This window comes from Callorhinchus milii, unplaced genomic scaffold (assembly GCF_018977255.1).
Source record: "Callorhinchus milii isolate IMCB2004 unplaced genomic scaffold, IMCB_Cmil_1.0 Scaffold4, whole genome shotgun sequence".
NCBI classification, from domain to species: Eukaryota; Metazoa; Chordata; class Chondrichthyes; order Chimaeriformes; family Callorhinchidae; genus Callorhinchus; species Callorhinchus milii.
In genome coordinates this window covers 12,008,007-12,075,460 of record NW_024704745.1, presented here as the reverse complement: position 1 = coordinate 12,075,460, position 67,454 = coordinate 12,008,007, and the positions used below count along the sequence as shown (strand labels likewise).

Here is a 67,454-nt window from a genome sequence, read left to right as displayed (position 1 = left end):
CTGTCCCTGATGTTTTCAGAGGCAACTGTGAAGTTGGGAAGTATGGCTTGCAAGGACTTACACACATCACAGATTTATGAACCTTTAATATCACAACTTCTTGTTTAGAATTAACACAAACCTTCATTATGGCAGATTCTCAACTGGACCTCGCAGTTTGAATTTCAGTGTGAAGTTCTTGCAACTGGTCAGTGTGAAAAAGTAAAAACGTAACAAGCATTTGAGACATTTTGCCTGACTGTCACCTTTCTCTTCTCCTCCTATTCCTCCTCCATTCCCCATACATAGTCACAATTTTGTTCAATATTTTTAGTTGCTCTAATAGACTATTTCATATTACGCATTACAAAGCTACATTAAATTCAATATATTGTGGTAAAATGAGTTTGATCGTTGGTTTGTAATGGTTTTATAATAGCAGCTATCTGCTCAGTATTACTCCAACTGCTTTGAGGTTATTATAATAATAATCCTGCATTTGATGTAGCGCCTTTCATGTCAAAGTGCTTTACAGGATTTACTGTAAAGAATAGTGACTCTGTATTTTGTAAGCGAACCTTGTCTTCCACTTCATTTTCTCTCCTAAGGCACTGATTTCTGCTCACAAAGCAGTTTCAGAAGCAGAGGCCACCTTGGGTATTTTACCTCAGTGGCTCTCTTTCATGCTTGAGTTCAGGGAGTGAGTTCATGAAGGCTATTGAAGCATTCAGAGCACCTCATCTTAACACCATCCCTTCCTTGACCGACATGCACACAAACATAAATAATAATCCTTAATTTAGTATAGCGCCTTTCACGCCAGGAGCATGTCCTATACTGTAAAGTGTAATAACTGTGTATTTTATGGGCAAACATACTTTTCAGTTTTCAGATGTGAGAACAAATCAGGAGCGGTGGGCAGAAATCAGGGCATGAAGCCAGTTGTACCCACCCTTCCCCACACTCCATCATCATTGCTATCCTGGCTGAGATCAACTAATTCAGCCACTAAGCCCCGAAACTCTGGAACACTTTCCCTCAATCCCTCTGCCTTGCCCCCGCTCTCCCGTTTTTCAAGTACCGCCCGTAAAACTTCCTTTTCGACTGTGCTTATGGTCACCTCCACCCTCGCCCCCACTCGGAGTCAGGCTCCGCCACTGTTAAGCGTTCTAAGACACTACCCTGTGTGGACAGCGCCATATAAGTGCAAGTTATTGTTGTTGAAGTTGTTGTCGCTATCCTGGCTGAAATCCCCTAATTCAGCACAGAGCAGAGAGTGGATATTGCACCTTGCCTATCTGTGAGACTATGGGCAGTGAATTTATCTGAACTTTATTTAATTTGTGTGTTAAAGTTGTTTTCCTTAACAAAACAATCCCTGGCTATTACAATTCCCGATCAAAGCTGCAGAAGCCACCGTCGGGAATGTACCCATAGTCCAAGTGCAATCTATTCTGAAGTGATTTGATCCCTCCCTCCCCCAAACCCCCCCACCCTGCTTTCCAGTGGTGATTGTATTGCACAGCTGTGTTGTAACAGTCAAGCTATTTTTTTCTAATAAAAATTGATTCCCAGGCAACTGCAGTTTTAAAATAGCTCACTTATTGAATATTACTCCACAGAAGCTTTTCTCCAGTTAGGATTTATTCAGTGGGAGACTGAGATTCAACATGTACCTCTGTTTGCATATTATAGGGTGTGATGTTTATAATGGTAATAAATACTGTTTTAACGATGGAGTTCCCACCTCAAGACCCTCCTCTTCGACCATGCCATGACCATGCCCCCTTCCCCTCCCCTCCCTTGGGTCTGAAATGCTGTACAGTGTCCAGCATCTTGGGATGTCCTCCCAACGTGAAAGGTGCTATACAAATGTAATCTTGTTGTTGTTGTTTTTACATATAGCTTTCATACTAATCTTCCGACTCTCTCCATATTGAAATTTTTCCGAATTGCAATAATCTCTTTGCCTCTGCTCATTGTTTTCTCTGAATTCTCATCGTATCTGACAAAGACTCTCAAATTACTGGAAAATCACATGTTTTTGAAGCACAGTGGATGATATTTTGCCCATTGTTTCTACTTAATCCTGGTGATAAATGCTACATTCTATATATTCCAGTTAATCGGTTATTTATTGCTGCCCAGTGGATTTTAATCATGGATATGTATTTCAGAGAATCTATTCCATCAAGTGTATTCCTGAAGGGTGTTTTTTTAATCAGGCCATTTCACCGTTGGGTTCATCCTATGCAGTTATAAGTAATACAGTCATGATTGTCAAAATATGAGTTATTTTGATTATGGATTTCAAACCCACACAAGTGGCTTTATGGAGCAGAATTTGCCTTCTAATGTGTCTTGCTCGGAATCTTATTTTGTGTTTTTTGATGTTCTCAGATTATTTTGCAGGCTGTGCTCAAGGAAAAAAAACACAGAACAAATGTCATTTTTGATTGATCAAGTGCTCTTGATTCACCTACAAATTGCTTTAGTTGAGCAGATTTGGTGACAATGCGCAGAGGAGAACAAAGTGAGATTGAAAAAAACGCCTCAGTGAAAGATCATTGAATTGTTAGGCTGCAGCACCGAGAGATTATTCTGCTGAGATGGAGAAGAAGAAGGGAAAATATCTCAAAGGAAAGAGAACGAAACCAAACAAAACAGGATTCAAAAGAGCAAACGGATCAAGATGAAAGTCTTACAACCTTGATAGAAACGATGAAAGAATCAGATTGTAAATTCTGCCTGAATTTCACATCTGAGAAACCTGGGAGCGTTAATGCTTAATCTTGGCTAGATATTAAAAACCCAACAGCACGCACAGTTGGTAATATTTAAGGGAAAGAAACGCACAAGGGGCAAAACACAAAGAATTCGCTTTTTGAAAAGGTGCTAAATTCAAACTGTTTTCTCTCCTCCATTCCCATTTTGAAATGTTAAGTAGTTTGCTTGTTCTCAGGTACTAGACTGCCTATAGTGGAGACTGACACACCAATACGGTGCTGAGGGAATTCTGTACATGCTGTGTTGGAGGTGCCTCACTTTAGATGAGATGTTATACCGACGCCTTGTCTGCACATTCAGGTGGATGTTAAAGATCCTATGGCACTATTTGAAAAGAGAAGGGAGCATCTCCCGCCATCCTGGCCAACAATTCCCCAGATAAAATTGTTCTATAAAACTGACCATTCACATCATGGCTATTTGTGGAACATTTGTATGTGTGCAAATTGGCTGTCGCCTTCACTGACAGTCACTACACTACTTTGAAACTTCACCCAGACATGAAACGCTCTATATCAAATACAACAACAACAAGATTACATTTGTATCGCGCCTTTCACGTCGGGAGGACGTCCCAAAGTGCTGGACAGCATTTCAGACCTGAGCTGGGGTTAGGGGGGGAGAAGGGAGGGGAGGGGAAGGTGGGCGGCCGATGCCATGGTTGAAGAGGAGGGTCTTGAGACAGGATTGAAGGAGGCTAAGGAGGGGGCGAGGCGGAGTAATTAGGGGATGGAATTTCAGAGATTGGGGGCAGAGTGGCTGAAGGCTCTCCCGCCAATGGTGGGGCGGGTGGTTCGGGGGAAGTGGAACAGGCCAGAGCCGGCTGACCAGAGGGAATGGGCGGGTTGGTAGGGGGTTAGGAGGTCGCAAAGGTAGGGTGGGACGAGGCCATGGAGGGCTTTTTAGGTGAGAACCAGGATCTTCCAGAATGGAATAATACAAGGATTATTATTATTAATTTATCTATCATTCATACTTGTAAAGAAATTCACATATTTGGGACATCCACCCCACGTGAAAGGCACTATACAAATGTAATTTTTTGTTGTTGAATTGCATTGCAAAGAGTGCAAAAGACCTATTTACTAACGCTTCCCTTGTTTGAGAGAAATGTTATTTTTCTTAATCCTACCATTATACGCAGAAGTTGATCCTCAGCTTAGTTTTGTTATATACACATTTCTTTATGAAATATGATGTTTGGAAACAGCATCATAGCAGTTCAGATCTGTGTTAATTTTTACTGCAAACTGCTCGATTGTAAAATGTTTTGAACAATTATGGTTTCTTTTGCATTGTGAGATCAGATTACCTTCTGGTATGCATTCTTTTAAAATGTTTGATTATTTAGAAATTTCTGTGTCATGGTCTTTCATGCAGCGCATGATTACACCATTCATTGCTATATAAATATATTGTGATTGACTCAGGGAACGGTTCACACAATTACAAAGTTAATTTCAAAATTTGATTTAAAAATAAAGTTTCAGATGTTTCCATTTGAGGAATTTTTTTAAACCTTGTTTTTGCAGTTGTTAATTCAGTTAATTCAGACCATACCTTGTCATACATTTTTCTCATAGAGTCATAGAGTATAGTGGGCAGTCGCTTATGCTTGCTGAATGGCTTATGTAGAGATGGTTGTTTTGTGAAAGTGTTTATCTGTGATGCAGCAGTTAATATCTTACATTTATCCACATTGAAACCATGCCATTCCATAGCCTGTTGCCCAATTTGTCTAGTTCCCTTAAACTGTCCATTACCCTAGTCACATCACATATAATATTCCTGAATATTGTCCCGAGTTCTGGTATCACAGATACAAATTTACATTTAGATTGCACCTTTCAAGTCAGCAGGACCTCCTAAGGAGCTTGACAGTCCTGGCTTGGCACCCGACCTGAGGGTGGGAGCTGAGGTTGGTGGGGAGACGAAAGATGACCAAAGGCCCAGTTGAAAAAGAAAATTTTAACTGCATAATATCCTAAAATCATGTGCCATTTGTTTTTGTTTTAGAATAAGGAATGCCATCTTGCAGCACTCTACTAAATGTGAGTGGAATCCCATAGTGCAGTGGTTAGTGTGCTTACCTCAAAGCCGGAAGACCCAGATTTGATTCTTAGGCAGGGCGAAATCTTAGGCAAGTTTCCTTACTCCACACATCTCTGATCACCTAGCAGTAAGTAGGAACCCAGTTGTTGGTCGATTGGCCGATCGCTTTCCGTGCGTAATAATCCCTTAAAAAGAAATTTGGTCACTCAATCTACGACTGTTGACTGCCACATTTTGCCCACAAAAGGGCACTTTACAATATATGTGAAGGGCTCTGAGACATCTCAGCGATATGATAAGGCATCATATCAAATGCAAGGATTATTATGATGTCCCGTTAAAGTGACCCAAAGCACAATAAGGTTCAGTCAATGCAGAGCTGATCCATTGCATCAATTGCAATTGAACTCGACTTTGAGCATCTCAAATCTAGCATTGCATTTACAGCTGGACATCTAATGGGAATAAATCAACATGACAACTAAATTGGACGAAACATTATAGGTTGGTAACAAAAAGAAATATTAATTACAAGAATCCTCTGATGGGAAATATATAATGTGGTTGTAGTTCAAATGCAATCATTTTGGTTACAGTATTAAATGTGTGATACAATGGAGTCTAATTTGTGGTGCCTTTATTTCTTGAAAGGATTCCTTCATAGGATTTTATTGTAAAATGTAGTGACTGCAGGCAAACATGGCAGCCAATTTGTGCTCAACAATGTCCCACAAACAGTCATGAAGTGAATCACTGACTTTATGGTGGATTGTTGGCAATGACACCAGGAGAAAAGGTTATAATAAGGTAATTAGTAAAAGATTATTTCCATAGATCCAGCACAAATTTACGATCATCGCAGAAAGAGTTAAAGGAGAGATGAGAAAATACTTTCTTCGCACAGAAGATGGATGGAATGTGGAGGTTTCTTTGCCGCAGACTGTTGTTGATGCAAAATCCATAGAAGAATTATTTAGATGCTTGAAGAAGAGGAATATTGCAGGTATGGGGAGTGAGAAGGACTATATTAAACTAGGTGGCCTATGTGGGGAAACGTATCTGTGCAGACTTGATGGGGTGAATGGGCAGTTTCTGTGCTGTAATTGTGTGACAGCGGGGAAGGTTATTATAACCAAGCCTAATCTTATCTTTCCTGCCACCCACACACATCACATCCTTTCCAGCAGACAGAAAAAATAACTCGGGATAATTGGTGGGAAATGTTTTGCAAATGACTCATAGATTTGCAAGCTTTTTACCATTTCATGCTGAATATTGAACTTTTTTTTGCAAGAACGTAATTGTACTGTATATCCAATATTTTTTTATAAAATATATTTTCTTTTTAGTAAATTCGGCAGGGCAGGCACAAGCAAATAATAAGCCAAGATTAACAAAAAAAATTATATACATACTTGGGTTTTGAACTTTGAAGCACAATAATCCTATCAAGGTATTTCAGCCGTCCGGACACAGACAGCAGATGAGGAAGAAGATCAGTTCAAGAGCAGGTCATGGCAGAATGCCGAGGACGGGTGAATTTATTTTGTTGCTCCACATCATGGTCAGAATTATGCAAGAGAAAAATGCGAAGGATCTTAGTTACCCCTCATGAAGAATATTTTCCAGTGCAAAAGTCATGTCAGAACCAATAAATGTTCTTTCCAGACTGAGTTTCGGTTCATTTAACATTAACTCCAGTGCAATACTGGGGGTGTGTGGCGTTGTCGGAGATGCCGGCCTTCAGATGAGACATTGAACTAAGGTGCTGTCTTTCTTTTCTAGTGGATCTTAAAGATCCCATGGAACTACTTGGAAAGAGAAGGGAGTTCCTTGTGGTGTACTAGCCAACAATCCCCTAGGTACAATTAGTTATTCACTTTGTGGTTGTTCATTCGCATCCCGCGATGTTATTTGCAAAGAGAAAGGTGTTTCTCCAGTGTCCTGGTCGACAATCTTCCATGTAATTTCATCAATTGAATTCATGGCAGTTTATGGGAAATTGCTGTGTCCAAAATAATGTCTACAAAAACAGCTGCTACACATGATTGAGATTACTGTAAAGTGCTTGAGATGGTGTCAGTAAGACAAAACACATGCACTTCTCTCTCATTGTGTACAGTTAGATACAATTTTTTAATCATTATAGAAGAAAGCAGTAGCCTAGAAGTTGTTCCCTATCGTCATGATATAAAATTCTTGTTACTGAAGAGGAGGCGACAGTGATATTTTCACTTTGTTTGCAGTTCCTAAAGTATTTGTTACAAGTGTTGTCTGCTCATTTCAGGAAAGCCTACGGCATTGCTATTCAGTTAAAGCTGAGTAATTCGCAGACGCCTCTTGTGCTGTGGACCATCTATCTCCTCCAGTATTTCTCATCACTATCTTGTTGTTGTGATGCAGCCCCCAGCAATGAGCAAATTGAGTAAAATTTGCTTCTGCACGCACTTTGATTGTGCTCTCTTTAGTCCAGTTCAAACTTGAGCTAAAAACTGATTGTGGTTAGCATCAACATTTTCAAAAGAAAACTGCAAGTGGTGCATTGGTTCAGCATTCGCCCTATGACTCAGGGTCATGGATCTGCAACCAATTCATACAGATGGGATCAAAGTCTCTTCTCCATTCTCCTAACTAAACATGTCTTATGGGAAATGCTTTCAGGTGATCTCAGCTCAACCAATAGAACAAACCTGCTCACCTATCTCATTCAGAAAGGCCACAAGAGTGGCCAGCATGGCATATGGGAAAGATTAAACTGGTTGAATACTGGGTGCTGAGGCTGGGGTTAAGGCACCTTATTGGAATAGTGTTCTCCATCCGGCTGTGATATAACTGACCTAGGAGTGCCTGAGACTAACATTGGAGTCTATTATATATACAGAGCATACTGATCATTAAAAAATAACAACCATTCATGTTAGGAAATTCTATGTTAGATAGCGTTGTTCACCACAGACTGTTTCATTTCTTGTGATTAACAGTTCACATTTTACTTTATTAAAGAAAGCAAGAAGGGCAACAAACATCAGTGTATCGATAACTGGAGGGTGTAAATGTTAAGATTATCAAAGAAAGTAATGGAGAGGGTAGAATTTTTTTTTACACACAGGCTTGAGAATGGATTTGAAGCAGAATCTATAATTCTTTGAGCTTTTAAAAAGGAATGGAACAAATATTTCAAAAACTGAAATATTAAGAGACATGAAAATAGAGCATGGAAGTGGTTGCTCTTTCAAGACCACAAGTTTGGTTTGGAAGAAGAAAAAGGTTCAGCCCACCTACTCTTATCTTAGCCCCAAAAATATTTAGTTAATTAACTTTACAGTATATTCTGTGAAGTGCTTTAAAATGCCTCGAAAATGCGATAAGGTCCTATATCAAAAGCAAGAATTATTATTGTTTATTACTATCCTCCCAGAACACCCAGCCTACTGTCCTCCCATCACATTATCAAGCAGCTTTTTAAATGAGTCTAGTGTCCTGGCTTCAACCAGTGTTCCTGGCAAACAGTGGACCAAATGGCCTCTTTCTTTGCTGTAATTTCTGATTCTATAAGAACTCGAAAAACTTGTGAAGTTTAGAACACTGTGCTTATATCAACTTGAAGTCTGATTTTACGTAGTACTCTGGTTTTGAAATCCATTAACTGTAGTGACTGTCTTGCTGAGAACAAGAGTTGTGTAGTTTGCAAGAATAAACAAACCATTTCTCAGATATTTTGCTTCTTCTCGCAATACAAACTCCAAGAACAAGAAGTCTTTTTTTTATGAAATGTTCAATAAGATATGGACATAACTGATTGCTTTAGTATAGTTGGTATAGTGTAGCTCCTGTAGTTCAGTGGTGAGAGCACTCGCCTTGCAATTGAGAAACCTGGGTTTGATTCCCGGCAGGGCGAAATGTTGGGCAAGTTTCCTTGCTCGTCATGCCTCTGTTTACCTAGCAGTAAATAGGAACCCAGTTGTCAGTCGATTGGCGGATCGCTTTTCTGGGGGTAATGATTCCTTCAAAAAAAATAATAAATTGGTCACTTTAATCCTTGACTGTTTGTGGGACACTGCTGGGACAATTGGCTGCTGCATTTGGCCCACAAAATATACAGTCAATTAATTTTACAGTATATTCTGTGAAGCTCTTTGAGACGTCTCAAAAACTATATCAAATGCAAGGATTATTATTATGATATAACCTGTTCCTAGATAGTATTCTGTAGTGCAACAAGGTTGGCTGAGAGATACATATTTTTCATTTACTCTGTTTCCTGCAGATGCTATAGCTCATCAGTGGTGCAGCAAAGTCTTATCAGGATGATATCGGAGGAGGTCAAGTGGGTGATGGCCACTCCAGCCCAAAAGGTAGTGAATTAGACTTCAAGAAGGATTGCCTGTCACTCAAAGTCACTTGGGTTCAGTTAAGTCTATTCTACAAGGTCTGAGCCAATTTCAAATGCAGCATCTGACAGTGAAACACTCCATCTTGGAGGGAAGAATCTGGTGTTTATCTTCCTTTTCTTGATTCATAATTTCTGTTGACAGATTATGGAGCAGTTTCAGACATGTCCTTAGCTCTGACTGTCTGACCATTTCAGCTGTGCCTTACACAGGGACTGAAGAAAATAAAATGAAATCCACTTTGCCCTGAACTGCAATATCAGGCAGAATAACAATACATTTATACAGTAGTAATTAGTATCAGATAGAAACGTGATGCTCTGCATACTTATGTTGAAATACCAGGTTACAAAGAATATAAGTAGACTATATTTATATTAAAACAGCAACCAAAGTCAAAAGAATAAAACACTGCACCCTTCATTTGTACTGAAACATTAGCATCATATAGAACAAAGGAAAATTTATTTGTACTGAAATAACAATCAGAGCCAGCTGAAATAAAAAGAGATTATATTTATATTAAATGCCAACCAAAGTCAGAATAGAATAAAATCATATGGTATTGGTACTGATACATGTATTATTTGCAAGATTATTTGTAGTGATCGGTGGCATATTGCATCACCGAGCCTGAAGCCTGGTGCATTTTTGTGGAAATATTGGTATTAGAAAACAGAACAGAATCAGACAGTATAAATTTGCAGCTGAAGCTACACATTTGCTGCAAATGTGGTCGACAGAGAAACAGACACTTGTTAAGGAGATACCTTGTGTTTGGAGCTGCCATTTCTGATTTAATTTATTATATAAATACTTCAGATTGCTCAACCTCCACGGCATCTGCTCTTTTGAAGACCCTTCCAAGATCCTCTCTGGTAATCTGCCAGGTGTAGGCAGGTGACAGATGCATCGGTTAGTCAAACAGGTTTATGTGTCACTTGCAAGCAGCAAAGCCAAATTGCCTACGTGCTTTCCAAGGTAGTGGCTATATGTTGATGTACCTATGTTGCTATATGTCTTCTTCAGCAACCTAAAATGTATAACAAGAGTGGGATCAATTTACTAATTTGAAATCCCATCGTAAACAATGAATGCAAAGACCACTAATTCTATCAAGTGGGGCATTCTTGATCTTTCTATCATACCAGGGTACTGCAACAGTTCTTTGCTGAACCTTAAATTTTCCCTTTATATGGGTTAAAATCAAACTGTGGACTTTGAGGAATGCTGGCGAGTGTTGCTTATGGCCTGAAGTGTTGCTTATGACCTAATGACTCCATTCTTCAGTCCAGAATCTCCTGTTAATAATTAGCTACATTAAGAATAATAATAATAATAATAATCCTTGCATTTGGTATAGCTCTTTTCATGTCGGGAGGACGTCCCAAAGCGCTTCACAGAACACACTGTAAAGTGAATTGACTGTATATTTGTGGGCGAACGCGGCAGCCAATTGCGCACAGCAATGTCCCACAAACAGTCATAGATTGAAAATGACCAATTTATTATTGTTTTTGGTTTTGGAGGGATTATTATTAGGTGTGTGGAGTAAGGAAACTTGCCCAAGGTTTCGCCCTGCCTGGAATTGAACTCAGGTCTCTCACTTGCAAAGCAAGTGCTCTAACCACTGAGCTACAGGACTCCACATTGTTCCACTTAACATGTAATTGAGAGAACCTTTGATGATGTGCTTCGGCTGTCTTGACTGATCTCTTGGTGCGCTACAACTTATTCGGAAGCTTTTGTAGATATTGGAAGCTCACAAACCATAGTTTCACTGTTCATCAAGAGCTCTGTAGACGTTTCAAAGAGTTGATTTAAAACTCATTGTTAAGTTCAGCTCCACATTCCTGCGGTGATATGTGAAGTTCTGGATACAGCCTTGGGTAGTGGAGCAGTATTCCTTAACACTCCCATTAGGAATAGATAACCAAAGGGCTTTATCATGAATTGTGATATGGATCTTTGATATTGCACATGATACCACATTGAGCGATAAATTTATCCATTGAGCAATCCAGAGAGCCCTTTTGTGAATTAATCATCATCCTGTAATATTAATCCTTGCAATTGGTATTCTGCCTTTTGGTTCAGGAGGACGTCCCAAAGTGCTCCACAGGATTTACTGTGAAGTGGAGTGACTGTATTTGTAGGCAAAAGGGGTAACCCAATTGTGCACAGCAATGTCCCACAAGTAGTCATGAAACAAATAACCAATTTAATTTGGAAGATTGTTGGCCAGGACACAAGGAGAAACTCCCTACACTTAAGGAAGCATGCATGAATTATCATGCATTACACAGTGGATCCTGGTCCTCACCTTCAATGCTCTCTACGGTCTTGCTCCCCACTACCTCTGCGACCTCATAAACCCCTACCATCCTGTTCGCTCCCTCCACTCAGCGGGCTTCGGCCTGCTTCACGTCTCCCACCTTGCTCGCCCCACTATTGGCAGGTGGGCCTTCCGCCACTCTGCCCCCACCCTCTGGAACTCCAACCCGCACTCCCTCCATCTCGCCCCCTCCCTTGCCGCCTTCAAGACCCATCTCAAGGCCCTCCTCTTCGACCGTGCTTTTGATTTCCCTGCTTCTTGTAAACTACTACATCCGTCTGACGAATCGAGAAATCTTAGCTGAAAGTAGAAAAGAATAGCATTTGTACAAGGGGAAAATTGAACTGATAAGTGGCAAATGTCATTTTATTGTGGACAAATGAATAAGGGAGCACTGCAGAAGTTTCATTTTTCGGATGAGACATTAAACCAAAATCCCGTCTGCCTGTTCAGGTGGATGATAAAACTCCCATTGAAATTTTATTTAGAAAATAAAAGGGGAAGTTTTGAAGATAAGTGTACACATTTGTTGCTAGTATTGCTTTGAATAATGACAGATCATATGCCATATTTTCAGATTGTGCAAGCAACGTTTTTTCTTTCTATAGCATAATTTGATATAGTAGACACTAGGTGTATCAAGCCCAAGTAATCCTACTCTTAATCTTATCTTTACGTCACCCTTCTAAATGGACTTCAAATCCCTTCACAGAAAAATCCAAATCTTCGACTAATCAAAGTGCCTTGCTAAGCTTAATAGCATTTTTCTGGATTTGTTTTAAAAACTCCTCTAAATTCCCAACACCTAACCTGCGGATTTTATGCTGGGTAATGACCAATAAAATTCCTGAACAAAACATGTGCCTTGAAAATGAGAATGGAGATGAATGAGAGAGGAGATGAAAGTACATACTTCTGCCCTCAGCGCTGTTATTTTCTTTTTACCTTGTATAATGAAGAATGATGCCCGTGGTGTTGCACCAGGATTATTATTCAGTATCGCTCTGTTTAGTTTGGTATGCCGTACCTCTGTATGGTTTCTCTGGAACTCCCTGCCTCAATTCCTCTGCCTTGTCCCCTTTTTGCCCTGTCTTCACATCGCACCTGAAGACTTTCCTCTTCAACCATGCCTACGGTACATCCCCTTTCTTACCGACTCAATGACAAGCTCCGCCACTGCTTAAGCGCTCCAAGACGCTATCAAAGTAAAGGACACCATGTAAATGCAAGTTGTTGTTATGTCAGTGAATCTAACTTTCTCTCAAAATGGCCCAAAATGCCTTCAATTGCCTCTGTATCTCCTTCCTAAGAGGCTGCATAGATTTTATGCCACTGCAGTTCCTTACAGGTCTGTGATATCAAAGATATAAGTGCTTTCTTTGGACATCATGTGCACTAAATGAAACTGCTGTTTCTGCAGAAACATTGAAAGGTTCCCAAAGTGCATCTTTAATCATGTCATCTCCTCAAGAAGTTATGTTCTTCACTAAAATTCACAGTTTAACTTCAGCTGGTGGTTGCTAAGTACAAGCAATGATTTGACCCTTTTGGTTTCTCATGCATTGATTCATGAGAAATATTCTTTAATCAGGTTACCAAACACAACCCTACCCATTACAGGAGATGGGCTCCCATCAGAAACTCACTACTCAGCTATTTGTTGTAGACACACATTTAATCTAGTTTTAAGAAGGCCCATGGTAAGTGACCATGTTGTACATTCCACACAAATATTCCAAGCACTGTATAGTAGTAAAGCACCTGGTCCATCAAGACATCAAAAATGCATTTGAAGCATCCCAAAAGTCCATTTTGTTCATATATCAGCCACCTCTGCTCTTGGTTGTCTCAATATAAACCAGCACTCATGGGAGACCAATCGCTGATGTGGTTTTTATTATTCACAGGTTGAAGGAAACAAACACAGTGACCTGTTAGTTTGATAGGCGCAGCAACCAAAAAACCTATGATTATACATACATCGGAGCTGATTTTCAGTGTTTGCTGATAGCTGGGAGCTGGCGAAACTACATAAAATCAAGATTCTCCAAATCACCTTGAAATTCCCAACAAAGATCAATATATCGAATTGCTTGTCTCAGCAACAGTGACTATTGCATTGCTCATCATGAAAATCGTGTCTTGTGACCAGTGTACTCCCTCCTCTCGTTCCCTCTAGATTGTATCATCCCTACTTGTTACACCTGCCCAATTCCATCACACCATCTAACCACATTCTTCTTTGTCTGCAGTTAAGAACAAGTAAAAATGAAGAGAAGAAGCTACCGATGACTTCAATCGCATATTTTGTGACTGTACAACCAATGATTGTAATGCCTGTGACTACATTAGATCTGGATAGAATTTGGTCCTAGTCTGCAACTTTGAGTTGCATTTAAGTAATAATACACTTTCCGTTGAGGCTATGAACTGGTTTTGTGGCATTAGGAAACGTTAAATCACATGGATCTTAGCAATGGCAAAATGCTTGTCACTGCAGTTCAGATAAGGATGAAAGCAAATCGAAAATGGTAATCTCAGGCTATGCATGGACTTCATGTAGCCTAAATGTCTTCCCTGCATGTCACTGTAACACTTTGAAGGTTATACCCATGTCAAATCCAGCAAGAAAATATGGAAACGACTGAACTGTTACCTATAATGAACAGGAATGTTAAAAACATTACCACAGTATTGGGAAAATGTACGCACGGTACCCCATGAAGTAGTTTCGGGCAAGTACACCGAGATGCTACATTGCGTGAATGGGACTGTATAAATGCAAGTTGTTCTAAGTTGTGTGACTGTACATTGTAACTGTTTTTTGTTTCCTTGCTTTTTGATGTTAATTGTTCTCCATTTCCTTGAGATTTTGTTTTGTTGCATTTGGCCCCCGCCATCTTTTTCCACTGTCACACAGCTCTTGTCTTCCTGCTTCCTTTCGCATTGCACCTTTGCTCAGCCCAATCGACTCAGACTTTCACGTCAGGAAAGTGGGCGATTATTGTTGAAAAATGGCTACACATTTTTCTCAGAGAAAGCCACAGATTCTCAGAGAAAGCCATTATGCAGAGGCCATTTCGAAAACAGGTAAAAGACTGCAGGGAGTACAAAACCTTCCCTGGTTTCATAGTTGTATCTGACTTTACAAGGAGTTTACCACAATCAATGATGCCATCACATTAAAATTCACTGTTCCTGCACTTGACAGCAATTACCCATGAAATACTTTGAGACATTTTGATATTATTGCTGCTATTATGCAAGGATTTTTCTTCTTATTATTTACACTGCTGTTTTCCTGACAAGCTCTTTTTCAACCTCAGTCTCATAGGAAAATAATTACAATAATTTTTACTGCCTTGGAGACAATTTAGCTGCTTTTATTTATGAGCCAAAAAACACACGTACTCTGATCAGTTGGCAACCTTGGTACAATAACACAAATTTATATCTATATGGTATCTTTCCTGTCAGGAGGTCGACCGGAGAAATTTAACAATACTGGCTGGGCGCCTGTGCTGGGGAGGGGATGAGACCCAATGAGAGGGGTGGAGGGGAAGATGACCATGAAGTTGGTTAAAGAAGTAAGTCTTGAGATAACTTGTTGCATTGTTCCTGCTAAATACAGCCCAACACATCTCCGGGACGCTATCCCAGATGAAGGGCGCTATATAAAGCTGAGTTGTTGTTGTTATCTTTCTTGACTTATGCTACTGGAACAAGCTAAGCATGAGCTGAGCAATTTCAGATCTGTTCTCAGAAAATTCAACTTTACCCGCAATAAAATTCAGATGCATTTCATGGCATTTTTAATAGATGAGTTAATCATGGCTGGACATTTCCTTTATGCTACCCTGGGCTTAGCGTAAGAGCACAGAAGTGCGTTACGTGCCTTTTCCATTTAATGGACTTTGCCGTTACTTCCTGCCATTGCTGTGCAAGGCAAGCTGTTGTCCCACGGAAAGAAGCACAGCAACAAGCCAGGTTTAGACATACAGTATTAACACTAACCTTTATCAAGGGAAAAAAATTGCCTACTGACATCTACTGGAAGAGTAATAGCACTGCACCAGCATTCTCTTCACTTCAATTTAACATAATTTAGATCGCACCCTTTTTGTACAGAGTAATGTCTTGGGGCTACACAGAGATGGTGCCAAATACCAAGCAAAAAAGGATGAAGAGGAAGAGAAGTGATGAGCGATATAGTAGCAATTGGGTAAAAACACCAAACATGCGTTACGAACATTGACATTTATGATGGCTGCCCTTACTGTGGTACGATTTCACCATTAGAGTTGCACATCACCACAAACATTGCACTATTGGAATTTTTACGCAAATGCGGGAAATTCGGAAATTAGATAGACAGATATAAAAATGTTAACTCTGGCTGGACAGGAAAACATTTAAAATGTTTGTGTACCTAACACAATTTAAATCACATACTCATCTATCAATGATACCACCACAATTTTATAACATTGCTCTGCAATGGGGATCCAAACTCCAAACTTGCAGCTTCTGTTCTGCTGAAGATTTTGTTTATAAATTGCTTTTGTTTTGAGATCGACTTTCTTCCTCCCCACCTCCATTTTCAGCTTTGAACTGTTTGAACTGTGAGTGACAAATCAGCATTGGCATAAACGATACTCAGCTCAGAGAGATGTCTCATACGAATCCTTGTCAATGTGAAATGTCAAAGGAGTCATCAAATCTCTATAATCGCTATCTGCAGTTTGTCCCTTTCTGTATTCAGCATCTGAAATAAAAAATACATACAGTAATATGCAAATGTCAATTATTTATACATTAATATGTTAACACAAAATATCTGTGTACATTTTGTGTGTGTATTTGTGTGTGACCTTTATCTAAAAATGCCTGAATGGCTTTGACACCACTGAGCATCATTTACAGGTCTCCACAGAAATGCTGCTCAAAATGAGGAGCCCTTCCCCCTCCACCCCCTCAAAGAACTGCCAACTTGAAACGTATTGAACAAATCACTGCATGGGATTCAATATTATGCACAGATTCTGTGCTGTTTCTCTGTCATGTCTGTCTGCATATTGTGGGTTACCGTAGAACACTGTATTAGTATTCTCCCTAGATCCTTCAGTTGCAATGCAGTAGAGGGTTAATTAGTAATATTTGCAAACTGACTTTGTTGTGAACATCCCAAATTATATCTCAGTGGTCATTTTTTCCCAGCATCTCAGTGAGTGAGTTCTGAATGTGAAAGTGCCCACAGGCCTCCTAGGAGTTCAAGGGTTAAGGTAAGAGTCTTTTTTCATGCAGCATTTGGTTAGCAATCGGTTCAATGAACTTTTCAGTGTTTTGTGTAAGTGGAAATGGCATTTTTACTGTGGAGTCTTTAATATTATTGACTACAAACGTGTTTTGTCCATTACTGCATCAATTAGTCAGTCCTCTGGGACCACAAAAAAGATGAATTTACTGTAAATTTACCAAATTTATACAAAACTTCTTTTTAAATTGGATTGTAGATTTTAGATAGGGGGAATTCTTCAAGCACCAGTCAATTTACTGAAATTGGCGAGATGTTACTTATTATGGGGAAATTTCAATGTGGAATGGATGGACCTTTTGCACTTAATCCGGTCCTCATCGCAGGGCATTTTTATGTGGTTTTAGTTGATTAGACTCAGCAGTACCCCAATGCACACTCCGAGGTCCCCAAGCCTTGGCCCTTGTCAAACTGAACCTAATACTCTCCGGAATTAGGTAAGCAGGATGCATCCCTCCAGGGAGAGAGTGCGCATCCTATTCCAACAATTTATCTCTGGTATTTGCCTGAGTAGGTGGGATGCATGGAAATCTCAGTTTTGTTTGGATACTCGTAAGCATGGTGATGATTTGCTGCATGCGCCAGACACCCGCAGGGTCTGGAAGTGTGGAGTAGATTTCTGAAGCTGGGTGGGTTATAAATACTTGGGGGTAATTAACAACCAGAACAGGTTGCCAAGATGGGTGGTTGAGGCCAGAAGAACACTGTCTGTTTAAAGAGCAGTTTGATACTGTGATGGAAGGATGAAAGGATGGGAGGGTGGGATATTCTGGAGGGATGTGATTAGAGATGAGCCAGGGGGGCCTTCTTCATTCAAACCGGTGTTGTGATCTTGTGTGAATACCCACATAGCTAAGTGCTAGTAGATGCGATTCTGTGAAATGTTCTCTTCCAGAAAAATGAGACTTGAAAACCTCCATTTATGTCCGAGTAATTCAGTGGCGATAGGAAGCCCTTGAGCAAGAATAGGTTAGAGGGCCCCCCCCTTCCCAATTCTGATCCACTTTGAGTCCAGGAGACAGGTATTTCCGAAATGGCTTAAATATTTTATGGCACGGAGGTATGTTTCTGCCCCCACAACATTTCTGCACCACATGCACCATTGTAGTTACACTACTGGAGGGATTCTTCTCTGTTGAGCTTGTACATCTCAATCCATTGCTCACCTGCTTTGCTACCATTACATTTTTTGAAGAGAATCTCACAGATACAAGTTCTGTTCTTCTTGGGCATCAACATTGCCACAGTTGGAGAACCCCAGAGCTATTGGAGAATGCAGACACAGTTGAATTATTCACAAACCATCAGCAGAAATAGACACACGATAGACATCCCTCAGGCCAACAGAGGAACAAATTGAAGAGAGCCCCCTCCAAATGTACCAAGGGAAGCAAAGTAAAGATTCAGATTCCCCCTACAGCTCTGAAGGCACGAACACCAGCTTCAATCACTACCGATGTAGGCAACAGCCCAGGGCAGTAAGTACACTACCAGCTCAGGCACAAACAATAACATCACCATCGAAACATGAGCTCTCATTGATGTCAGAGAAAGTGGCATTGCACCTGCTGGTCTCTCATTCTGAAAGTGGCAGAGATAAAAAAAAATTGCTTGAATTTTTATAGCGCTCATCAAGTTGAAACATCTTACAGCACTTTGAAGTAATTGTTGTCAAGTGTAGTTGTGTGCCAGATGCAGAAGATAATTTGTATATAGCAAGGTCCCACAACCACCATTAGATGAAACACAGAGACATAAGATAACAAAGAAATGCAAACAAATCTCCCTCACTAACTTCAGGGGAAGAATTATATGGTCTCTCTACGGTAAAATAATTGAATGAGTCTCACCAGCTTTTAAATATCTCATCGGACAGGGCATGTATTGAATCCAGCACAATGACCTCATTGGGGTCTACAGTATGAAGCACTTTGAGACATCATCCTGACGTGAAAGTCACTACTATATAAATGTAAATTGTATTGTAATTGAGTTATACAGTATTATGAGCCCTGAATGAGAACCAGAGTTAATAGCGGAAATGTGTAATTGTTACAGGAAAAGTAATGTCTCACTAAAACACATGTAGATTGTGTGTTTCTGACAGTGTGAGAATGTGCTTTGCTACATGTAACAAGATCATTTCAATCAATATGGCTGTAAGCATCATCAATGCAGACAAGCAGTATTAACAGGATATGTTTGTGGTAAAAAAGATCAGATTAGGTCACTCATATGCAAATCGGTCAAAAAGAGGATACGCGTGTTTTTTATCATAGCATAGATAACAGGATAATATAGAGCTTAGTTAAGAGTGATACATTATTAAAGAAAGTCTCTACTCTTGTTGGAGATTCTGTCTGAACAATTTCCTTTACAATCTTGCCCTCAAGGAGAAATGCCCTGACTGTCTCTTCACTGGAGTAATTGAGTTTTCAATTGTCAATTATACTTAACTTGAATCGATGGGTACTTATTTGAGTGAGGTACACTTAGATGCAATTCAACTGTGATCTTCATGGGGAAACATTTAATGACTGGATGTGTAATTTATTTGTTGTAATAAAAATAATAATAATCTTACATTTTCATATCCAGAGGATGTCTCAAAGGACTTCCGAGGATATAGAGTAAAATTCTGTGTTTTGTGGGAGCAGCCAATTTGTGCACAGCAATGTCCCATGAACGGCCATGAAGTGAATGACCAATTTTATTTGGGTTACTAAAGGGTTAGCGATAGAGACGCATTCCACCAATACTTCAGAACTAGAGCACGATTGGGATTCAGTTGTTGAAGTGAACATGTTATCTATATCCTAATTCAGTTTTATTTAACAAAATATCCTGGTCTTACGAGCAAAACACAATAACAACATTTTTTAACTTTGGTACATTTCTGAACAAGGAGATGAGGAAGTTTTAAATTGCAATGTGCACTGCCTCTTTGAATGTATTTTCAGTATAATGTTTTTATTTCATATTTCCAGAAAAGATGTGACCATCTGTTTATCACTGTTTAATGTGGAAAAAACATAGAGAATAAACTGTGTCTTCCCATCAGAAATAAATTGGTGCAACTAAATTCCACCAGGGGGCACCGAGCAGTTGACAATTAAAAAATGTACAAACGTACAGTTAATGGGCTTTTATTTGACACCTGCTAAATCTTTATCAGAAGCACTTCTTTTTTTGATTGTCATACTGCTCAGAGACACTACCCCACATGAAATACAGCCTTTGTATCTAAAACCATGCTAAGCTTTCACTTATGTCATTGGTGCTGGTTTGATACTGATACCCTTTGTGGAGCAGAGGGAGCAAAGGGTTTTTATACTGCTGGCTTTGCATATCTCTCAAATCAGTCAGAGCTTGCAGCACAGACATGTTTGCATTCGAGCTGGGGTTTGGAGTCAAGAGGGGTAGAGGTGGGAAGATGACCGAAGGCACGTTCAAAGAGGAAGATCTCGAGACAGGCCTTGAGAGAAGCCAGGAAGGGAGCCAGAGAGAGGGACTCCGGGATGGAGTTCCAGAGAGTGGGGGCAGAAAGCCTGAAAGCCCGACAACCAATGGTGGGGTGAGGTGGGCAGGGCAGGGGACATGGAGCAGGCCAGTGAAAGAAAATAAAAGAAATTTCAGTGTGCTGCCTGACCTTTTCAAAATTTAGTTTGAAACATGACAATTATTGCTGCCAATGTGCGACGATAATGGTGCAAGACCTTTATGTTAGGAACTAATGCAAGTTCAGCAGGCTTACACTGTATTGGGGTACGTTTTGCACAGGAATAATGCAAAAATAATTCTATTGTGCGTGCTCTTTTTCATGTTTGTTTTCGAATCATTGTTATGGATCTGAGTCCATCTGTGTTCAAACTTTAAATGTGAACTTTGGGGCTCTTCCTACATACACAACAGATGTAGAAAAGGCTGATGCAAATTATAGTTAAGTGCTTTTCCAGTATAAATTCCCCGAGTTCCTGTCCTGGTTTAAAGCATCCTGCTGATTCCATCTGAAAAAGCCTCACATTTCTCGTTCTCCCTGCAATCCCTCCAGTCTGATCTGATTTTTCATGATAGTTCACTGTTATAATTGATTGGCATAATCTTCCTCGAGGAACAAAAATATTTGCTGCAGATGAGTTAATCGAGGCCATTTGATACAGCTCCTTATCACATTGTTGAGGCATCTCAAAGCACTTCACAGGGTATAATGTAAAATGTAGTGAGTAAGTATTATGGAGTCCTGTAGCTTAGTGGTTGGAGCACTCGCCCCACAAGCGAGAGGACCTGGGTTCAATTCCTGTGCAGGGCGTAATGTTGGGCAAGTTTCCTTGCTTCACATGTCTCTGTTTACCTAGCAGTAAGTAGAAACTTGGTTGTTAGTCGATTGGTGGATCGCTTTTCCGGTGGTAATAATCTCTTAAAAAAAACTAATAATTTGATCACTCAATCCACGACTGTTTGTGAGACACTGCTGTGTGCAATGGGCTTCCGCTTTTCGCCCAGAAAATACACAGTCCATTCACTTTACGGTTGAGATGTCTCAAAGATGTGATAAGGCTCTATATCAAATGCAAGGACTATTATTATTATTACTATTGGTAGGAGTACATGGTAGCCAATTTGCACACAGCAATGACTCCAAAACAGCCATGAAGACTGATTTTATGATGTGGGGGATTATACATTGGAGGGTCAGACTGGCTTTGAATCCACAAATGTCTGACTCAGAGGCGAGAGAGCCAACTGAGTCAAGCTGACATTTAGAGTTGATAAATTACAAAGATCCAACAGCAACAATCACAAGGTTTTGGGTGTGATTCTTGCTCGCTATCATGGATGCTAGGAGTGTACACAGAATCTTAGCAGCCTATTACCCTGGTACTTTCTGATGTTGAAACAATTTATCAATCTATCAGTAATACATGAGCATATCAAGGAAATCTGGTTTCAAACTTTGGTGATGTTAGCTTAAGGTTAAGAAACTTCTGTACTTTCCGTTGGGGGTAATCTGCCCCATTCAATGTTCAATGTTTTGCAAAACGGTGTGAATAATCCATTGGCAGTTTGATTGTTACTGTAAAATGTAGTGACACCACTTACCACGGCGTCCTGTAGCTCAGTGGTTAGAGCACTCACCTCGCAAGCGAGAGACCTGGATTTGATTCCCGGCAGAGCGAAACCTTGTATTGTGGTATTCTGGGTGTCAGCTGGCTCAGTTGGTAGCTCTCTCGCCTCTGAGACAGAAGATTGTGGGTTCAAGCCCCACCTTGAGCTCATTTTGAGCTCATGGTTAGGCTGACACTCCAATGCGGTGCTGGGGGAGAAAGTGCCCATTCCATTCCAGACACAAGGAAATGCCCATGTTTAGGTGGCATTAATTTGTGGAACTCTCAGTGTAGTGTGGGTAATCTTGAAGCACTTTGATGGGTTTCCCTATGTGGCTGACCAAAAAGAAGAAACTGGATCCTTACACGTGATCCTGTCATGTTCTTTCTTCCCTGCAATGAAAACAGCAAAAGGTACAATGTAAGGTTCTGTTCCACTGAATTATTCTTGTCTCTCATCTCTGATCTCTTTCTGATGTTTCAACATAGTTTTGAAACTAGTATAAGCAGATGTTGAACACAGTATTCTAAAGGCTGCATTATCAATGTCCTTAGACAGGGTTAACATATTCTGTCTCTACTTCAGTATTCTCAATGTGGATCCCAGGACTTGATTGTTTCTATTCATAAGAGCTTTACACTGACAGCTTGTTTTCACACGTTACTGAATAATCAATAACCACACCCAGATCATTTTTTCTTTTCTACCTTTGCCAATAGACATTTGTTCACTGCACTCATGTTTCCTGTCTCATGAAAGAGTATTACTTTCTTTCATCTGCATTGACTGTCATGGGAGGGATTAAATTCTACTTTGTGTTTTACCTGTAACACCACTGACTATTTCCCTATTTCCCACTTGACTCTTGTTAAGCCCCACCCCACCCCCTTCCCCCCAGACCAAAACCCTAACAAGTAGGGTACTTAAATGTATAAGAATCATCAAGTGTTACAAAGGATATAATTGTGTTTCGCTGAATGGACATAAGTAGTTACAGAAATTATTTTCATATTCAACTAGAGAGTAACTGCGCGAGAGAATATGCTATTTACATCCATTACAATGGCAAATTTGGGAAATTGTCATGCAATAAACTAATGTGGGTTTACCTTAGGATAGTGGCACAGTGGAGGCAGCTTCTGCTTCAGTTGTGTTGCTGTACTGATGCTCTCTAAATAGAGGGAGTGATGGAACATAGATTTAGATTTTCAAATCCCTTCACTTCCGGGCACTTTGGCGCCTCCGCTTGACTGGCACCAGCCTCCTGCTTGTCCCTCGCGCCCTCCGCTGCACCATTGGAGGTTACGCATTCAGCCACTACGCTCTGAAACTCTGGAACACTCTCGCTCAATCCCTCCACCTTGCCTCCACTCTTCCTTTTTCAGGTCCTGCCTGAACACCTTCCTTTTTGACCGTGCTTACAGTCACTCCCTGCCCCTCACCACCCATCCCCAGCTTGGAGTTAGGCTCCGCCACTGTTAAGCACTCTGAGATGCTATCCTGCATAGAGGGCACTATATAAATGCAAGTTGTTGTTGTTTAGCCTTCAGATTTAGCCCATACAAAGTAAGTTCCTGATCTTCCCCAGGAAGTAGACAAATAATAATAATAATAATAATCCTTGCATTTGATATAGCGCTTTTCACGTCGGGAGGACGTCCCAAAGCGCTTCACAGAACACATTGTAAAGTGAATTGACTGTATATTTGTGGGCGAACGCGGCAGCCAATTGCGCACAGCAATGTCCCACAAACAGTCGTAGATTGAAAATGACCTATTTATTATTGTTTGGGGTTTTGGAGGGATTATTATTATTAGGCGTGTGGAGTAAGAAAACTTGCCCAAGGTTTCGCTCTGCCTGGAATTGAACTCAGGTCTCTCACTTGCAAAGCGAGTGCTCTAACCACTGAGCTACAGGACTCCACATAATAATAATCCTTGCATTTGATATAGTGCTTTTCACGTCAGGAGGACGTCCCAAAGCACTTCACAGAACACACTGTAAAGTGAATTGACTGTATATTTGTGGGCGAACGCGGCGGCCAATTGCGCACAGCAATGTCCCACAAACAGTCGTAGATTGAAAATGACCAATTTATTATTGTTTTTGTTTTTTTGGAGGGATTATTATTAGGCTCTGTGTGGAGTAAGGAAACTTGCCCAAGGTTTCGCCCTCTGCCGGGAATTAAACTCAGGTCTCTCACTTGCAAAGCGAGTGCTCTAACCACTGAGCTACAGGACTCCACAGAGTGCCTTTCAAGGAAACATAGAAAGCAAGGCTCAATGTGATTCACAACAAATGCCTTAAAACTGCTGCAGAATATCTCAAATAAGTTCTCATACCACCCTATTTATTTAGTTGAGAGAAACTTGAGGAAAGAAAACTGCACCACGCATGAAATAGGGGACAAGGAAAAATATTTTCTCTATCAAGTGACACACTAGAAAACTCTTCAATTTTAATGGTGAAAAATGCAGTTTAGACCTTTTACTGAGGGTACACATATTCATTGATAATAATAATAATCCATTCATTTGATATAAACTTATCACATCATCATCAATACCTTAAAGTACTGACAAGCAGGAGGCTGGTGCCAGTCAATTGGAGGTGCCAAAGTGCCCGGAAGTGAAGGGATTTGAAAATCTACAGGATTGACTATAAAGTATAGTGACTGTGTATTTGTAGGAGACCAAAGTGTATAAAAGGGAAGGCACTTCATCAATAATTCAGAATTTCTCATGTAAACAGGTTCTGCAACATATTGCTGTCTAGTCCTTTTATACCTGAGCACTCAGAGACAAGCTGTGATTAAGTGCTCTTTGCTGATAGTTCTCGGAATAGACTCTTTTATATCAGGACTAACTATATACACATATGATTGCTTGTAATTCTGGCTTCAATAAGATCCTACAGTAATAATAATAAAGACTGTATTTATCTCTGGATAAAAGCAGGTTTACCCTTTCCATGGTGATGTTCTTAAATTTCTTATAGTGCAGATAAACATGCATTATCGCAAATACTAAACAGCAGCCTGTAGTTATCACTGATTGTAGCATGTCATTTTCAAAACCACCATTATAGTTCAAAGGTGGAATTACCCAATCTACATCTGTGTCTACTGTATCTGTTGTATTTTGGACGGTTGAATTCTGCTATCTATTGAATATAGCATTGAAGATTCAATGCAGGTGGTTCATAAAGAAAAACAAAAGCAAAAAAATCTACACTAGTATTATACTGCAGTGAAAGTGCCATCAGTATTGTACAGTATTATAGGCATTACAAGTATTGCAGGTTGCTTATACGAGTAACTTCGAGCAACCTTCCCCTTTACTCTGCTAGTCTACCTTTCTTCCATTAGGTTTGATATAGTCAAGGGTAGTGATTTTCCTGATTCAGGCACAAGGTCCAAACACATGTTTTAAATGAAAAAAGTCCACTCAATATTTCCTCATACAGTTACAGTACTAACAATTAACTAGAGTTCTCCATTCGTGAAGAGAACAGCTAATCCATTTTCGCCAAAACAGATGTGAATATCTCTCACAATAACATCAAGCATATCATAACAACGCATTATTAGATTTCCCACTGCTTTTAAAATGTCATACAGCAGGCGCATTAGACTTTTAATGTGTCCTCACTTCTCTCCTTAAGACACTGAATCATGCTGAATACATGCATATGTGCTGAGACACGACCTATATATCTTAACCAGTGAATCTTAAACTGCATTACTCACAATCATTTTCTCAACAGCCATGTCCCAACCTATATCTTGCTCAAGGACTCATCTCAGGGTTGTGCAACACACTCGACTGCAGAGTCAGTGCTTGGGAATCCTCACACACTCGAGAATTCCTATAGCTCAGTGGTTAGAACACTCGCCTCGTAAGCAAGAAACCTGGGTTTGATTCCCGGCAGGGTGAAACCTTGGGCAAATTACGTAACTCCATATGATTGATAATAATCCCTCAAGAAAAAAAACAATAATAAATTGATCACTTCAATCAACGACTGTTTGTGGGACACTGCTGTGCGCAATTAGCTGCCGCATTTCGCCCACCAATATACAGTCAATTCACTTTACAATATATTTTGTGAAGCGCTTTGAGATGACTCGATGATGTGAGAAGCACTATATCAAAATGCAAAGATTATTATTATTATTACTTGGGTTGTTGACTTTAAAATATTCACTGTAGTCTGTCGTCAAGCAATGGAACAAAGTTCAAGTAACAGTGGAATAGAGAAATAGAAAACAATAAGTTCTAAGAAGAGAATTAAACTTAGTTTCATTGGAAATAATTAGGGAAGGAATAAACCTCAGGCCCCACATTTACAATGTGGATGTAAATAAAATTTATATTAAAAAATCTATGATTGCAGAGTCAAAGACCAGCGATATAAAATTGACCAGATCAAATATTTTTTCCCACAGCATAAGTGGAATAGTTTCCAATTGAAGGCAAAAATAATTCATAAAGTATCTACGCAATTGTAACCTCCTTTGTGCCCAATCCTTTTGTTGTAATCAGGGAGGGAGGGAGCGACGGGAATTTAAGCCCTTGATATCATCAGGGTGGAATTATCTGTGATGTGATAATTACCACTGGCGATTATACCACATCTCACGGCACAATTTGTACCGTCAATGTTGTCTGCCTGTCAGCAAGCAATCCGCAGTTTTCTCTTATTTCAGGCTCCCAGAAATTGTGCATTAGTCTCGTCTCCAACAAACAGATTCTCACAATCTGTAAACGCGAGGCCTTTCCTGACGTGGGGTCAGTATTGATGGCACAAGGGAGCAATAAAATGTCTGCAGTTTTCCACGCAATGAGCAATTGGAAATGGAACATCAATCATTGTCTAGAGAACAGGCTGCTTCTACTCACAAGTTGAAGGACAGGATGGATGAGTTAACATTTGGTAGTAGATCTCAAGTTTGGCAGAATTCTTGGCTGCACATTATTCAGTTATATGAAGCAATGCTTGACGTCCTCCATAAGGGGATTACTGTAACATTAGGTAAGAATTCAGCTAAATCAAGCTTATTTTCCCTTAAAGAACGTCCCTATTGATCAATTTTATGTTTTTTTCATAAACTAGAGTTGAAAATAACATTTACTATTACACCATGAGGCTTTGAAGTGTTGATTCTGTTGTATGACTTATGGAAGGTTTTATCTCATTAAAACTCTAGTAATACCCCAGCGCACACAAGGTTTAAGGATCCCCAAGTTTTGGCTCTTGCTAACCTGCACCTAATTAGGTAAGTGGGATACATCCTTCGGGGGGTGGGGGTGGGGAGGAAAGAGAGTGCACATTCTAATACCGACACAGGGAAATTTCCATGTTCATGTAGTTTGGATACTCTTAAGCAATGATGATGGATTTCTGATAAACGGCTGAAAAAAATAAGATTCCAGTAGAATCATAGTAATAATCTTTGTGAATATTACTTACCCTACATGAAAAATCCTATATAAATTCAAGTTGCTATCTATTGTCTAAATATTTGATTAATTTCTGGTCATTGTGGAGTCCTGTAACTCAGTGGTTAGAGCACTTGCCTCGCTAGTGAAAGGCTTTGGGTTCGATTCCCAGCAGGGCGAAACGTTGGGCAAGTTTCCTTACTCTACACGCCTCTGTTTATTTAGTGGTAAGAAGGAACCTTGTTAGTCGATTGGGAGATCGCTTTTCTGGGGGTAATAATTCCTTCATATAAAGAATAATAAATTGGTCACTCAATCCACAATTGTTTGTGGGACACTGCTGTGCACAATTGGCTGTTGTGTTTCGCCCACAAAATATGCAGTCAATTCACTTTACAGTATATTCTGTGAAGCACTTTGAGACGTCTTAAAGATGTGATAAGGAGCTATATCAAATGCAAGGATTATTATTATAATCATCACATCAAGAATCATCAAAGAGTCATGTTGCTTTATTTAAGGTGCCTATGGCTTTTTTTTTTGCATGATATAGAGAAAGTGGGTTGTGGGGAGGTAATGGGGGATGCAAGATCAACCAAGAAGAGTTGTACTCCTTGATGTATGGCTACATTTACAGTAAGTAACCCACAAGACTTTGCAGCATGTTCTATTTATAATCATTGCTCAGCCATCCTGACCATAGAAAACTGCCTGAGAGACATCAAGCATGACTTCATCTTTGTTCATTAAGGTTTGTTTTACAGAGATTTCAGCAATGGGGCGTAAAACATTTCTTATTAGGTGCTTCAGGATTTATGCTTCTAATAAAGACAGCGGAATGCTGACCTTCAGCAAGCCCTTGGGCAGCTGTGCCAGGTGACACCATGACATATGAATTGGTCACATCACCAATGGTGGGGGGAGTTATTTGTGAACTTATATAAACAAAAGTGATAACCGTTTCCAATGTCAGTCCTTCCAATTTCAGAAATGTTTATAACTGATTGTTGAACCAGATTGGAAACAATTGCCAATGTGTATTAGAGCTCACTTCACAATCCAGAGATTCGCTTACAAATGCAGTCACTACACTTCACAGTAATTCCTGCAAAAGGCTTTGAGACGTCGCTACGATGTGATGAGTTGCTATATCAAAGGCAAGGATTATTATTATTCACTTTTAACATGTTTTTACGTATGAATGATGTATGCTGACCTTTACTGTTTGTGTGCAGTCATTGCTAAGTGCAGATTGATCAGATGTAAGAGTTGTGGAAAAACGACTACAAAATTAAGAATTTTCGAAAATTAGCCATGATCTTAAACATTTTAAGATGGTGTTCCTTTTAAGGTTGAGGAACTTCAGGGTTCAAATGGCTTCAGGCAATTACCGTATCACATGAAAGTTTATAAGCTCATTTTATAACCTTAAATCACCTTTTTTGGTCAATCGGATGTCTGACACATGCGGAAACCAATCACCATGCTTCAGAATATTCCAACTAAACTGAGAATTCCATATATCCCACCTACACATGGAAATCCCAGAGATAGATTGTTGGAATTGAATAATTCTGGAAAGTATTAGACACAAGTTGGCAAGAGTTCTGTTATTCCAGGTCCTACAGATCAGCTAGGCTGTTATCAGCAGTGCTCTGGAATGCTGTAGACCTGCCCGGCTCAAGAACGAGACTTCACTTTTCCAGGAGTAATAATTCCTTCAAAATAAATAAAATAATTTGGTCATTCAATCCATGACTGTTTGTGGGACACTGCTGTGCGCAATTGGCTGCCTCGTTTCACCCACATAATATAGTCAATTCACTTTACAATATATTCTGTGAAGCGCTCTGAGATAAGGCACTATATCAAATGCAAGAATTATTATTATTATTACCGAGACCAACCCAGAAGGCTGGCTTCCTTCCGGCATTCTATTGCCAAACATGTCAACTTGGAGCCAGTTCAGTTCCAAGGAGACCCTGCTTATCTCCCCCCAAGGAGGATAGTCACTAGTGTTCATTGAACATCCGACAAGCGTATATAGTATAAATTATTTTATATTGAAAAGCTAGATGTGCAGCATGTATGAGCATTTCTCATACAAGAGGGGAAGAAGATTTTCGTTGATGTTATGAATGAAAGTTCCAGACAATGCATTTTTAAAACCTTCTTCTTTTAGCTGTTTGCTGTTGCAAATGCTAAAGAAACAAGCAAGAAGATGCATCATTAATAGCCTTGTATTCCTGTGGAGTGATTCCTTTAAGGATAATGACAATTAATGGACACCAATAGGAGGGATTCAGGAAGTATAAAAGGACACTGGGGAAGGAGCATGGTTTTTCTCTGGATTGCAAAAAAAAGGAAGATTTTTGCACATCAAGATTGAGATAATGCCAGAAGGCACAAATTAACCCTTTTCTATCTGTGTTGATGGAACAAGAAGGACAGAGCCCACCACTCTACATCTGTCAAACTGTACTGTTTGTAGTAAAGCGTGTGCCCAATCTAGCCGCATACTAACCTTCAATCTTTTCCTGGCTTCCTCAATCTCATAGAAAGTTGTGTCATCCTCTCAAGGAGCTAGGAGCCACAAAGAATGTAATAATAGTAATAATGATAATAATAATCCTTGCATTTGATATAGCGCTTTTCACATCAAAGCGCTTCACAGAATATACTGTAAAGTGAATTGACTGTATATTTGTGGCGAAACACAGCAGTCAATTGTGCACAGCAGTGTCCCACAAACAGTTGTGGATTGAGTAAAAATGTAGAAAAGGTTAGAAACCCTGAGCTATCCTCAGCAGGTTCCCAATGATAGTAATATAACCTGGTGTGTGTGTGTGTGTCTTAACTCCGCACCATATTATATTAAACATTACATTAAACCACATTAAACTAGGTAACACTAGGTGTAGTTGTTATATCTCCTTATTTTCTTGTCCAATTGACTTTGGTTTGCGCTCAAGGGCATTTTGTTTTGACTTTTGGGGTCAGTCAGTTCATGGCCCAGGAGCACTAGGAAGAATAAGTGAGAGAATTCATCCAAAAGAATGCTACATAAACAGTTTATTTTTTGCTTGCTTATCCTGCCATATTCAGTTAATTTGAAATAAATTTTTAATGGGGGTGAATCTCTTCAGGCCCAAACTGAACAAATTATGCTGATCTCCGGCTGCTGTGACCTCGGGAGTCTGGTGCTGTTTACACAAGGAAATATTTTGGAAAGTTTTAACAAAGAAAAATCAATTGTTACAATAGGGTTGTTAGAAGACAACACTTATCATGAAATTTCTTAATAGGGAAAATGGAATCAATGCTCCAGAGAACTATTGATGTTGGACTCACCAACCTGGCTTGTTTCCAGGAGTTGACCAGGCAGATCAGTCACTCGGGTTGGGGGGGCGGTGGTGGGGTGGGGTGGGGGGTGGTGGTTATTATTTCTGCTTTGGGTCAGATACCCTACAAGTCACAGTACTGATGGGTAGAGCGATCCTAGCTGGACAAGCAGTTGGAAGCTTACCAATGCTCTGCAATAGTAAAAATTCCCCAAAGTGCACTCTGGGATTCTCAAGCCTTGGGTCTCACCAATCTCTGCCTAAATTCTCCAGGATTAGGTATGCATGGTTTGTCCTTCCAGGGATTGGTATCGAAATATATGGAATTTCCAAACATGGGAAATTAAAATTTTTGTAATTGTGTGTGATGCACGCAAAGGATTTTTTTTCAAGAAATACATTATTTTCTTTATATCATGCTTGTATTACTCTCTCACTTTTTTTTGTTCCCTTTGCTCCCTGCTCCTCACACCCGTCTCCCTTCAAGACAAAGAACTGACCTGCTTCCTACCTTCTCCCAATACCAGTTGTGGTCAGGACTGAAAGATATTGGGTTTAAATCGCATTAGGTGGACTCAGCCTTTCACCTGATAAATGAAAATACAACTGGATATCATGTTAACATATATCCTTCTGGTTGAAAAGAGATAAGAAATCATGTCCTGGGGATGAGTTAGTTCCGAGGAGACTATTTCAGGAATGCAAGCTCACAGTAATCCAACACAAATTTTGAGGAGTAGACGTATCTCTGATGCTGGAAGCCACTATTTCAAACAGGTGGTGAAATCATAGCCAGACAGGTACATACTGGATAATTAGCCCACTTTAAAAGGCGACTGCAAAAGGCTAGTGTTATTTCATCTATTTCTCTGATTATTTCTCTATTTCTGCAGGATTGGTCTGCCTTCTCTCCTTCTCCTAGACTATGTACTCCATAGCAGTCACCACTTGAAAAAGGAAGGTCATTGGTTAACAGTTGATACACCATATCTGAGCACTGCAACAATAACAACAACAACAAGTTACATTTGTAGAGTGCGTTTCATGTCGGCAGGACGTCCCAAGGTACTGGACCCGAGCAAGGGGTTGGGATCAGCCGGTTGGAGGGCAGGGAGCTTAGGGGTAGGAGGCTGGCCGAAGGAACGGACGAAGGGGAGGGTCTTGAGACATACTTTGAAGGAGGCAAGGGAGGGAGCTGGGGGAGGGACTATGGGATGGCATTCTAAAAGGGTGGTGGCGGAGAGCTTGAAGTCCCGACTGCCAATGGTGGTGCAGACCGGAGCCCGCTGAGCAGTGAGAGCAGATAGATTGATATGGCATCCGCAGGTCACAAAGGTAGGAAGGAGCAAGGTCGTGGAGGGCTTTGAAGGCAAGGTTGAGGATTTTGAACTCTATTCTATGGGGGATGGGGAGCCTGTGGAGCCGGGCGAGGGTGGAGGTGATGGGGTCATGGAGCCTGGTGCGGGAGAGAAGACAAGCTGCAGAATTATGGGTGATCTGCAGCTTACGGAGGGAAGAGTTGGGAAGGCCGGCAAGCAGGGAGTTGCCAGAGTCTATGAAATAAATGAGTGAATGAGGGTTTTGTGGACCTGAGGGGAGAGGCAGTAGCAGAGCCGGGCAATGCGCGAAAGTGGCGGAAGGCAGAACAGGTTATGGCATGGATGCGGGATAGAATTTGAACCATTCTGTGACGTGTTTTAGATTGGTTCCCTTTTTTAATTGATTGATTAATTAATTTTTTATTAACCAATTGATTGAACTCACCTCCCACCCCCACCCCCCACCCACCAATGTAGTCACTCAATTCGTGACTGTTTGTAGGACACTGCTGTGCGCAATTGGCTGCTGTGTTTCAACCACGAATTACGGTCTATTCACTTTACAGTATATTCTGTGAAGCGCTTTAAGACGTCTCGAAAATGTGATAAAGCGCTATATCAAATGCAAGGATTATTATTGTTATTAGAGAAAGGATAGTTGAAGGTCAAACAACAACAACAGCAACAAACTTACATTTGTATAGCCCCTTTCACGTCGGGAGGACATCCCAAGGTGTTGAAACAAGACACTTTGGTTCTGGACTGGCTCAGCGAGGTGGAGTGTGCATCCATGGATGGTAATGCTGCCAGTGCCTGAGGTGAGGAGGTGCTATCAGGAGCCAAGCAGGAAGGCCTTGGTTTGTTGACATTCAATTGCAGAAAGTTAGCACACATCTAGGACTTGATGTGTGACAGTCATTCTGTCAGGACATCAGTGGCCCTGGTGTCGAGGATGAAAACAGAGAAATAAAGTTGGGTTTCATCCGCATACATGTGGAAATTGACCAAGAGGAAGCATAGGTCAGAGTGCTGAGGACCACCGCACATGATGGTGCGGGGGCTAGAGGAGAAGCTGTTTGTGGAGACAAAGTGGAAATGGTGTGAAAGGCAGGATCTGAACCAGTCCAACACTCCACTCCAAACAGGATGCACAAAGGTCTTTAACACCAAGATGTTGTAGTACAAATTTTTCAGCAAATCCACAGGGTCAAATATCCCCCAGACAGACCGACAGACACAGACATGCATTGTATGTGACAAAGCCACAGCAAATGCTTTAGGGGTAAACAGTATGAATATCAGCAGGAAATTAAGACGCACAAGACGTGCTCTAATGTGGTAAAAAGATAGACATCTGCACATCATTTATCGCTCATGTCAATAGCTGAGAAGTAAAAATGAGGAAATGCATATTTAATCTGCACATACTCTAATCACGCACTGCTGCCCATCAGAGGGGAACTGTCTAATTGTAAAGTACTACATTCGAATATTGTCGTTGATATCAATGATTTATGCAAAATCATTTACGTCATTAAATCACCAAAAAAAATGACCTATTTTCATTCCTTTATAGTTCATTTAATGTCAGAAACTGCTTCTCCAAATCCATCTTGCCGCTTTGGTCAGCAGGTTGCAATATATTGCGTCATTGGTATTTCCCCAGCAGTTGCCTGGCACAAGCTGAGCTGTACAGATCCAGTAAGTTTCAAGTTCAGTCACCAGTGTGAGTTAATGCACTTCAACCAGAGCTGTGATGGCCATGCTACAAGGTTAGAATCAAGACATTTTCAGCCACAGTTCTTCCTCCTGAGACTGGAAATGGCACCCGGTCTTAGACTGTAAGACCGTTTTGTCTTACAATTTGAGATCACAACGAACTATTGGAAAATTCGTAAATTCAGTTTTAATTTAGATAAACAAAAACTGGTTCCTTTTGCCAGCTGTGGAAAACCAGCTTTCAAATTAAAATTGAATTTAAGAATTTCCCACAAGCTGCAATCTTAAATTCAATGGTCTTACAACAATGCTAACAACTGCTTTTCACGGTTGGTGTCTTGGAGTTTTTAGATGGCTTTAAGTCTTGGTGGAATTTTGGAACTCTTCCTGTTACAAAGGTCGAATATGTGGATGCAAATAGGATCTAGCTCAGTAGTGGACATGTCCACAGCCAAATACCTTGTCAATGCTGATGTCAGATCTTAATGCTTGGGTTTATACATAAAGAAAGATGAAGTTATCAGGTACAGTTCGGGAAAGGCTTTAATCAGGCCATGGAGGATGCAGATTTCACGCTTGTTCGCCAGATACTAGCCTAAAATATAATTAAAAGCAAACATTTTAAAGTCAAAAAAACTGTCGATGTGTCTTTGAATTGAGGTGAGAAACACAACTGGCTGCAACACAGTCAAGTACCAACTTGGGAAAGTCTGCTCTCGTTTTTCTGTCACTTAAAGAAAGTAATATTTTTGCAGCAGTCAGCACTCGTCCAAAGCTTCACCACCATAAATCCTGCCAAAAAGAAGAACAGTAGAAATTCTCTGAGCAAAGAAAGAAGCTTGCCCAGCCAAATACCATTTTATTGATACTGTTAGTCAATCGCAAAGAATCTGTCCATTCCTGCAAGGAAATCACTTCCTCTCGCAAAGAGGTTTTTTTTCTGAAAATGTGTACGAGAGAATTGATTGTTTTATGTTCAGAATATTTTTCTATTTTTTTACCTTCTCTTCTCTAACTCTGTCTCAGATTGCAAAAAAAATTGACTTTGCTGCAAATAGAGCAAAAAAAAACTGAGTCCATCAGTTGGATTTTTTGCAGTGTGTCTTACGTTCATTGACTCTGAAGCTTTATCTCTGACTGTATTCATATCTACTGATATCCAACCCCTGGCAATCAATCAGCAGGACTTTTAAAGATTAGGTATTCCGGATTCTACCAGGCAAAGCATTGTCCCTCTAGGCATGCTTCAGATTAGATTCTCAATGAGGTGAGCCTCCCCTGCTTACTGAAATGTCACCCTTAAGCTTCCAATACTGCCAGACATTAAATTGGTAGTGATCTAACTCTGAGGCCTGTTCGTAGCATTCTAAACATCTTTATATTCAATCTTTCCTATTGCAAATGTTCTTAAAGTGGAAATTACCATTAAGAGTCTGTCATGAACAGTTGACAGCTGTGAGATGATGATTTGAGTTCTGAGTTCAATTTCAAAGATCTTTTACTTGATAATTTTCCTGTGAGACCACAAGAGTCAAAAATGCACCCAGGAAATTATGGCAGCAGTCACGTTCATATATTTTGTTAAATCATGAAAAAATGTCTTCAGTTATGAGCACATCTAATTTACTCACAGCTGCCACTTCAAATGCAGGCTCCATTCATTGTTAAGTGTTGGTTTGTTGATTGCTAGTTCTGTACCTTTGAAGGATGCATATATTCCCTACCTGTTCTATTTCACACAACCGAACATGTTCTAAACTTTCATTCCCCAAAACTAAAGTAGTGAGATACTTCTAGACACATTTTACGCTTTCTGGCTCAGCTCAGCATAGTTCCGGATTTTTATTTTTATTTTCCATACTTACGTATAAGTACATTTCCTTGTAGAGTATGGGTGGCTGAATGGATATTCTTATAGATATGAGAGGACTGACAGATATGAATGAGAGAGTTTGGCTATGTTGGAAATCTTATTCATCGATTGATGGATATTTGTGATTGCACATATTTTATAAAGCCTCATTTAAATCAAAATACTGAATTCAATGTTTATCAGCTCTCTGCTTGTATTAATTTAAAAAAAATAATATTTACATTTGATATAGCATCTTTCATGTCAGGAGGACATCCCAAACCACTTCACAGGATACACTGTGTGTTCACAGGATATACTGTGCAGTCACTGTGTGTTCTGTAGATGAACACGTAGGCCAATTTGTGCACAACAATATACACAAACAGCCATGAAGTGAATGACCCATTTGTATTTATTGACCAGGACACTGAGAGAAGTTCCCTTCTCTTGCCATTAGTATTAGGACCATGGTGCTAAGTATCAGTTAAGTTTGTTGGGAATGCAATGAATCAACTGGTACATTGATATGTTGAAATCTTTCCTTTTGAAGTTTCAGCAAATCCATCCAGGATTTGAATGCAATCCCTATCTCTCTGGATGGCTCTATGTTGTATTCCTGCATAGGATAAAACACAAATCTTTCATTTCCCCACCTCTCCTCTCTGCCTCTCACCCTTTCTTTGCATTGGGAACTTTCTTATTTTGTTCCATTTTATTAACAATCATTGTTTCTCTGAATGTTCCTCTCTTGTTCTCCTACCTTCCAAATACCTCCTCTCTGCATCCTCATGAAAAACTTCTGGATTGCATATCCCTCCAGTTCTTGTCCCACTCTACCTATGTCATCTTCTCCAGTCTTACTTTCCAGCTTTATTATTTACCATTTTGACCTGGCTTATTGGTCACTCCACCGTCAGTGGCTGAGCTTTTATCCACCACACTCTTGTCCTCTGAAATTTTCTTTTGAAGCTGCCCTGCATTACTGGCGCTCTCCCTGCTTTCAAGAACATCTTTGAAAGGCTCTGAATAAACACATTGCTATTGACTTTGATACTCATTATATTGTCTCTCATCCATCTAATTCATTCTCAGGATCTCAAGTCTGTGAATCTTCTTATCTCCATCGGTCTTCTCTACCTCCTACACTCTACAGTTTTAGTTTTTGTTTGAACAAAACAAGCTCGACCACAGACATCTCAATTTGATCCTATTTATTTCCTCCTGTTTGCCACCTCAATGCCATCAGTCCTAGTCAGTCATTGAGGTCTCTCAATCCATTTTATATCTTTCTCAGATGAAGAATTATTTCTGAACAAATGGCAGTTAAATATGTTGCTAAAAACACTTCCTGTATTTGGCAAGCCTTCAACCTTTACTCTGAATGCTGTGCACATGACTCAAAAACACCACTTCCTTCAACAATGACTGAAATTTCCACAGTTGCTGGCCAAGTAATGGGTTGAGCTCACCTCTATGCAACTAAAGCATTCCAAATGGTGGAAACAGGGTGTACTCATTGACTAGCAGCGGTGGACTGTACGTACGTTATGACGTTAAAGAAGTATTTCTATTTTTCAGTAGTAGTTGAAAATACACCGTTTTAAAACATATGAGAACAATAATGATCTACATTCTCATTTCAGCAGGTGGTAACAGATTTACAAACAGTAGCAGATGACTTAATAATACTTTGATAACTTTCCTTTTTCCACTGAACAAAACTTATAGACTATAGAGGATGCTGAGCATCAAACTTTCTGTCTGTTGATACTCCTGTGAAAGTACTGATGAAGAAGAGTTCAAAAGTTCACACAAACAGTGGGATTGAAAAAGTGGAATCTGCGATGCAACCAATCTCCTCACTCCCAAAACATTGCTGGAACACACATGCAGACTGGAGTCATGGCTTCCATTTGTTTTCCTCTTTTGCTTATTGTGCATCACTTCAAGGAAGAGAGACGAGATGTTTGTTTGAATGCATTTCCATTTCTGAGCTAGGATTGCGCTATGTTGAAAGGATCACATTAATCCTGGCCTGACTCTTAATGCAGGATGGATGTGGTCGCTCTACAATCTCCCTTCATATTGACTGAAGCCATTCTGCCGTAGAACTAGTATTTCAATGTCTCATGCATTTCTTGGGTGCTCAGTAGAATGATGTATCATTCAGTACTGATACTCTTTACTGATCCTGAATTTTCATTGATCTATTCTCCCTCTTTCGCATTCCTTCCTTCCTTCAGCTTTTACGTTCCCAGCGCAAGTAAACTCCGAAGAGGGAATTGAAAACAAGATAATTGATCAATCCATTTAAAATTTTATTATTGTAACAAAAAAATCAAGGCAACAAAAATAGTTTTTCTTAGCAAACGCACAAAAAAAGTGGAACTTTAAATTAGAAAACGTAGAACGCTTTGCATTTGAATAAAAGTCTGGCTTCAAGAATAAAACAACTTCAATTTATATATACAAACACATATATATAGATCAAATCTTTACATGTTCAAATAAAAACAAGACGTAGCATTGCTCTCAGATAAATTATCCGAACAAAGCTTCCCCTGAGGCAGCATTACTTTTTCTCTCCTACCCTGAGGCAATGATTCATGCTTGGGTTCTGTTCTAAGAATCCCAACAGTACCCCGGTTGAAATGCTACTTCTCCTTCAATTAGCCACGACCATGGGTGTATTACAGCCAAACCGCCCCCCTATCTTCACCAGGCATCCACATATTCTCCCGTTCCAGCAGAACTTTGCTAGTGAACAAAAAGGAATTGTTCTGATTTAACTCCTTCCCTCTCTGGATCAGTGACATTCAGTAAGATCACAGCAACCTCATTGCTAAACAACTCAGGCCAACTAACTCATGATAGACCAGGGATCGAATCTTGGGACTTTCCTGTTCTCTATATCTCAGTACACCACACAATGCAATGCATTTACCCTTTGAGCACCGGGCAGCAAATTGTAAAGAATATTGGGCTAGGAATGTTGTTAAGACTGTGTTGCTGCTGAATTGCGATAGCACAAATTCTGGCGGTAATGTGAAGCTGGCATATTATACAGCTGTTCGGCTTGGAGAAAAACTGAGATTCCATATCATATTGTAGACAACAAAGAGGCCGTATTTAAAAAAAATCTCTTAGAAGGCAAGAATTCCCAATTCAAGTCAAATTACTTTTTTTTCAATATTAGAAAAAGCGGATGTAATCTTTCAGATGAATGAATCACCTGAACATGCGCCTCCACTTTAAAGTGATTGAATTATCCTCATTTAAGCTTCCTTTTTTTCTTTTTCCTCCTGTTCTTCTTCTTCTTCTTCTTCACCAGCCGTACTATTAGCTGCTCCTTTTACGTAATTTTCAATAGCAGTAACAGTCACAGGTGAAATTTTCAAAGGGCGTTTAAGCTTTTACAATAACGGTGTTCCATAGCACATTATTTCAGGGTCAAATCTTCTTCCAACTTGGGCTCTCCCATTATTTTCTCAATGGGAGTCCAGAAGATCTTATCATTGACAGATCTTTTTGGTTTCTTCGGCCGGAGGTAAAAATATATTGAAAGTGCAATGAGAGCCACGAAAATGATAAATGGGTAGATAAATATGAAGTAGAACATGGACTCTGATGCGCAGATGTTTGAGTGAAGAGTAGGAGCTGGAAAATAAAACATAAAACATATAAGATGCAAAACCATTCAATTGCTGTATAAAAACAAATGGTCAAATCTGATGGAATGGTCATGTGCCCTTGTGGCATGTTTTGAAAACTACAATTGTGGGCTGAAATGTTATCGTATAATCAATAAAATACAATACAAATTTACATTTATATAGTGCCTTTCATGCCAGGAGAATGTAATTGTTTAGAAGGTAATCCAAATTAATCCAGGTCTAAGGAATCACAACATGTATCCTTGCCTTTAATGTTGCCCTGATGAAACATCTCAAAACACTTCACAACATTTTTTGTGTTGTGACTATGTATTTCGTAGGCAAACACAGTAGCAAATTTGCCCACAACCATGTCCCACAAACAGCCATGAAGTGATTTAGCAACTTTATCTGGGGGATTGCTATCCAGGACGCAGGGAGAAACTCCCTTCTCTTTTCAAATGTTTTTGGTTCGTTACTAGGCAGCTTAATAATAATAATAATAATCCTTGCATTTGATATGGCGCTTTTCACGTCGGGAGGACGTCCCAAAGCGCTTCACAGAACACACTGTAAAGTGAATTGACTGTATATTTGTGGGCGAACGCGGCGGCCAATTGCGCACAGCAATGTCCCACAAACAGTCGTAGATTGAAAATGACCTATTTATTATTGTTTTGGGTTTTGGAGGGATTATTATTAGGCTCTGTGTGGAGTAAGGAAACTTGCCCAAGGTTTCCCCCTGACCTGCCTGGTATTGAACTCAGGTCTCTCGCTTGCAAAGCGAGTGCTCTAACCACTGAGCTACAGGAGCTTGGTTTAACGTCTCATCCAAAATGCAGTGTACACCCCCCCCCACAATGAATTGGAGTGTCAGACTACTGTATGAGCTCAAAGTCAGTTTGCAATATAGGGGTTGAAGGAAACCTGACCATTCATAACAATAAATATTGATGCCACAAATGAGTTTTCAAGGTTTTCCTCCTACGATGGGAAAAGTTCTATGTTATAGTTCCACAATTGAGCATTCACATTGCACAGCACTTTTTATATCCCAAATCTGTATTAAGTATTCACCATTACATTCTACAAAAGATTCTGTATTCAAGCACATTAAATATTCACATTGTATAACATTCTGCATTCCAGTTTGCTACTGAGTATTCGGATCAGCCAGCAGTCTATTCTAATATGCCCTTAAATTATTCATGTTATATTGTATAGCACATTAAATATTCCAGTTCCCTATTAAATATTCACATTATATAACACTCGGGTATCAGCCACTCATGGAGTATTTAGATCATACTACATGTGTATTTTAATCTCCTATTAAATATTCACATTAAATGGCAGATTCTGCATTTCAATGGACCATTAAATATTCAAATTATACACGCTTCCTGCATTCAACTGATTCGCAGATAACGGTACACAACGTAATCACAGGAGAAGTGAGTTCTACAGAATTGTCGTATCAATTAATATTACATTATAAATGAAGATATTTTTCATTAATATATCACCTCCTTCCTGTCATTCCTATGTGTAATGCTTTCATTTTTCGCCAGTCAATCCCAGAATCACTAATGTGGAAGATGACCCATCTAAAGATTTAATCTCCTTATTCCAGGAAGAAAAGAATCTGTCCAGTGTCCTGGCCACCTTTCCTGATAGCTCGTTCCAGTTGATAGTTACCCTGTGTGTAAAGAAATACTTCCTGTTGCCTATCCTGAAATTGATCTTTACAACTCTGCCTTTACTTCTACCTTTTAATTTCTCAATCCCATTTAGTACTTTATAATAAAATGCTTTTTAAATTATCCCTCATAATTGATTTGTCTAATGCTAAGGTTCTTCCTCGTTCCTCACCTCTACATTGGCTCTATGACCTGAACAGCCCCCTTATGTTGCAGCAACCATAACTATACAGGCTACTCTAACATGACCAGAGCACTGCACACTAAAACGTGATTTCTGGGCCACTGAAATCAAATGATTTGGCAATATTGTCCAGCATCCGGTTTCTATTGTTTATTCCTGCCTCAAACTGTTTCAACATAGCAAGTGACCAGTCAGCGACACCCATAGGTTTCTTTCAACTTCCCACTGGCAAGTTCTATCTCATACATAGAATACATGTGCCTCCTATTTCCTTTTGGCACTACTTCCCATTTCACAGTGAATTATTACAGCAATCTGAATGTTGGCTGTATTTAAACTATATATTAAATCATAATATTAATGATTATTTTCTAAATGTGGCTTTGTTGCACTAATCGGCTCAAATCTAGAAATAGAAATGAAGTAAATCAATGCATTTTTTTTAAACTTTCTGGATTTTAGAAAAATAAATCTTACAATCGTGTGGGAAAGCTTTTGTTAATCCGGGAAATATACATTTCCAAGGCACAGCGCTACTTGTGCAACTTCGCTTGATGTTTTAATGAACCTGATCTAAAAATAAGTCCCCTCTATTGTGACAACCTAAATACAGTAAACTGCTCTATACTGAAATGCTGACTGTGTTGACGTCAAATCTATGAGAATGTCTGCAGTGGCTGGGAAGATGGTGTGATGATTGAGACTACAGTTCGTGGTGCACTATAGTGGTGGTGGAGTTAGACAGAGGGAAGTAGATTATTTAAAGCTGTGCTATAGTTTTTGGTGGTGATGCTTCTCCAATACAATGTGACATAAAATGGTCAACACAAACCATTATCTTGCAGATTACAACATTGGGCGATCTCAGTCACTACTGCAGCACCACAACTATTAACTCTGCTAATAGATTTGTGTCTTTTTAACATCACTTTGTACTTTTGATGCTAATTTAAGTCTACAAACCCGTTTGTTGACCAACGAATAATTCCATCCATTTAATCTTTTTCTTAAAACCCCAGTAAAACTTTATCAAATCCAGGAATCGAACCCGGGTCTCCGGAATTAGATTATATCAGAGCAGAATTCCCATGGGTGGGCATGAGGTTAACACAAGGAGTCCTTATGTGCACGACTCGGATTCTTTATTAAGGAAACCTGTTAAGAAACATTGTTAGTTTCAATGGAAATATTACTTCCCAAATATACAGTCTGTGATAGTGTGGCAATAATTTACCTATTGTTTCTACCGTAACCATGGCCAATCCAGATTGCGCCTCCCCTAGTTTATACCAGGTGTTGTTGACACTTTGAATCCACTCTTCCACATCACAATAGTAGATCCCACTGTCGCCCGTATTGGCGTTGTGCACTGTCAAGCTGTACAATCTATTGGAGAGTCGCTCAAGCTGTAGCCTGTCCTTCATCCCCTCAGCTCCATACTCAAAGACAGAATTGTGATTGATTTTTAAAACCTCTTGGTTTTTCTTTTCGTGAGCTCCCTGGTTTGCTTTCAAAGTAAACCAGGACACAGCAAATTGGGAATCATCCTTGGTTTGGGAGGTGATGTTGCAATGAAGGTGGAACAGCTCCTTTGACTGTACACTGATACTTACCTCAGTTTTGTACACTTGTAATCTGCTTTCTATTTGTGGATAAAAGAAAGAGAAGCATTTCTCTCCTACTTCTGCTCCAAACACAGTATTATAAATTTTGTTTCAGTTCATTTTTACAAGATTTTTGCGTAAATTTCCCCCTTTTGTTAAATCCAATTTCTCTGTCAAATCCTCTGTCAGCGGGTGTAATCTTCACCACTTCTGCATTGGTTTACTTAAGACTTAGTGTCCTCAAGAGAAAGGAAAGCACAATGGTCTAATCACACAAAAACTTATAACAATAATAGTCCTTGCATTTTGACATAGCGCCTTATCACATTAGCAAGCCATCTCAAAACAAAATTGGAAGTGTGCAGTAATTGTGCGTTTGAAGTTAAATATGGCAGCTAATTTGTGCATAGGGAAATCCCAATTTTAACTCCCTTTTTTCAAGTGGTGTTTTAACGTCCACCTGAACAGGCACAGAATGGGACCTCAGTTAACATCTCATCTGAAGGATGGCACCTCCAACAACCCAGTGCTGCATAAGACCATCAGCCTAGGCTGTGAGCTCAAAGAGCCAACATGGGGCCTGAATCCACAATCTTCAGATTCACAGGCGATAGTTTTCCCCCACCCCACTTCTCAAGTATGCTGCCAACTGAAACACCTCTTGAAAATGATTGAAGTGCATGCGCAGTGATCACGAAAGTGGGATTCAAGAAGGAACAGAGAGAGAGAGAACAAGCAGGAGAGTGGGAATCAAAAGGAAAACAAAAGAGAGAAGGAGAATGGAATTCACAAAGAGAACTGAGGAAAAGAGAGCAGGCAAGGGATTCAGAAAAAATGAGTCACAGAAAGACATGGGGTTTGAACCCTTCTGTCCCAAATGTGAGAGTGCTACAAATGAAGCCAAGCTGAGACATAAAGGTCAGTTCTAACCAAATGTACTTGAGGCATGTCTGTAATTGGTTTAAATTGGCTGTGTACATGACAGGTGAAGAATAACCCCAATGTGTTGAGATTGATGGAATGGTTACATGAATTGTTTACCTGGTGCTTGGACCTCAAGCTTTGTTAATCCAGACAAATCGTCCCCTTGAATGTACCATTCGTTTTGAGCGTTTAAGACCCACTCTTCCACACGACAATAGTAAACACCGCTGTCCCTGGGCTCTGGTTTCTGAATGATCAACTTGAACTTGCTGTTGGAAACCTTTATGCTCTGAAATTTCATCTTCTGGGCACCCATCTGCGACTTTGGGTACTGGATCAGGATATTATTGTGATCGGTTTTAAGAAGGCTTATTCCCTTGGAATCTGGTTCCTGTTCTTGGTTGTAGTACCACATGACTGAGAATTGTGACTGCCTCTGTAACTGACTCTCGATATTACATTTAATTTCAACATCATCCTCGATGGTCGTCACTGTGCTATTCGTTTTACTGAGTTGTAATTTCACACCTGAGGTAGCAACAGAAAGAAAACAGAGTGAGGCTTATTCTTGTAGCTGGGATTCTGTAGCTTAGTGGTTAGAGCACTCGCCTCGCAAGCAAGAGGACCTGGGTTCAATTCCCGGCAGGGTGAAACGTTTGGCAAGTTTCCTTACTCCACACGCCTTTGTTCACCTAGCAGTAAGTAGGAACCAGGTTGTTAGTCGATTGGCAGATCGCTTTTCCAGCGGTAATAATCCCTTCAAAAAAATAATAATAATAATTTGATCACTCAATCCACAGCTGTTTGTGGGACACTGCTGGACGCAATTGGATGCCGAGTTTCGCCCACAAAATGTACAGTCGATTCACTTTACAGTATATTCTGTGAAGTGCTTTGGGACGTTGAGAAGATGCAAGGATTATTATTATTTTTTATAATCTGAGTTACGAAAATCATTCTGATAACCTGCACAATTTTGCACTAAAGATCTGAAGGTTCATCTTGATTCTGATGCTCCCCGCATAGATCTCCCGAAAACATTTTGCTTCATTGCACCACCAGAGGAAAGAGATGCAGACTTATTTCTGCACTACCGAGGACTATTAATAGAAGAAAGATTTGTGTGTGCAGGTGGACACGTATGAATTCTGCAAAAGCATGCAATGCGTAACATGCACGGTGTAAAAAATGAGTGCTATGATCTCTGAGCTGCTCAGCAGTATGAAGCTGACAACTCTACTTCATCTAGTCACATGGATTTTCATTGCTGATCCCATGTTATGAGCCTATCCAATCTTATGGCTCCAGATCTCTGAACAAACAGGTTATTAGAAAGTTCTATGTTGCTCAGGATGAGTAAGCGAATGACTAGGCTTTCACTATAAGACTGTATCAGAGGTAATTTACCAATTCATGTATTAAACTCCAATTCCTAAGGCCAAACAGTCAGTTATTAAACCCATTAATAACCTCGGCTCTGACAGGCAGTTAAGGTCTTGCTCCTCACCGTCTAAAAATCATCTGGCTTCTGGCTTACCCTCTGTTCTGTGCTGCTTCCATTTTACCTTAAATGCGCAGGTCACATCACCACACACTTGATCAAATCCATCAATCCGGTTTTATCCGAAACAACCACCATTACTACTGTATTTTATTGATTCAAGCAACCACTTATTTTGTTGCATGCTACAATTCTCCCCCACTCACTTCCTTGTTTATCCTCTTGATGTGGAAGGCACTATATAAATGTAAATGTGTACTGTATTGGATTGTTTAGATGTTATAATGTGCTTGCTACCTGCACAATTTTCTCCTTCCCTATCACCTATATGTTGCAAATCTTCTTTCTATTTATTCATTTCTTCCTGTCATATCAATAGATACTACAATACTCTTCTCCTTGATTGTTCCTGTGTTCACCTGGAGCTGAACTTCCCCAGCAGGTAGGCTTTTGATCCCCAACAGTTAGGCTGGCTCTCAAAAAAAAGGAATCAACTAATTTTTTTGTATTATAATAATAATAATAATCCTTGCATTTGATATAGCACCTTATCACATCTGTAAGCACTTCACAAAATATACTGTAAAATGAATTGACTGTATATTTTGTGAACGAAACAATGAACCAAATTGTTCCAGCACCGGGGAATTTTTTTAATCAAATTTCTCTCAACGTTCTTTACCTGCTCTAAGGACTTGAAGATCTGTCACCCCCGACATATCCTCTCCTATTTTGTACCACACGTTGTTGGGGTCTGAGAGCCATTCCTCCACGCGGCAGTGGTATCTCCCACTGTCGGTCACATCCGTTTTCTGTACAATCAGTTTGTACACCCCGTTAGAGGTCTTCTCCCCCTGGAATTTCATCTTCTTCTGAGTGTCCGTGAGCAGCTCACCGTAGTACTGGATGATATTATTGCGATCAGTTTGCAGAAGGTTTTCATCCCCAGTGTTAGAGTCCTGTGCTTTCCTGAAGAGCCACGTTACTGCAAATTGTGAATCATTCTGTGTTTGAGCTGAAATTCTGCATTCAACCTCGACGATATCATTAATCCTTTTCTCTATGTTTCTGATCTCCTTGTTGACCTGTAATTTGCTCACTGTAGGAGCGGGAAAGATAGCATCACATCACAATCCATGCCTTTTATTTTGTGCTCAATTCAGGTTTGAGGTGAGCAAGGAAGACAGTGGTTAATATGCCCAACTGTTGTTTCCACAGTGTAAGCTCTCTCATATCAGGAGAGCAATCCGCTCATAACAGCTAATGTGTGTTGCAACCCCAGCACTGCTGCACCAGTAACAATGCAGTTTGCACCAGTGTAATACAGACTCTAATAACCATGCAATGTAATCTACAGGCTCCATTGCACCATGCAATGCATTATCTGGGCCTTTATAACAGTGCCTGTCCTGTCAAGCACCAGCCCCAGTGATTGTGCTCTCTGTCTCCAGCAACTCTGCACCAATTACTGTCAGAATCGATAGATAATTGCATTCTGAAAAAGGTTCTGAAAAAGTATATCATTTATACCACATACAACCTAATATAAAGGTTTCTCATTTAGATTCCACATGCTTCTGCGAATGACTCCAATTGACTGTCATTAATACCCTGCACAATAGACAAGCCAGCTCTGCTGATGGAGCTAAGTGCTTTATTGTGTCTCATTTGTTTTACTGCATATTTATTACAGATTTTCCGTTTCATTTTGGTCTCTTGTTTGTTTGCTTTCTATTTTGTTCTTTATATCAATTTTTATTCTGTTTGTGAGGACTGCTTAATACCTGCTATGCAGCAAGGGTTAATGTGGGCTCTGCTATACCGAATGTTTGATCCTTTGAAATATAGAAATTGCTTCAGGTAGTAACTTACCTGGGGGTGTAACCTTCACCTGGAGGATGTTTGACGTTTTGCTAGCTTTCATGACAATCTCCCCTGTGTTCTCTCTCACCCATAATTGAGCCATACACAGGAATTTCCCAGCTTCCAGATGGCTTGCCCTGGAGACGCTCAGACGGAAAATATTGGACACTGTTTTCACCACCGAGGTCTTTGTCTTGAAGTTATCCACCTTGTCCCCCCATTCAATAGCAGTTTTGGGTGTGAAAGTGACCAGATTGTAGCTGTCTGTGGATGAGTTAGGTTGGAACTTCCAGATTACAGATACTATCACATGGGAAGGATACCTGGGTTGAATGACACACTGGAGTTTAAAAGTATCATTGTACTTCACTGCTGGCGTCCTGGTCATTGCAGTAACTTTGAAATTGTTTTCTGTTAAAAACGAAAGACATTAAATGGTAAAGTGAAGTGCTGGAATCACTGAGGATCAGGATAGAAAAGTGAATTATATTTTCTAGCAAAACATTTAGATTCTAGGTGAGCCTTAATTTTCATTTTTCAATGGGAAAAAGAGCCTCTCTGGGTTCTTACATCAGATGCTGCCTTAAACCCAAATAGAGTTTGGCCAGTATCCACTTAGTAAAATTAGAAAAGCCTTGGAGGGACTTGAAAATGAATTCCACCAAGCAGGAATCCATCATTGGTCATGTCTAAAGCTTTTCAGCCATATCTTGGCTCTATCTTTTCAACAACAACAGCAACAAATTGCATTTACATAATCATTTTATCTTAAATCAGACGTCATTAAATAGCTGGAACTGGAAACTCTCTCCCCCCCTAACCCCCCAAAAAAGTATAATTACAAAATGTTATCATTTATTTCCAGGTCACCTCAGCTCACGTTATTTAATAAGTAAGCCTGCCTTTGGAGGCAACTACTTGGAATGTACAATGGCTGTTTTTCCTGCTTTTCCAAATTTAGGAAAACCCCAGTCAGAATCAGGTCTCTATTAATAATAATGGTCTCTGGGCAGAGAGGAGATTTGACTCCATGGTGAGCAGAGGCTCAGCACCAGAATGACCGGGATCAGGTGAAGTTCAAAGCTCATGAGCACTACAATTCACTGCATAGAAGTGAATGAGCATGAATGTTCAATAATAACAATAATAACCCTTGCATTTGACATAGGGCCTTATCATACCTTTGAGACATCTCAAAGCACTTCTCAGAATATACTGTAAAGTGAATTGATTGTATATTTTGTGGCCATCAGCCAATAATAATGATCGAGTGGCTGTGATGTCGAAAGATCTCAAAGGGCTTCGCAAATAATTTCTGTCAAGTTCAGTAATTACATATTTAAAGGCAAGCTGCCTTGAAGTGCTTACCAAGTGGTTCAATGGTCAAGACTGTACTGTTGCTGACGTACTCGCCAGTTAGTTGCTTGGACTCTGCTTCTGATTCCACCACTTTACATGTGTACTGCCCACTGTCTGATGTCATCAGATTATAAATCCCCAAACTGAAGGCATCCGATTGCACCCTCGCCATCCTGACATCGCGCTTACGGTATGATTCAGCAGTAACCTGGGTGCCATCCTGGTCCATGCTGATGATTTTGCTGGTTTCACCCTTGCTGCTCAGGAATTGCCAATCTACAGAGAGCTGGCCATGGCTTCCAGTCGTCGACTGGATGTCACAAGTGATCTCAAGAGAGTCGCCTTCCAAGAGTTGGACTGTTTTGTGGCTGATAACCACATTCAGGTTTGCCTCTGTAAAAAGATAAATGTTGAACCTCGCGTGAGACATGTATTGAGAACATGGGTTACAAGCCAAGGATTGAATTGAGCGGTTCTGATGGTGTACTAGATTCCAAGGACAAAGGGGATTGCTGGCAGAAGCCCAATGCTGAATTGCTGTCAAATGTTTTATTCTTTATCAATATATAGTCAGTTTAGTGAATGGTCTGCAATAGTCCTTTTTGTGGATTCGATGATATCTCGGGTAGCTCAGTCAGTACAACTCTAAACTTCAGATTGGAAACTTAAAAGTTTTTCACACTTCCGAGGACAATAAACTGAATGTTCAAATAAAGTGTCATAATGATAACATATAATAATCCTTGCATTTGATATAGCATCTTATCACATCTTCGAGACGTCTCAAAGCGCTTCATAGAATATACTGTAAAGTGAATTGACTGTATATTTTGTGGGCGAAACACGGCAGCCAATTGCACCCAACAGTTCCCACAGACAATCGTGGATTCAATGACCAATTTTATTATTATATTTTTTGAAGGAATTATTACACCCGGAAAAGCGATCCGCCAATCGACTAACAACCGGGTACCTACTTACTGCCAGGTAAACAGAGGCAAGTGGAGTATGGAAGTTTGCCCAACATTTCACCCTGCCGGGAAATGAACCCAGGTCTCTCGCTTGTGAGGCAAGCACTCTAACCACTGAGCTACAGGACTCCACTATCAGGGTGTGTGGTGTGTGGATCTGTCTCACTGAGATTGAACTGGGATTGAACTAACTCTGAGGAGACATGCAACTCAAAGCCCTCACAGAGGGCTGAATGAGCAGTGGCCTGTCATCTCACCTCTGGAGCAAATCCAGACTGGTTCCAAGCTTTTGCAATGCCTTCAAATGCAAGGCCAATTGATAATGCAATTATTTAGTGAATTGCCTCTTTTTGTAGAACTGCAAACATTAGCAGCGAAGGCATGCAGTTGAGGCCTGAAATTTAAATGGTCTTACCCTAAGGACCATTGCTTTGAAATTTAAAATTTGAATAATAGTTTTCAGACAATAAAGCTCAGACTAAAACCAAAAGAAATGTGTTGTCTCAACTGCACTGCTCTGCACTGTCCCCAACATCTGACATTGGGGGATGAGTGAGGGTGGGGATGGAGGTGAAATGTTGAGGTTTTGTGAGGATTGAAGCATGAACCTGTTCCTTTTCCATCATTCTGATCAGCAGAAAGATCTACGTGTTTATTGTGCTTTATTAACTTACGTGGTCTCTCGACGGTGACTGTAACTTCCTCTGATTTCTTGGTAGAAAAGGCTCCCGATGATATCTGCTCACTCTCTTCCACCTGACAGTAATATACGCCACCATCTTCCATTTGAACCTGATAGATCTTTAGAAGATACTCTGAGTTGCTTTTCTTATTGACCTTCACCTTCCCCAGATTCTCTCTGTTGAAATATTCACCATGAAACACTGGCACTGCATTGGGTCCCAAGCGAATTATTTCCTTGTTTTTTAAGAACCAGGTGACAGAGAAGTGGCGGTCGGGAGTGTTCTGAGCTTCGACAATGCAGACTACTTCCAATGAAGCTCCAACATTGATGCTGGCTGGAGTGGCTTCAATCCGAGCACGGAACTCCTTACCTACAGTGAAATCAAACCACAGTATTTTTATTTGACAGTATTGTTACTACACAATATTGCTGCTAAGTTGATAGCAAAGATGTTATGTCCAACTCTGTTTAAGAAGAATCGGAACTGGGTTTTTTTTTGTCCATAATGTTAACACGGTGGAACATTATCATTTCAATTTCACTTGGCATGCTCTGAAGCTGTGTTCTGCAATAACAGGCGCCAGGACTAACGCCAGTCTATGAAAATCTTTACGCTGAGTAACATGAGAGGCTTACTTACAAATAGCACTGACACATGCTAAGGACAAACTGCAAAAGCTGGTCCCTGGTATCACTGTTCTGAAGTACAGTTGCACATAACTTATGCACAGGTATGGCCAATGCCTCTCTGAGACATTCTTATCTGCTTCAAGGAAGCAAAAACTAGCAGCTAGCATTCTAAGATGTCTGAATTTCCTAGTGGTTTTCATGGCACGCAAATATACATACATGCCTGCGCCTTTTCCTCCCAAACTGGAATGTGGGTTTACTCACGTGCAAATCCAAATTCTCATTCCCATTAGAAAGTGGCAATGGAAAAATTCAGGATCCAGACCAATCTTGCCCTCATGGGTCATTGGGAAGCAGCCAACAGGAAAGAAATCTAGCGCTGCATTTACATTGCTGATTTATCACTAACTGCAATTCCACTCTTATGTTAAAGGATTTGGAACAAGATGGCTGCTTCTAGTGAGTGTATAGCAATAAAAGAGTGCCTTTGGCTGATGGTAGCGCCTCCAATGGCAACACAAATGCAAGGTGGGCTTGTTGGGGGAGGCCAAGGTGGCAATAACTTTCAACCAGTCGTGGGCTGAACAACGGTACTCGCCTCAAAAAGGGTGTGTTGTTTGTAACTGTTTTCACAGGCCTTCCCCAAACAAACAAAGGGGAAGGTGCAGTCATCAGTTAAATATGTAGCCACTATTTGTGCACAAGCTTCCAATTGCATGGTTGAATTAAAGCGCTAATGGCCACTGCAGGGAGTGCCTGCCCTGCCACATAAATAGTGCACATGATAAACACCATCTAGCATTGAAGAACTGCTTCAGGAAGCAGTTTTCTTCAGGATAAATGCACTGCAAAAATGGGGTCGTGAAGACATCTAAAATTGCAACTCTGTAAGTCACTCCTGAAATCTCTCCTCATGAAAGTTTAAAGACTGTCACAATCTCACTCTTGGCATCTGGCCAAAGAATTTTGAAACACTCTCTCTTATCACATTTGCTCTGGAGCAGCCTGGGGCATAAATGTAACGCGTTCCCTTTGGTGTAACCTGGAGAGCTCCACTGTAAACCAGCAGTTAGAGACTGTTGAGAGGTTAATAGCAGTGATTCACTCTGTACATTAGCATAATACTGACGTTGATCAAAGGTCAATATTTCAGGCTTGAACAAAAGAACCTCAGTTTATACATCTGAGACCATTTTTCCCTGCAATTATCCTGTCTAGCACATTGTTGTTACTTATGATCTCCTGTCACCTCCACTATTACTCAGATTTGTGCTCCTCACAATAATCGCTCCAATGCCTGTCACTTCAGCTGGGAGCAGCTAAATTAAAGTAATTTTGGAATAAATGCTAGTGTATAAAAATAATACACCAACAAAACAAAACAAAACTGAGGAATCTTTGAGACAGTTGTGGCTATAATTGAATACCTCAAATAATAACAAGGCTTGCATTTGATGTAGGGCCCTTCACATTGGGAGGAGGTCTCAAAAGCACTTTACAGGATTTACTGGAAGGTCCAATGACTGTATTTGTGTAGGCGAATATAGCAGCCAATTTGCACAGAGTAAGACCCATAAACAGTGACCAATTTTATTTGGATATAACTCGGTGCAGACAATAACTGTGTGTATTGGTTGTGTTTGGAGTCTGTGAGGAATTAAACTTTGGGTTTCACTTGACTTCAAATGAAGAGCACAATCAAACTGTGTACATGTCTTTGACCGGATTCAATGCATCTCCAGAAATAGAAGTTACTCCTCCGCTCACTAAAATTAGCAAATTTGACCGTCTTCAGAGGCTATGCTCGACTGCTCCAAACGTTTGACCTTTATGTCACTGGACACTCACTTTATGGCTATTTGTAGCATGCTGCTGTGCACAAATTGTCTACTGCATTCGGACAAAATACATAGTCGCAATACTTTACAGTATAGCCTGTGAAGCTAGTTGAGATGTCTTTGTGACGTGAAATGTGCCATATCAAATGCGAGGATTATTGTTAGGATTGAAAGTTCATAGATAACTGTGCAGAAGTTTTATATTTTAAAATGTAGGTTTAATAATAATTTAAAATGAAATTGCAGTTATTTCTAAGAGCATAGGGACAAATTTGGTAAGTGTTATAAACTAACACAAATAAGACTAATTCTTTGTAAGTAGCAAACAGAGTAGAAAATGCTCTTCATTCCCACTGCCAGTGATTGTGTAGTTCTCTCTCCCTTTCCATTGCTCCCCAATGTCTTCCTAGCTAAACAAACAACCATATAATACTTACAAGTAGGCATGTAAATATAACAATAAAATAATCCTTGCATTTGATACAGTGCTTTTCACGTCTTCTAGACGTCTCAAAGCACTTCACAGAATATACTGTAAAGTAAATTGACTGTTTATTTGTGGGCAAACACGGCAGCCAATTGCACACAGCAGTCGTGGATTGAGTAACCAAATTTTTTTTGCTTTATTATCAGTCATGTGTAGTAAGGAAACTCGCTCTGACCCGAATAGAGCCCAGGTCTCTCGCTTATGAGGCGAGTGCTCTAACCACTGAGCTACAGGACCATTTCAGTCTTGGTAAACGGCAACCTTTCTAGTGCAGAATAACGTGACCTATATACTTATATTACTTAAGGCTACCAATGCTACGGAATTTGTCTGTAGGAGATTTCAAAGAACAAAAAGAAAACAAAACAATCGCAGAGATGCACTTGCACATCTATTTCACATTTGCAAATTGCAACTTTCATTTTCCAGCTGTGGTGCATTCCTGATCTTTGGAGACATCCCATTGATCATTTGTGGATAGTCTATTCCACATATTTACCAATCTCTGATTACAAAGAACATACAGCACAGAAACAGGCCACTTGGCCCCACCAGACCATATGGATTTACACTCCTTGCATTTGATATAGCGCATTATCACGTCATTGAGGCATTTCAAAGCGCTTCACAGAATATACTGTAAAGTGAATTGACTGTATATTTTGTGGGTGAAATTAAGGAATATTGTGAAAGGATGGGGCTTTAAATCTATCAAGATTTAACAAATTGTTAGTGTAGGCTCGATGGTCTGAATGGCCTCCTCCTGATTTGTTTTTTCTATCTTCCTGACTATGTTTCTATGTTTCGGAAGAGGACCTTATTGGTTTATTACTGAGATGATAAGTAAGCAATTTGTGTAAGGAATTAAATGTATTGAAAGTGGATGAAACATTTATCTTAATATCAATGTGGGCGTTAAAAAAGCCTAATTAATTTTGTGAAGAGACAAACAAATGGAAAAATCATCAGACACACACATACCCCTCATTATTTTAAGGAAAGGGATTCAGCACTTGCATCATTTCTGGAATAAGTACCCATTACTGCAGCAGCAGTGAGAATAGTGTCATTTGATCATTTGATGTATTTTATTTGAATGATAAATTATTGTGACCTATTTCTGAAGAGATGAGAAACCTATTTAAATACAGTTATCACCCAGAATGTAAAGAAAAATATATATTCTAATATTCCAATAAATGTTGGTGACTGCCATCAAATGATGCAAGTAAGTACCCTTATGCAAGTGTAGTCTAAATTGCAATATTTCTTAACATGTTTCCTTAATAAACAAACAAACAAATAAATAAACAAATAAACAAACAAATAAACAAATAAATAATAATTTGGTCACTCAATCCACAACTGTTTGTGGGACACGGCTGTGTGCAATTGACTGCCACATTTCGCCCACAAAATATGCAGCCAATTCACTTTACAGTATATTCTGTGAAGCTCTTTGAGACATCTCTATAACAAATGCAAGGATTATTATTATTAATAAGGAAGTTGAATTGTGCCAATTGGGATCCCTTCAGGAACTCTGCTCTGTCCCAATCCACTTCTGAAGTGGTGTTTCTGCAGGTTGAATAAGATTCCTTAAATCCCAGGAAGAAATACAGCAACTTAGACTCCATGTGGCAAAAATTGCTAAACTGATCCTGACTATATTTTAGGAAGCCAGAAGCCTTACCTATGCTTTTAATGTTCACCACAGTTTTGTCTGTGCCCTTGTTGTTCAGGTCATACCAGGCATTGTCCGGGTCTTGGATCCACTCTCTGGCTTCACAATAAAACTCCCCCTCATCTGATGTCTGCAGTTTGTCGATGGTTAATTTGTATGAGGTGGCTCCAATCTTGTCCAGGCGTACATCTCCCAATGCCTGCCTTCGCTTATACACTTCTCCAGCTTCCAGAATGAGTTCTTGCGTTAGAGAGATGACCTTGAGATTCTGACCTCCCTTCTGTAGGTACCATGAGACAGCCACATGCGTGTGCTGTAAGGTTTGCTTTGATACCTCACACAGCAGCTCTAGAGAGTCACCTTCTACTTTACTCAGGGTCTGGGGTACCGATGTTGCACTGAGCGTATCTGGAATGACTATAAGAGCACATGTATTCAGCAAGGGCTAAAAGGTGTACAGTGGCTATTTATAGACTTTTATATAGAAATGTAACTAATTGTTGCTTAAAAGAATACAAATTACTAATTATTTTGCTACCAAATGATGAGAAAATATGCACTATGCATAGTACATCTATTATTAATAATACATTTGTATATTCGGGAGCATAAGGAAAATTTAAATCAAGCAAAATCAAACAGTGAGGGAACATACAGAATGAAGGCTAATGCTACAGTATGATCCTGTGAACTCGCATACAATATAAAATGTAAAAATGGTTGGAAGACCTACCTGTCAAATTCGTTGTAGCACTGTAGGACCCCCAATAAGCAACGTCTGTGTTTGGGGTGAAACACTCATACAGTCCTTGATTATCTGGTTTCAGGTCTGTAATGTGCAACAGCACTGAGTCTTTTGCCAGTCTCTCTATGTAAATCTCCTTGTTCCGCACTCTGGTTCCATACTTAGCGTATGAAAAGCCTGAATCATGAGTGCTGATAATCTGGATTTTCAACTGAGGTTTATCTGGTCGAAAGATAGAAAAACCAAAGTCCTGTTCGAGGGATCCCTGATACCCACTCACGTCACATTGGATTGTTGTATGGTGCCCTTCAACACGGACAAGAGGGCTTTTTTGTAAACTCACGAGCCGTTGTGCAACACACAGATCTGCATCAAGGTATAAAACACAGGTTAATTCAATTTAGACTTTTTTTTTAATCTCTTAAAAGATGTATTTTTAAAAATCTGCTTCTGGCCAGTTAACTCTCATCGCCCATGATTGACAATTTCTGAAAAATTATTGTAAACTGAACTTTGTATTTCTCACCCAAATTTCCACTTTCCCTATTTCTCTTCTAAAGGTGACTTGACCCACCCACCCCCCCACCACCACTCCTCCTAGATTTGCTTGCGTAGGTATAGGTTGACTCTGCCAACTCACTGAAGTGGCCATTATTCATATCAGAGCTGTACCAGCGAGCTTAGTGAATGGTTAATGTGTGGACTCCAAAATCATGGACGTTTCTGCTGTTAGACTGGAATCTATACATCTCGATTTCCTCTTTTTCTAATCTGCGGCTGAAACTGCAGACAAGGCTACAGAAATCCATCTGCTGTCTGGTTTGGGACTAAACAATTCAGTTTCCTTTAGATGAACTTCTGTGATTGAACCAGAATTAGATAATGGGATGGACTAAGGTCAGAATAATTATTATTAAATATTATTCAATATGATTAATAATAATCCTGGCCTTTGATGTGGTGCTTTTTCACACGGAGGACATCTAAAAGCGCTTCACAGGATTTACTACAAAGTGCAGTGACTGCATTTTGTAGGTGATTTTTCCAGAGGAAGTAACCAGCAGAGAAAGTTACAATAAACCTCCATTTTTCTTTCCCTCCTGTGGTATCATTTTGAGTGAGAGAGTTTTGAAAACCCTTCGTAAAAATAAATAATTGATGAGGTTTTCAAACTCTCAAAGAAAAATTCAATCTCTTTGACTGCGTCTTCAGTCACGTCCCACCTATCTCTCTTCCCCCCACCCAAACAAATAGTCAATTCACTTTACAGTATATTCTGTGAAGCACTTTGAGATGTCTCAACGGCGTTATAAGGTGCTATATCAAATAGATTATTAGGATTATTATTCCCCCCCCAAAATCCCTCCCCATCTTGTTTTCTGCTTAGGCTCTCACTCATCAACAACAACCAATAATATTTGTAAAGCGCCTTTCACATCAGGAGAATGTCCCAAGGTGCTGGCTCAGCCTGTTTAACTGCACAAAAGATGCTGTATAAGTGCAAGTTGTTATTGGATGTCAATAAAAATGTTACCACAAGAAAGTGTTGAAAACATGTTGAAGACAAGACAGCAGGTTGCTAATGCAAGTAAGGTTAGAATAATTCTTATTAATTATTATTAATATTATTAATTAATTAGTCTTAAATAGTGGACATAATATTTAGATTATATATTATTTATAAATATTTAGATTATATTTAGTGGATATAATATTTAGATTATATCCATTAAGTCTTACAGAGTGGATATAATACTTAACAGCACAAATGCTGCTAATCCGATATACACATTTAATAATACAGTATCATACTTAGCAAAAGCGCTCGGTTTCAGTTAATGGCATGGAGTTCATCGCTTCAAATGGAGTTAAAGTATAGGCTGTCACCAGACAGCAATTTCTTTCAGCTGACCAGATGATGTTTGCAAGTTCCAACTGGTAATAAAGTGGCCTTTTTTTATGAAAATACTTCTGACCTTTACTCCTCCGAGTTACGAGTCCAGATTCCACTGCTGTATGTTAATCTATTAGCACAATCTCACTCATCTAAGCCTCTTCCGCCTCAGCTGCAGGTTGGGCCTGGCCAAACCAGCGAGAAACAGTTCCCTTGTGTTAAGACTGGGGAACAGTGCAGCAGGTGCAGCAGAGAATCTCAACCTCAGAAAGGAAGGACGCAGGGTTATACCTGAGGAGGGGAAGAAATGGGAAAATAGAGACAGTGGGGCCTGAGAAAGGAGAGCAAAGAAAGGGGAAGGGGGGAAGTGGTAACAGTAAGACAACAATGTGCAAAGGGATGTGGGGAAGGAGGCCAAAATGAACTTAATGAAAGGTGTTGCGTGTGCTCAATGAAGAAGAGGACAAGAGAGTTTAAAGGTGGTATCAATGAGCAGGTATGGGCAAAGGATGAGGATGGGTCTCAACAAGAGGGACTGGAGAAGGAGGGTGCTAGGTTATAGCACTCTGGGGCACTACCCTGCATGAGGGGCACTCTATAAATGCAAGTTGTTTTTATAGGGAGATGATGAATTCCCATCCTGTATCTACTGAATCCTTGGTTCTGCCCCCACCCCCCTCCACCCACTCCTCACCCCACTGTCTGACTCTAGCCGCTATTCTCTAGCTCTTCCTCAAATTGTCTCAATGTGTGTCAACAAAAGGCGGAAATGATGAATTAAAAGTCAAATTTTGTAGTGAACACACCTTAAAAAACTAGTTCCCAGGTAAGCATGTGTGAACTTGAATTCACCACGCAGAAATGTCATCAATCATGACGTTATTTCTTTATGCTCACCCTGGAAGACTAGACGTAGAGAGGGTGTGGACCACGCAATTTTTGCAGCTGCTCATTCCAGGCTGAGGTTATCAGACAACAGTATTATATCTGAAGTCAGCATTTGACACGATTGATACCAACCATGATGTAAAAAAACTTTGATGCATTTCAAGCAAAACTTGTAAAGCAACACCAGAGAGGACAGTAATTATTTGTAACCTTGGCCCGTAAGGGCATTTTGTCGTAAAATTTAAGATTGGATAAAATAGTGTGTTAGTTTGGAAGCTGTTTTCCGTGGTTCTTTACACAAGTCTGAGTTTAAGAATTTTTACAATGTTGTACCATCGTGGCTCAGTTGGTAGCGCTCTCGCCTCCAGATCAAAAGCATGTGGCTTGAAGCCCCAACTTGGGACTATGACTATAGTCCAGTGTAATGCAGGTTAAGCACTGTATTGTCGGAGGTGCCATCCGATGGATGAGATATTAAATAGAGATTCCATCTGCCTGTTTAGATGGATTTTAAACGATCATTTATTACTTATTTATACCCTGAACCTCGTAGATGAAATGTAACAATGTGATCTAAGATGTGTGATTCAGAAGAGGATTTGCAAAAAGTGAACCCTCTCATGACGACTTTCAAATGAGGATCTTCCTGTTCAAATGAGGATCTCAGGTTCCATTGCACAAAGCTGCCTATCATCTTTCTCTAGTGTCCATTACTCAGCTGTAACTTGATCTCAACTTCACTCCTGACCTAAAGTCTGCACCCAACTGCACTTCCACCTTAAGGTGTGCTGAAAGAGTGGGAATTTCTTTTGCAAAATTCAAATCCATTCCTGTGCAAACACAGCAAAAAATAAATTTGCCATGACAATTTCTTAATCCTTGTAGCTAATCTCCCAGTGAACACTACAGGGTGTGAAGAAAACTGCTTGCTTCAAGTGACTGAAATTTCTCAATGGTTTACAGAGAAAATAGATTACAAGGCAGGAACATAACCGTAGGGTTAAGACTGCAATGCTTAAAGCTTATGTAATTTAACAGATTATTTAAGAGTCCACAGACTTGTAATAATAATCCTTGCATTTGATATAGCGCCTTATCACATCTTCGAGACAAATCAGGGTCCTCTCACTTGCGAGTTGAGTGTTCTAACCATTAAGCTATAGACTCCACTCTTTGGTATTATGCGCGAATCTGTACCTATTCACACAGTTCCTACTTTCAGTCAGCTTTCATTCAAATATGTTGTGAAATTCACACAATAGCTGCAACGCTCCCTGGGCTAGGTGCAGTGTCGCCCACACAAAACCATTGGCATTTGTGATGCTGGGTTTTAATGCTGGTTTGTGGAGAAATATCTAGCAAGCGACTCCCAGTAAATCCTGGGATATGTCACTGAGCAGACTGAGTGAACTTCACCAGTCCCAATGATGACAAATAACAGCAAGTGGCCTTAAGGCAGTCCCACAAATCTCTGAACATAGACAGCGACTGTTTTAATTGCTCCATAATTCGCCGTCTCCTGACAACAAGAACAACAGCCACAACTTGCATTTATACAGCACCCTTCCCTCAGGGCAGTTCCTCTGAGCGCTTTGTGATGCATATAACTTCAGGGCTTTGCATTGTAAACTGGAGAAAGATGATGTAAACGTGTTTTAACTCTTATTTTAGCTACCGGTGAGGGAGTCGCCAGAACCAAAGGCAACAGCTTTCCCTTTGTTGCACTGCAGTCACTATTCAGGTTCACAAAACCCCCTGAAAATTATCTCCTGTTTAGCAGGCTGAAAAGGTGCAGCTCTGGAGCCAGAATTTCTGGAATCGATTTACAACTCAGGAGGGAAGGGTGTGTGAAATTTCCAACAGGGAACACCAGCACTCATTTCACAATCAAACAGGCTACAGAATAATGAGAGGTTTGTATACTCACCCAGCGAAAAGATTAGGGAAACTGCCAGCAGGGTCCAGAGCTTGAAAGGTGCCTCTTTGAACCAGCATCGCTTCATTGCTGCCATGAGCCTGAGCAGCACTTAACTCTGAAAAGCACAATGTTAATACAAAAAGGAAACTAGGAAGTGTGCGGTGAACTTAACACACCACAGTCTTTCAGTAGAAGTAGTCAGAAACATTAACCCACTCAAGGTCAGAGACAACAGATTTCCTCTTCTAAGTTCAGAGCTCCATTCAATCACGTTCCTGATGTTTGGAGAAATCTGCCAGAAGCCCGGACAAGGACTCTTTCATAAGGCACAGTGTGGCTCAGCAGAATAAGACTCTGAGCCGTTCTCAATCACTGAAGCCTAAAACTTGACTGAAGTCAAACTTCCTTTAGGGTGTGAATGGATTGTCAGGCTGTACTCCTCACCTAAGTGGGAGTTTTTATGTAAATAGGGTCAGGGTTTCACAGCAGCTGCATGTAAACTTGGCACCTGTTCAAAAAAAATTATTGAAGTCTCATATAAATGTATCACAATTGAGGAGTGGCTGTGAGAGAAGCAAGCATAGCTGTTTGTGAAATACAATGAATGAGAGACAAAATACGTAGGAGAGAGGGGTGTGTGTGTGAAAGAGAGAGACAGCGGCAGAAAAAAGGGGAGCAACAACAGTTTGCATTTATATAGTGCCCTTCACACGAGGTAAAGGCCAGTTGCCCAGTAAAGGCCAGATGGCAGTAGCCTCTCCTGCACAAACCGCTCAGGGGGCACCCACTGGGTAGCCCACGAGCGCACCCAAAACTATGACTAAAATAAACGTGAGGGTAACCATATAAATGTACAGAAGAACGCTCGACATGTAAACAAGGAGCGTTCCGAAAATGTATGAACGGTAAACATGTGCATGTACGGTACACATTGGGGCACTTTCCGAAAGCGGCAAGTGCGCTTAGCAGGGAGTGTGCGGGGGCGCGCGTGGATGTAGTGTGTCCCAAAAAACCTGTGCACAACCTGTGTGTGGTGAAACGTAATGTAAACAACTGAATGGTTTTGTATCAGGAGAAAAGGAAAATGTAATAGAAAATGTTGTACGTTGTGTTTGTTTGGGGTTTCCGTTGTACCAAATAATATATTTATCAATAAATATATATTTACAAGAAAAAAAGCGTCATCGAGCGCTTCACAGTGGCGGAGTCTAACAGCGAGCGAGAGGGAGGGGGGAGGTGACCGTAAGTCCAATCAAAAAGNAAAACTTATGACAGAGGTAAAAAATGAGAGCGAGAGAACATTTGTGAAAGACATATTCACTACCTCACTTACTCTCTCCTCTCTGTCTCTCTCTCACTCAATGCAACGCTAACTGGGGAACATTTGTTTCAGCGACTATGTCAGGTGAAATTTCACAGTGATTTCAGCGAGATACAATGTAGTTCAGTCAATTTCTGCCCACCCCCATCCAGAGCTTATGGATGAGCTAACTCCTCTGAGTGCTATAGATGGGACCCAGAGAAGCACGGAAAATAAGCAGCGACAAACATTTTAAACATATTAGCTTTCAAGCTTATTTTAAATTGTTTTCAAATGTTCAGTGACAATAAAGACCGACAATGACAGTGCACTGTCGGGGTTACACAATCTAATAGAAGAAACTAATATGGTAGCAGTATATTCTGTTTTGTCACAAATCCGAGTCCCTGGACCCACTCCAGATATTTATTTCTCAGTTCGTATTAGTGCACAGTGCAGCCCCAATTTTTGGGGGACAGTCAGGTGTCTGGCACATGCAGAATCACCGTTCTTAAGAGAATTCAAACGAAGCTGATATTTCCATGCATCCCACCTACACGTGGAAATCCCAGAGATAGATTGTTGGAAGGGAATGCGCACTCTCTCCCTGGAGGAACGCATCCTGCTTATCTAATTCCGGAAAGTATTAGGTGCAGGTTAGCAAGAGTCAAGGCTTGGGGACCCCAGAGTGTGTGTTAGGGTCCTCTTGGAGTCTAACCGGCTAAAACTGCAAAGCTTGCCATTGATATCACACCCTGGCAAGTTTTTCTGCTGCTTGTCCAGCTAGGACCACCGTATCCATTACGGCTTTGGCTTGCAGGATTAACAGGAGCTGAGTGGAATGAACCTGCCCCCAGGGATTGATTTGTGTTCTTGCTACCTCAAGACTGTACACAATCACCAACCTCTGGATTGAGTTCGCAGTCAACAATCTCTGGTTCTCTTCATCAGTTACAGATATACAGAGAAAGCCATTATTTGATTTTGTAGAAAAGTTCCTTTACTTTGATAGAATTAAAAAAAAAGACAGCACTGAAGGATATTTATATACATTTGCTGTAAATCCGGATATAAATTAGAAGAATTTATAAATGATGTATAGTGCTTTGTCTCCAGCCATTAGTTCCAACCGCAATGGTTGCAAATCTCGCTGACTCTTTTAGGCAGATGCTATACATTAATCCATCTCCCAGGCATCAAGTTATACAAACATTCTCTCTGAATCAATAAAGCTGGCTTCCGCTTTGCTACCCATTGAATGATGCATTTCAATTAAGGTGGAGATTTCACCCAACACTTTTACCCCTTTGTCTTAACCATTTTTTGATGATTGCAATTAATTGTAAAATTCCATCCTTGGATAGGTTATCAGGGCTTGTTCCTGATTGTGGACCTCCTTTAGTGGGCATCTGCGCAGTAAATGAGGAAAGAGCAACCTGACACAGTGACAATTGATTGTGATAAATGTTTCTTTATATTAAAAAATAATGAAAGATTGCGCATAGGATAAATATATAAAACTCTGTGTAAAGCACTGAAATGCGCTCTCTCAGTGTAAATTGTATTTTTTGTAGTGTCAGGAATTTCTTTAAGCAGAGGGTGATGAGAATGTGGAGTTCTCTGAAGGAGAAAGAAACACTTGGATATAGAAGAGGGGATTAGGAGGGATCAAGGTTCATGTGGGGTATAAATCCTGGCAGGCACTACTTAGGCTAAATGGACCATTTCTGTGTTGTAATGTTTTATGTAATCCTCCATCATCAATTGCATTACCAGCCAACATCGCCAAAGGTGCTATGTGTTACATCAGCCAGACTTTCAGCCAAAGGTATCCCTACTTGGGACAAGTTGGATAACTCCAGTATATTTGGATCACTCCAGTGTACTTGGGAAACTCCAGTGTACTTGGGTGCTGTGTTTCTCTTTAACTCCCAAATTGTTTTGTAGGATTTTATATCTTATGTTCCTGTCACCCTGTTGGAGGTTATATTCCAAGATGATGCTTCAAATTCATAACATTTCCAGTGGTGGAACACAACTTCTAATCATTGATTCAGCTACTGGCTGGCACTATAAACAACATATTATTGCATTTAAGTGACATAAATTGTATTTTAAGACTGACAAGATAATATTTAAAAACGAAAGCAGACAATAACTCAGTTTTCAATACAAACATGACTGTAGAGAAAAGGCTTACTGCTGGTTGCTAAGAATTTATTTACTGTAACATGTAATTTTCACAGAGTCAGCCACAGAATCGGAGCTCTATAACAGTAAATATATATTTTATAAGGTTATAGGGATAGATTGCACCTATGTTATGATACAGAAACAGTAATAAATTTGATTTAAGATTCTCAAGACATTTCCAACTCCACTTACCTTTTCAGAGAAACTCTGACATGAGCTAAGTGAGCTGTCAACATATATCACACAGGAAGAGCAGCAGGATGCAGCACAAGATTTCCAAGGACTCTTAAGAGGTCATTCTGGGGAGTACCATCATGAGGTGAATAGTGGGTGCAGAGATGAACACAGTATTCTCATCTCCTTCTGTGTAGTCAAGAGGCTGTTCGTCACAATCAACTGGCCAGATTCTTGAGACACCCCAGCAGAATTGGAATCTGTTACGACCCTAATTTGGTGAGAAATTGCATCTGAGTCTCATTTTTTTCTATTTATGTAGAGTTTCTGAATTAGGTGATCCCAACTATGCAATTGGCCTGAGCGCATATTGGTTAGAGAGTTGAAAATGAGCCAGGAGAGCATGTTTGAATGGTATCTCGAGACTGCTGCTGAAAAGTAGATGTGTGATGCCTGAAATTTATTAGCCTTTAGATCATTGTCTTAAAATTTCTTTGAGAACCATGGAAGACCAACTTCCAAATCAAGAGTCAATTTGAGACTTTTCCAAATTGCACAATCTTAAATGTTACGACATCGATCTTAAGGGTAGGATCATGAGAAATGCCAGAGCTCAGATGAGGATTGGTTTTGACTCTGAGGCTCTCCATGGCCAAACAGACTCCCCAAACTCACAGGTGAAAAGTGGTCACATTGGCAAAGTATAAACAGGTGACTAGCACCCAAGAAAGCAGAAGGAGAAACGACTCAAGCTCAGAATTGCCGAAGCACATAATATTTAGAGTTTTGCATCAGTTTTGAATATTCAGTCACTGTTATCCTATTAATCATCACCAACTTGCCTGCTGCTTCAATAAACTCCTCAGATGCAAAACGTAAATTATGACACATTCATCAATTGTTTTGCAAAAAGTAACCCTGAGTGGCTGTTTTCATTTGCATTCAGATCACTATATTTCTAGGCAATTAGTTGTATAGCAATAGATCTGTAGGATTGTTTGTGATGCAAATGACATGTATCCAATTCAGCCTGATATCTATTGAGTTGTTAGATCAGAGTCCTGGTACAGTGAGTGACCTGTCTAGTAAGTACTGAGATGATAATTTATTATTCACTTTCCACATAGCAAAAGATCTGGTAATCAATATACACCACCCAACAACAGCATAGTTACTTCTATACAGCCTTACACTATTCACCATCTAATCTCATTGGGACTATCTCCTTGTCCTCAGGTGAATGTTAAAGATGTCACGGCACTATTCAAAAACAGAAGGGACTTTCTCTAGGTGTTTGACCAATAATCCTCCACATAAATTTATCATTCACATCATGGGTGTTTTGCGGAACTATTATACTTCCCAATAATTACCATGAAGTGCTTTCAGACTTCCAGCACGAAAGAGCTATAAAAAATGCAAGTTCTTTTTTTCCAGATCACCATTTGTTGAGGCAATTCTTCTCGATACAGAACTACTTTTAAAAGGAAATATTTATGACTGAATACTATCAGTAGACGTGAACGAGGAGGCATGCGTTTATTGTTGGTTTAGTACATCTGGATGTACAGTATTTGGAAACAGGAAAAGCACTTATCAAATTCGGTCTGCCTGTCATCCCAACAGGTTGAATTCAAGATCCTCACTCTCAGCTATTCATCCCTTTACTTCCAAGCATCTCCCTCTTTCCTGTGGAGTCCTGTAGCTTAGTGGTAAGAGCGCTCGCCTCTCAAGCAAGCGGAGCTGGGTTCAATTCCCAGGCAGGGAGAAAGTTGGACAAGTTTCCTTACACCACACGCCTCTGTTTACCTAGGAATCAGTAGGAACCTGGTTGTTACTCGATTGGCGGATTGTTTTTCCGGGGGTAATAATTCATTTTAAAAAATTTTGTTCACTCAATACACGTCGTTTGTGGGACACTGCTGTGCATAATTGGCTGCCACTTTTCGCCCATAAAATTTACAGTATATTCTGTGAAGCGCTTTGAGACATCTCAAAGACAAGATATGGCCCTTTATCAAATGCAAGGATTATTATTATTATTTCTGTGACCTTCTCCTAGCACATTCTCTGCCGCCTCTTCTCGGGTCTGTTGTTCACCTCTCACACTTTCTGTATCACAATCGATGGCCAAGCCTTCAACAGCTAAGGCCCTTAACCGTTGGAATTTCCTCCTTCTATCCCTCTATCTTGCCCAACCTCTGTCTAACTTTAAATTCCACCTAAAAAAAACTACATCTTCGATCGAGCCTACAGTCGCCTCACCTCTTCCCTTCCTGGGTTGCTCAGTGCCCAACTTCATCTCTGTGAAGCACTCCGTGATGTTATCCTACCTGAAGGGTGCTCTATCATCGCCAAGTTGTATTTGTAGTTGTGGTAATCTTCCTGTAAGATACATAAAGGAAATGAACCTGCAGAGCAAAGTTCCTTCATTCTTAATTCTATGTTTTTGTAATGTTTGGTGAAAAAATCTCCTAAAGTGAAGTGTGTTTGTCAACACTTAACGCTTAAAAGAAAACGTCAAATGTGAATGAAATCTTTTGCTGACCTATTTGTGTATTTTATGCGAGAGTTGTCCCATTTCAGCAGTTGTACCGGGTTTGTCTACAAATCCACAGTCACTACGTGTTACAATCACCTGTGAAGCACTTTTAAATGTCTTAACTGTGTGATCAAATGCAAGGATTACCATTGAGGAATCGCATTTAAATCACTGCCTTTTAGACTCAGTTGCTATCAGACACAGGAAAGGAGATGAGGGCTCTGCAAAGGTCAAAAAATAAAGGCCTGAAAGAAACTCATTTAAAAGTGTAACTGAAACCCTTTCCAAGGAATGATGAAAGTTACCTTCTCAGTTTAATTATGTTCCACAGTATATACTTAGCAGTCAATCACTTGTGAAGCACTACATAATGTTTTGACATGATAAGTTCTTTCTTTGAATGTTTGAAGGATTGACTTCTAGCACTTTTGCAGGTTGCCAACTTATTTTCAGTTTAAAACCAAGGAAGTTATAGATAGCGTGATGTCCCAAGTGTAAAATAACAATGGTTGTTACGGTTAAACATATTTCAAAACTTTATGCTTACAAATGTAAGGAGATCCTGAGCTGCAAAAGACGGTTATAATAAGGTCAACTGCTTCAACAGAAGGCCACCTAACTTCCCTTTTTGTGTTGCCGAGTTCATGGAACAGTTTGCTACAAACTGCTTCAGCTGCAGACATTTCTGCCCAATACCACATTGCATATATACTTAGTATACCACATTTGAATACAGTTCTGCACATTGAGGCTTTTTGTAGGAAACAAACTAAAAATAAACATTCATAATAATAAAAATAATAATGCTTGAATTTGATACAGTGCTTTATCACGTCTTCGTAACATTTCAAAGCACTTCACAGAATATACTATAAAGTGAATTGACTATATATTGTGTGGGCGAAATGCATGGGATTGAAAATGCACTAAATAATTAGACTTGCCTCAAACCTCCATCCAAACAGGCTCCTCATTACACAGAGCAAGCAACTCTGAAAACAAGGTCGAAAATAAAAGCAGGCAACATGCGGACCGCAGCACTCTGAACATGTTTCAAAAGAAACATCTATTTGAGTG

General features: G+C 40.0%; 1 protein-coding gene across 2 annotated transcripts; it reads right to left on the bottom strand.

Moving 5' to 3' along the window:
- Positions 1–37,949: 37,949 nt before the first annotated feature.
- Positions 37,950–60,368, bottom strand: LOC103180165 (immunoglobulin superfamily member 3). Of its 2 annotated transcripts, XM_007895855.2 has the most exons (10): positions 60,178–60,368; positions 55,457–55,834; positions 54,733–55,140; positions 50,074–50,454; positions 48,438–48,821; positions 47,079–47,480; positions 45,889–46,305; positions 43,823–44,233; positions 42,412–42,819; positions 37,950–39,297 (listed from the first exon to the last, which is right to left on the bottom strand). In XM_007895855.2, the coding sequence occupies exons 1-10, from the start codon at positions 60,260–60,262 to the stop codon at positions 39,080–39,082; spliced, it is 3,492 nt and encodes a 1,163-aa protein (XP_007894046.2). In that variant the 5' UTR covers positions 60,263–60,368; the 3' UTR covers positions 37,950–39,079. The 2 variants fall into 2 exon arrangements, with proteins under 2 accessions (XP_007894046.2, XP_007894047.2); XM_007895856.2 differs by lacking the exon at positions 42,412–42,819 and having other exon boundaries at positions 60,178–60,366.
- Between the last annotated feature and the right edge of the window lie 7,086 nt (positions 60,369–67,454).

Excerpts from the sequence above, each read along its gene's own strand:
- LOC103180165 (XM_007895855.2), bottom strand. The coding sequence starts at position 60,262 with ATGGCAGCAATGAAGCGATGCTGGTTCAAAGAGGCACCTTTCAAGCTC. Across the intron at positions 55,141-55,456 it reads TGCTACAACGAATTTGACAG|TCATTCCAGATACGCTCAGT; the intron begins GTAGGTCTTCCA and ends GTGCTCTTATAG. Across the intron at positions 48,822-50,073 it reads AGTCACCGTCGAGAGACCAC|AGGCAAACCTGAATGTGGTT; the intron begins GTAAGTTAATAA and ends ATCTTTTTACAG.